Here is a 72,089-nt window from a genome sequence, read left to right on the forward strand (position 1 = left end):
ATCAGATTTTTAAAACTTCACTTAAAATAAGAAATAAACAGTATTTTTTTTTGCTTCAGGTATAATAGTAAAATAGTTGGTCGCTATAAGGATGAAAGGTATTTTTTATGTGACATTCCCCCCCCCCCCTAAATAGTTCAATTATAAGCTTGTGTGATATGCCTTTTATATATATTGATGATTTGGCTTAGGTGTGAAAGAATTGTATAAGAATGTAGTGACATGTATATATGGACAAACTGCATGAAAAGGGACGTCGTGGTCGGCATACGAAGGGCAACCTGAAAATCAAGAGTTCGGATCCTGGACTCAGTATTTACACCCATCTGTGCATAGAACTGACAACACTAACACATCGCCGATGTCACTGAAACAGGTAAACTCTACTTCTCCTGTCCTACACGCCAAGCAGCGTAAAGTTGACACTTTACTTTTTATATATGTCGTGTGAACTAGGGTTTCGAGCGGCTAAAATTGTGAACGCTCTGATAATGTAACGATTATTGGCAAATCTTAACACAATTATAAAACGAATCAGATGGATATTAGATTACCTAACCGCAATTATACTTCTTACTTCATAAAAATTGCCTGATGATCGCTTAATTTTTTTATACAAAGACAATAACATATGGTGTGTATGTGGGGGAGGGGGGGGGGGGAGAAATAGCAACATAAAATGACGAGCTCAGTCAACTATGACCCCCCCCCCCCCTCCAGTGTCCCATGATTCTGTTCGACAGGAAATACACCCTTACGTATTTGTACAAACAAATTGAAGATTTTTTTTTCTATTTATTACTTTGGTGTGTTTTTATTATATTTTTCCTTTTAGTAGTTAAATCAACAATTAATTGCAAATGACAGTATACTTGTACAAGCTGTAAGCAACACCACATGTCTAAAAGCCACAGTAGACCACACCACTGTATGTATACATGACGTAACAGACCATACTTGTATGTGAACTGCAGGCAGAACACATTGCACTTTTTATTGCATTTTAACAGCATTAAAATATGCTTTTTATAAGCTGAATATTAAGCAGCATTTATTAGTATACTTTTTATAAATTGAATTCTCCGAGCATTGAACAGTATACTAATTATGAACTGAATTATGCCTGCAATAAACAGTGTAACTGTAAGTATAACACAAGATAAAGATAACACATGATAGTGGTAATTAAATTTTTATATGCTTGATGCTACAGTCAGTAAACAGTTTTTAAAACTAAGCCCGTGCATAGCATAGAAGTGAACCTTTGACTGCGAATCTTTTTTTTTCAGGGCCAATTAGGATGAATGTAACTTTTTGTTTCACACTGTCTAGAATTTAGTTCCCGCAAAAACAACTTATTTTTCTAAGAGACAAAACACGTTTCGTAGATACAGTTATTTAAAATCTTTATTTTCCTATTCTGATGAAGGACGACTGGCCATTACTCGAGGGCTCCATCACGATGCCATTGTTTTTCCCGATTCTCACGAAAGCGGAAGATGGGATTTTCCCGATTCTAACAAAGGCCGAGCTCTTCTTGGCAATGTTGATTGGTTCTTCTTCGGCGTTGAAATCTTCGCTGTAACGGTTCATTGACTCGGTGAGTGCTGGCGAGGTTTTGTCCGATTTACCGATCCTCACAAAACTGGAAGCTTTTTTATCCGCAGAAATGTCCGATTTTCCGATCCTGACAAAACTAGAGGCTCGCTTCTCTTCTTCAGTTTCAGCGCCGTGATCAGATTTACCGATCCGGACAAAACTGGACGCTCTTTTGTCATCGGATATTTCTGATCCGGACACGCTGGCGTCCTGGTCACTAGATGGAGACTTGCCTATCCGGACAAAGCTGGACGCCCTCTTGTCGTTCTCTGGTCCGTAAAGCTGGTCATCCGGGCTTTTACCGATACGGACAAAGCTGCTGGCCCGTTTCTCATTTTCTAAGGAATCCATGTCCAGTTTTCCCATAGAAACAAAAGTTGGCGCTTTACCTATTCTTACAAACGATGATGGGGCTTTCCCGATTCTAACAAATTTTGAAGGGGCTTTCCCGATTCTGACGAATGATGATGCTCTTTTATCGTCGTATTGGTTCATTTCTTGAGGTTCCTGCACTGACCTCCCAATCCTAACGAAGCTTGAAGCTCTCTTTTCAAAGTCATTTTCATCCAAGTAGGATTTACCAATCCGGACAAAGCTAGACGGACTTTTCCCGATGCGGACAAAAGAAGACGCTCGTTTGTCCTCTTCAAACGGGTTCTCGAAAGCCTCAGTGACGTCATCATTGCCTTGCGCCCGACCGATCCGGATAAAGCGGCTCATGTGTGGCATCCGTCCAATCCTCACGAACGACGAGGCCCTCTTCTCTGGCTCATCGTATTGCTCATCCTCCGCGGCTCCGTCACTTTTCCCGATCCGTAAAAAGCTGTTGGCTCGGCCGATGCGGACGAAGTTGCCGCCCCGGCCAATTCTGAGAAACTGATTCAGCCGCTTCATGCGCTCGTCGAGGTCGCTGTAGCTCTCAAAAGGGCCAAGGTCGGATAAACTTTCGTCGTTGTTGGCGTCATCGGTGGACGGCTCGGCCCTGCACGCCAGCACGACGGCCAGCAGCACGACAGCGACAGCAGCAACTTGAGACTGTAACATGGTTCCTCCCGTCTTTCGGCACAGACTTCAGTCAGCTCGCGGTCTGGAAGTAGATAAACAAAACTTGCATGAAGCACAAGCAAATAAAATACGTACAGTTTTTTCCTGTCTGTACATGAGTGGTTTGAATAAAAAATTGCTTTAGAGAGATCCTGTATGAAAAGATATAATGTGTTAACTTTTATCAGTGTATTGAGGTTTGAGTAGAGAATCTAATGGGCTGCGTCTCCTGAATTTTTTTATTTATTTACTGAACAAAGAAATAATAAAATATAACAAAGATAAGATGAAATTCAAACATTTTAAAATTGCTCAAACGAAAAAATATTAATTAATAATTAATTATTAATAATACTAAATTTAAAAGTTCTACTTTTCAATAAATGGACACATTTAAACCAAAACTTACTAAACCGTCACATCTTATCAAAAAATTTTTCACTACAATATTTTAAAATAGACAGGCCACCATTGTGACAATTGTCGTTACCTAGCAACCAGCTTAATCACATGTACTGGGCCTGTCACTTCTAGTAAAAAACACTTTTTTTCTATAACAAGATCTATCTCTACCTCAAAGTCCAGAGCATGTTAACATTAAAACAATTTTTTTTTCTATAACAAGATTTATCTCTACCTCAAAAGTCCAGAGCTTGTAGACATTAAGAAAATGTTGTCCAGTTTAGTGCTGAGCCAAATATTTAATAACAAATTAAGTAAAGCGCCTTTGCCAAAAAAAATAATTAATAAACGGTTGTAATGGGTTAAACTGACTACAGGGAGATATCAATAAACGGTTTGGATGGCTAAATGTACCACGTGACAAATGAAGAATGAAAGAATGGGACGGCTTATTGTTTTAGCTTAGTGGTAAGCCAAATATTTAATAACAAATTAAGTAAAACGCCTTTGCCAAAAAAAATTAATAAACAGTTGTAATGGGTTAAACTGACTACAGGGAGATATCAATAAACGGTTGGGATGGCTAAATGTACCACGTGACAAATGAAGAGTGAAAGAATGGGACGGCTCATTGTTTTAGCGGCGACTTTGTTGGAGTGCGATTAGTTTCAGATCGATGATGGCGCTGTGTAAGTTATTCATGCCGTCAAATGAATACATCGTTACCCGTCGGCGTGGCGCCCCGGCCCCGGGCAGACGCTCCAGTAGCTCCAGACAAAAACACTTCGTGCTACCCTCGGGCCCTTGGGGCGGTTGGTCTGGTCCGTCCCTCTTCAAAATCTGGTTAGTAGCTAACGTCCCCAAATACCTATCACGGTATCCGTACCCTCTGTACCCACCCACCCCATTCACATTTCCGCAACCCACCACACACAGACCCCCCCAGCCCACCCCAAATCCCACCATAGCCATGTGGCATTGGTTGAACCCAGTCACTGGAAGCAAACATTGAACACTGTCTTTAAGGAATGGGGTTCCAATTTTTTTTAAACTCGGGAAGGGTTGTTTTATCTGGCAACTTTTATTCTGTTTTATTTTTACTTTCTCGTATATACGAAGTATAGAGAAAGTCTTGTAATCGTGCAAAAAAAAATCGAGATTTTTGCAAAAAAACATAGTTTTGCAATCTTGTCCGTATGTCTGTGCTTGTGTATGTGTGTGTGTGTGTGTGTCTGTAAACACGATAACTTGAGTACCGTTACAGCGAGGTTGATGAAATTTCATATATAAGTATTATATCAAAATCGTAGATCCTTTTCAACTTTTGAGCTATTTCCGATAACCGGAACTGGAACTTATTCTACTTTCAATCTTTCAAAAGCCTATAACTTGTGTACTATTTTAGGTAGATAAAAGAAATTTCACATGTAAGTAAAAGATCTAATTATCTGCCTTCTATCAAATGTTTAGTAATTTCCGTTGACCGGAAGTAGTAATTTTCGCTATTTCCGATTTCTCTAAAAACGCATATGAATTTATAAAGTACTAATAATATTCCACAATTTTATACACATTTCGTTTTGCGTTCACTTGGTGTGCACAGCACTTCTTTTTTCTTCGAGATTCACTTCTATTTTAAAAAGTTTAAGTACTTAAAAATTGATTAAAATCATGTCTATATCCCGAGTTGCCATGTCCTGTTGTTTTATATAAGAACGAGCCGGCCCGCGGCATAACATACGCCGCTATTTAGTTGTTGTTTTTTCTACTTTTCAGTAATTCATAATTTGTGAATTCGACAGTACCAACGCTGACACTGAAAATATTTCTTTAAAACACTATAAGTAGCTCGTTAAGGACCATACCCTCCCCCCCTCCTCCCCCCCCAACGTTTAAAATCGTTTCAAACTAAATTATCTGCCCCTAATAGCCGTCACTAAACCCGACTCCACGAAGGTAAACATAGCGTGAACCACAGCTCACTAAAACCATGTAGGGGTGGGGATTGTAGGGAGCGCGTTTACAGCTTGTTTTCTAGCGTCTACCAGAAGAGAATTATATATATATATATATATATAGATATTCGAGAAAATTTAGGGGAGATCACTCCCGGTTTATTTTAATCTAGCAGCGTTTGTTACTTTATCTGACAACTTTTATGCTGTTTCTTCTGGCAACGTAGGTTGTTTTACTTTTATCTGGCAAATTTTAGGCAGCTCTGCTCATGACATCATATATTTCTGTTCTAGAACCACCCAAGTTCCTCAACTTCGCCGATAGTTCCCGCAAGTTCCCGACCCGACCACTAGAAGAACGAGTTATTAAGTAAAACGTTAATATGCTTACGTCCAATAAATAGCTTATGTGTACTTCGTTACTTAAGTTCTGTAGGCTTCAATAGGCTTAGCTGGGCAACATTGATTACGTCATATTTTTTTATGTTTCAAGATGGCGAATCAGTTAGACAACGTAATGAAGAGTTGGAATGGTGGTAGTTGTTACATAGGCCGGAGTTTCATCAAACAGCTGCTGTCTTTTACTGCATACATTAGTGAGACAGTTGGCAAAGTGTGTTGTCTGCCTACCAGTGGACATGACTTTTATTAAGTCTAACTAGCTAACTAACCAACTATATATATATATATATATATATATATATATATATATATATATATATATATATATATAAATGGCTCAATTTCTTCCTTATATTTTATTTGTTATCTATTTTAAGCATCTGGTTTGGAGGGATCATTAAAGAGCATTACCTGGACTTATATGCCATTTACCTGAACTGATCTCCTCATCACTACTAGGGCAGCTTTACGATTTTATTGCTAGTCAGTGATAAAGTAGCGTCGGAAGAGATACGTGCTGTTGGAGGGGAGCGACGTGGTGGTGAAGAGGTGGGGGAAGCCGTGGAGGTTGGAGCAATTCAAGGAGATATGGGAGCTGGGTGGTGGAGAGGATGGGGAGGATGGGAGGGTAGATAAGAGATAACGACGGGGAGGAGAGTGTGAAGATGACCATTAGATAAGGCAGAAATAGTAACACGGAGGTCAACAGATGATGGGCAGTGCTGGGGGGCAGTGGATAAATAGACGAGGGGGGGGTAAATGGAGTCAGTGATGGAGGGCTTTGAGTGACAGAATGTGATATAGTTTTATTATCAAGACGTGTGTTGTTACACTGATGACACGTGGAGCAAACACAAGGAGAAAGTCTGTTGACGATAAACTCGTTTCATGCCACGAGTTAGTGAACTTGGTGAGACTTGTTTGTCGAGTGACGTCACACGAGTCGTTCTTCGACGGCTGTAACCACAGTCGTAAAACCAACACCCGGAACTTCTCCGGATCATTAGCTGCACAATATGCGTAAGACCGGATCACGTGACACGCAGGAGACAACTTAAAGATAACTCGCCGTGAAGAGTTGTTGTGGTTTACAGCTGTGGCGATCAGATGCGAATAAAAACACAGACTCGGGACCCGAATTTATATATATATATATATATATATATATATATATATATATATATATATATATATATATATATATATATATATATATATATATATATATATATATATATATATATATATATATATATATATATATATATATATATATATATATTTATATATATATATATATATATATATATATATATATATATATATATATATATAAATATATATATATATTTATATATATATATATGTATATATATGTATATGTCGTATTAAAACATGGAAATGTCCATAATTAAGTCGCCTTGGCTCAATACAAGGCAGGCATGCGTCTAACACACCCCCACCTGACAAGAGCAGATTTAAAGATTAAAGTTGGCATTAACAAGCCAAGAGTTCCAGACAGTCAATATCGTCAGGCCGTGGATTCTAGCGGGGACAATGGAGCACATCATTAAAAGTCTCACCACTGCACATGCGCGCTCGGCGGGACAATGGAGTTGTTGGCCCTGAGTTTCTGTGTCACGTAGACAAGTTGCTAAAATTACCTGAACTCTACAGAATTTCACAGGAAATATGAACGGGTGAAACAAACCGGCGTTTAAAGGGACATAATTTAAACCGTTCTAAAAGGGGAGATAACTGGGTGACGACTCAATTAATTAATTTAAATTCAGCAGCGACAGAAGGTTGCAAGTGGGTGTAGATTCAGAATTTTTTGTACACAAAACAACTGGATAAGATGGACACAAAAACACATACAGCTGGATAAGATGGACACATACAGCTGGATAAGATGAACACAAAAACACATACAGCTGGATAAGATGGACACATACAGCTGGATAAGATGGGCACAAAGATGGATACTAAAACACATACGGCTGGATAAGATGAACACAAAAACACATACAGCTGGATAAGATGGACACATACAGCTGGATAAGATGGGCACAAAGATGGATACTAAAACACATACGGCTGGATAAGATAGTCACATAGAGCTGGATAAGATGGACACAAAAACACATACAGCTGGATAAGATGGACACAAAAACACATACAGCTGGATAAGATGGACAGAAAAACACATACAGCTGGATAAGATGGACACAACAACCACAGCCGGGCCAGAGAACGGACATAGAATCTCTTAAATCTTAATTGCTACACGTTCCCACCCGGCATGTTAGTTAAAGCCATGTATAAAAACGTGACCGGATGCTGAATGACAGTGGTGGTTTAAAGATGAAGAGGTGGGCTGGAGGGGGTTTGAAGGTGGAATTCAAATTACAAACAGCCCCACGGCACTATGGAGCCTAGAAAAAGGTCATGACCTCTGTGTGATTCCCGGGACAAAGCCCAAACTGCTAATGCATTTCCACTAATATGGCGCAACAAACATTCAAAAATCGCCTTCCTTCATCAGCAAAGGACCGTAAAATCTGCAAGTTTTATAATTAAAAAATTAATTCTTCATTAAAATGTGTTGTAATTTGATTAAAAACAGGGATGTGACATGATCAAGCACGGAGCTGTGGAACGCGAAAGTTATAAAAAAAATCAGCTCTACATAAAGTTGCTATTAATTGAACAAATCTGAAGAAGTAAAAACTAAGCTTTAAAGGTATAATGATGTAAATGTGAACGCATTAAAAAAAATACAACTAAAAAATGATCAATAGTAAAAACCTGTTTAACCGTTTGAAAATTTAAAAAATTAAACCCTCGAGTTGATGTGTAAATCAGATGTCTTCAAGTGAGAGGTGGGGGTGAGGTGTGGGTGGGGGTGCAAGGGGGGGGGGGGGGTAAGTGAATGCCATGTCTAATAGGCTGATTTTTTGCGAGGCAAAAAGTGACCTGTAGGTGTTTCTGTGATGGGTGTTTTTGTGATGGGTGTTTCTGTGATGGGTGTTTTTGTGATGGGTGTTTCTGTGATGGGTGTTTTTGTGATGGGTGTTTTTGTGATGGGTGTTTTTGTGATGGGTGTTTTTGTGATGGGTGTTTCTGTACTGGGTGTTTCTTTTACTGGGTGTTTCTGTACTGGGGGTTTCTGTACTGCGTGTTTCTGTACTGGGTGTTTCTGTACTGGGTGTTTCTGTACTGGGTGTTTCTGTACTGGGTGTTTCTGTACTGGGTGTTTCTGTACTGGGTGTTTCTGTACTGGGTGTTTCTGTACTGGGTGTTTCTGTACTGGGTGATTCTGTACTGGGTGTTTCTGTACTGGGTGTTTCTGTACTGGGTGTTTCTGTACTGGGTGTTTCTGCACTGGGTGATTCTGTACTGGGTGTTTCTGTACTGGGTATTTCGGTACTGGGTGTTTCTGTACTGGGTGTTTCTGTACTGGGTGTTTCTGTACTGGGTGTTTCTGTACTGGGTGTTTCTGTACTGGGTGTTTCTGTACTGGGTGATTCTGTACTGGGTGTTTCTGTACTGGGTATTTCTGTACTGGGTGTTTCTGTACTGGGTGTTTCTGTACTGGGTGTTTCTGTAATGGGTGTTTTTGTACTAGGTGTTTCTGTACTGGGTGTTTCTGTACTGGGTGTTTCTGTGATGACGGGTTTCTGTAGTTGGTGTTTCTGTACTGGGTGCAGACGACTAACCAGAACCCAATAATGTTTCTAGTTCCCATTCTGTCCCTGAGCCCACCCAGCCTTAAGTTCTGGAGAACCGAACTGGGTACCGCGCTGACCACACAGTCTCTCCTTATGTTAAAGTAACTACTGTACGCTGCGTCTTAAACTCAGGATTTATGGTCTAGCCTTTGTCATAAAATGAGAACTGACAACAGCTTTAAAAAAATGTATATAAATGAAAAAACTCTAAAGGATTGTTTTCGGTGAGGTTTGACGAAATGAGACCTTTGTTTTTGTTTATAAATTGTGTTGTTGATATAAGGCCGAGGTTGTTTTGGTGAGGTAAAGCGTACATGGGATGTTTTTGGTTAAATAAAAGCTTTGTTTTTTTGTTGAAATGCCGTCTTGTAATGAAATTTTTGGGCTGAGTCCTAGCACGGTGATTTATTGAACCGGTCACACAGCGCGGCAGGGGGAGCATGAAAAGACTATCAAATCTCACACGTTTATGATGAGCAAAGGGGAATGAAGTTGGAGAGCAAGGGCCATAACTATTTCCCCAGAGGAAACATCAGGGGACAGAATTCATCAGAAACCAATCAGAGGATTCAAGGATGAGACTGAAAATAATCCTGACATGATCAGGAGCGCTTCACCAGTACTTTATACACGGCCATCAGGGGGCGTATCTCTATATACGGTTAAAGAGGGGAGCTTCACCAGTACTTTATACACGGCCATCAGGGGGCGTATCTCTATATACGGTTAAAGAGGGGAGCTTCACCAGTACTTTATACACGGCTATCAAGGGGCGTATCTCTATATACGGCTAAAGAGGGGGGTTTCACCAGTACTTTATACACAGCCATCAGGGGGCGTATTTCTATATACGGCTAAAGAGGGGGGTTTCACCAGTACTTTATACACAGCCATCAGGGGGCGTATTTCTATATACGGCTATACAGGGAAGTATCAGGAGCGTATATGTAACACATTTTTAAAGACAAAACCAACATTTTCTCAAAGTACCCCGAACATAAAAAATTTAGATCGTAAATCTGTCTTAGGCTTGGTCATAATACCGCAAGAGTCTATTTATAGTTGTGTTCTCTCCTTGTATTCCTATCTTTTGTCATTTCTAAGATTTTGTTTGTGAAATTGCTTGCTTATCGCCATCTTTATAGTGCTGCGTTAAATAAACGTAAAAAATACACGAGTCTCCGATGCGTAGGAAAAAAATGTAGGATGAAAATAAAACCGCCAAACCGTGGAAATGATTGAATGCTAGTTACAGGGGAACCACACTACTACTTTACACATGTCAACAGGGACGTATCTGTAGCCGAGTGACAAGCCTAAAATAGATGAAGTCTAAACTGATATTCCTTAATTAAACAGACGAGGGCAACAGCAGTGTAGTGGTGCACCCCACGGGGTTATTATATCCTAGCAATATGGTCCATGCCCATCGACCAGTATCCCAGCAATATGGTCCATGTCGATCGACCAACATGCGCTGGCTAATGGTCAGGCGCTGGGCACAGAAGAGATAAAAGCCAGCGAATGAGCCGGATGATGTTTCGCAAGAGATTTCAAATGGAGCAGATGGCACACAAAAACGGGGTATTTGGGAGCTCTTTCGTTTACCGCGGCATTTACAATGGGTGATCAAACTTTGCTGTTGCCTGGCAACCAAGTCGTGCTCTCTATTACCTCTTCTAGCCAGCAGAAGTGAACGGTTCGCAAACTCATGGCAACGATACGATACTACCAGTGTTAGTTACCACTCAAATTCATAGCTACAGTACGATACTGTCAGTGTTAAGTACGACACAAACTCATATAGCTACAATAAGATACTACTTATGTTAAAATCATGACTACGATACGATACTACCAGTGTTAGGTACGACACAGACTCATTGCTACTACACGATACTGCCTGTTTTAAGTTCTACACAAGCTTATGGCTACGATACGTTACGATACTATAGTGTTAAAGTCATGGCTATGAAACGATTCCGCCACCGTTAAATTTCGACTAAAAACCGTGGCTACTATCCGATATTGCCAGAGTACAGAATACAACTACATTACATCAGATCAATAAAAAACGAAGGAAACAACTGAAATTAATAAATTATAAAGATTGCTGCAGATTTTGTGTTAATAGCACCGCCAATTAATTGCTTTTATCTGACCCTTGCTCATTATTTATTTTTTTCCTTTCATATTTTTGTAAATTACCTTAATACTTTAGAACATAATATGCCATCTTTCAATATTTTCTAAAAAAAATGGCTTACTTTTTATCTGTCATATTTTAAAAACAATCTAACATTTATTAAAGCTAACAATCATATGTTGCAAATGTTGTATCATATTTTGTAAAAACATGTCAAAACATGCATCAAAACGAATGTTAGCTCACAACTCACAACCATGATTACCAAGAATTTAATTTCAGAACTTAAATCGAAAACTATCTCAAGTATTTCTTCTATCGGATGGTCATACCGTATTACATTATCACTAGCATAAAAAGCAGCTTTTTGATTAGAAACATAGTGATATGCTACAGAGAACTTTTGTAAAAAAGTTTCTAAGGAAAAGGAAAGGGAAGAATTTATAAAATTATTTCAGATGTGTGAGTTTGGGTTCACACTACAAAAATAAATAAAACCACGGATAGAAATATAAGCCAGAAAAAAATCACACTTATGTATAAATAATTAATGAAAAAAATCACACTTATGTATAAATAATTAATGAAAGAAAAATTAAGCTCAAATAAAAAAAATAATCATGCAAATTAAATAAATCAAAGATGTTGACACTGGCACTTTAAGATAAAAGAAATAAGACATAACATCTTGAAATGGCGGGGAGCCCTCCGCGATGAGTAATACCTTACCTCCGCCCCTAGGTGTTGGGATGCATGTAACCAGGTTAAACCGGTTATAAATCGGTTATAACCTTTGTCTTGTTCTAATCTTATTATCAAGCTCCCCAGATTGTCGCTATTGATCGGCCGGACCATGGAGGCTTGCCTTTGACACCACCTAATGCAATATTTATGTTGCTTTTTACAGTAGCCTGGGATTGCTCACATAATTATAAATTTTATTGAATTCGCACATTTGGAAAAAATAACGCGATACGGTTTGATTTCGATGTGTCATAAAAAATATTTCATATTGATGTAATCAAATATTTTTTTACGGCCGTGTTTCCTAAACATACAAGGACATAATTTTAGAGGCAGCAAACTCTATTTTTAGTAACACAATGTTTTTTTCCCGACTTTCCTAAAACGTCACAGTTGTGGTCGGTGGAATCCAACTCGGTCACGTGACCCATCAGGAGATCGTGCAATGTGAAGATGCCCAGGGCAGAATTAATGCCCACAGAAACAGGTTCTACACCGTTGTTAATATGTACCTAAAAGATATAATTGCAATAACGCAAACATGTTCTCGGCCTGCCCTACTATACTGTCAACATACTGTGTACATAGTGTGTACGTTTTGTGTACGTTTGGTGTACAGATTCCCCAATGTCTGAAGTCCAAATTAAAATTTCTAATTTACGTGCCGACATTAGGTAAACACGCGTCAAGATTAGGAAATTAAATGGCGCATGAAGCTGACATAAGCTGTGGACTAGTTCCTGCAACCCTCCCTTCAATTACTAAGTCATATATATATATATATATATATATATATATATATATATATATATATATATATATATATATATATATATATATATATATATATATATATATATATATATATATATATATATATATATATATATATATAGTTTTTCCGCTGTATCTAACAAGAACAACAAAGTTCTATTACCCGCTGAAATAAAATAAAGCAACAGAAAACAGACAACAGAACACAGCCAATTCTCTCATCCTGACTCTCCTGACGTGTAGGCTAAATCTACAGGGAGCATGAAGTCAACGACTTGTTTTTTCCGAATACTTTCCTTGCTTAAAATTCTATTCAAAACATTTAAAGTGAATTATAAATTTAGTTAAGTAAATTCTAGACCTGAACTAATCGATGCTTGGTGTATAGAGCAGTACACAATAACTGACTATTTGTGTCAGTTTTAGCGGTTTAAAATTACATCAGTCATTGATTGTAATGTAAGACTTAAACAAACTATCTCTTCTGACTACGGTCTCGGCAACAATGTGGTGTCCTGTATGGGGTTTGTGAAATTATGTGATCCTTTGTTTGGTGTCATGTATGTGGTTTGTGAACTTATGTGATCCGTTGTTTGGTGTCATGTATGTGGTTTGTGAAATTATGTGATCCGTTGTTTGGTGTCATGTATGGGGTTTGTGAACTTATGTGATCCTTTGTTTGGTGTCATGTATGTGGTTTGTGAACTTATGTGATCCTTTGTTTGGTGTCATGTATGTGGTTTGTGAAATTATGTGATCCGTTGTTTGGTGTCATGTATGTGGTTTGTGAAATTATGTGATCCGTTGTTTGGTGTCATGTATGTGGTTTGTGAACTTATGTGATCCGTTGTTTGGTGTCATGTATGTGGTTTGTGAACTTATGTGATCCGTTGTTTGGTGTCATGTATGTGGTTTGTGAACTTTTGTGATCCTTTGTTTGGTGTCATGTATGTGGTTTGTGAACTTATGTGATCCGTTGTTTGGTGTCATGTATGGGGTTTGTGAACTTATGTGATCCTTTGTTTGGTGTCATGTATGTGGTTTGTGAACTTATGTGATCCGCTGTTTGGTGTCATGTATGTGGTTTGTGAACTTATGTGATCCGTTGTTTGGTGTCATGTATGTGGTTTGTGAACTTATGTGATCCGTTGTTTGGTGTCATGTATGTGGTTTGTGAACTTATGTGATCCGTTGTTTGGTGTCATGTATGTGGTTTGTGAACTTATGTGATCCGTTGTTTGGTGTCATGTATGTGGTTTGTGAACTTATGTGATCCGTTGGTTGGTGTCATGTATGTGGTTTGTGAACTTATGTGATCCGTTGTTTGGTGTCATGTATGTTGTTTGTGAAGGTATGTGATCCGTTTTTTGGTGTCATGTATGTGTTTTGTGAAAGTATGTGATCCGTTGTTTGGTGTCATGTATGTGGTTTGTGAACTTATGTGATCCGTTGTTTGGTGTCATGTATGTGGTTTGTGAACTTATGTGATCCGTTGTTTGGTGTCATGTATGTGGTTTGTGAACTTATGTGATCCGTTGTTTGGTGTCATGTATGTGGTTTATGAACTTATGTGATCCGTTGTTTGGTGTCATGTATGTGGTTTGTGAACTTATGTGATCCGTTGTTTGGTGTCATGTATGTGTTTTGTGAAGGTATGTGATCCGTTTTTTGGTGTCATGTATGTGGTTTATGAACTTATGTGATCCGTTGTTTGGTGTCATGTATGTGGTTTGTGAACTTATGTGATCCGTTGTTTGGTGTCATGTATGTGTTTTGTGAAAGTATGTGATCCGTTGTTTGGTGTCATGTATGTGGTTTGTGAACTTATGTGATCCGTTGTTTGGTGTCATGTATGTGGTTTGTGAACTTATGTGATCCGTTGTTTGGTGTCATGTATGTGGTTTGTGAACTAATGTGATCCGTTGTTTGGTGTCATGTATGTGGTTTGTGAACTTATGTGATCCGTTGTTTGGTGTCATGTATGTGGTTTGTGAACTTATGTGATCCGTTGTTTGGTGTCATGTATGTGGTTTGTGAACTTATGTGATCCGTTGTTTGGTGTCATGTATGTGGTTTGTGAACTTATGTGATCCGTTGTTTGGTGTCATGTATGTGGTTTGTGAACTTATGTGATCCGTTGTTTGGTGTCATGTATGTTGTTTGTGAAGGTATGTGATCCGTTTTTTGGTGTCATGTATGTGTTTTGTGAAAGTATGTGATCCGTTGTTTGGTGTCATGTATGTGGTTTGTGAACTTATGTGATCCGTTGTTTGGTGTCATGTATGTGGTTTGTGAACTTATGTGATCCGTTGTTTGGTGTCATGTATGTGGTTTGTGAACTTATGTGATCCGTTGTTTGGTGTCATGTATGTGGTTTATGAACTTATGTGATCCGTTGTTTGGTGTCATGTATGTGGTTTGTGAACTTATGTGATCCGTTGTTTGGTGTCATGTATGTGGTTTGTGAAAGTATGTGATCCGTTGTTTGGTGTCATGTATGGGGTTTGTGAACTAATGTGATCCGTTTTTTGGTGTCATGTATGTGGTTTGTGAAGGTATGTGATCCGTTGTTTGGTGTCATGTATGTGGTTTGTGAAAGTATGTGATCCGTTGTTTGGTGTCATGTATGTGGTTTGTGAACTTATGTGATCCGTTGTTTGGTGTCATGTATGTGGTTTGTGAACTTATGTGATCCGTTGTTTGGTGTCATGTATGTGGTTTGTGAACTTATGTGATCCGTTGTTTGGTGTCATGTATGTGGTTTATGAACTTATGTGATCTGTTGTTTGGTGTCATGTATGTGGTTTGTGAACTTATGTGATCCGTTGTTTGGTGTCATGTATGTGGTTTGTGAAAGTATGTGATCCGTTGTTTGGTGTCATGTATGGGGTTTGTGAACTAATGTGATCCGTTTTTTGGTGTCATGTATGTGGTTTGTGAAGGTATGTGATCCGTTGTTTGGTGTCATGTATGTGGTTTGTGAAAGTATGTGATCCGTTGTTTGGTGTCATGTATGTGGTTTGCGAAATTTATGTGATCCGTTGTTTGGCGTCCTGTATGTTGTTTGTGGAATGTGTGAGATCCGTTGTTTGGTTCCTGTGTGTGTGTGTGCGGGGGGGGGGGGGGGGGACAGTAGACGTTTTAGAGGCCTGTTTGCGTATATCTTCTTCGTCTGACATCGAATCTTATTTATTGTAAAAAAATAACTTAATGATTGGATAAAGAGATTTAAATTTTACCCCCCCCCCTCGCCTCTCTCTTTCTTAACGCGATCAGGTTTTGACAGCCCCACCCCTTGTAAACCTACATAAAATACAATCTTCAAAGCTTACTTCGAATATATTAAATCAATTCCATAAAGCGCAATGCTACCAATTGATAAAATGGTAAATTAAAACATTAAACGTTGACCGTATGATGTAACAAACCCGAATGCACCAAAACTCCGCACAAAGCCAACACCGTGAAGCTGATTTCAATGTGTTCATCGTGTTATGCCAGGAGATCAGTCAAGACGAGAGATTGAAGGAAGTCTTGTCAAAAATACCAGTCGGCAAACCACTCTCTGATAAATGAAATCGGCGATAGAAGAAATCTAATTCAATTATTTCTGCGATTATGACGGGCATTCGAACAGCCAGCTGCTTTTGGCTGCAGTTAAAATCATTTTTATGACTTTGAATAAACGGATTAAAACATTCTAGCTTGCTTATCATGATCCGCTTGACTGAACACACAGGAAAGTGGGGGGTTTTTGCGTGTCCATCTCATTAATTCTCACACTGATTGGTTTCTTAAACAACAATTATGTTTTCATATTTTCTCCTGTCTTTAAACAGAACAAAAAAACGCGCGCATCACATTTGTGATCATACATCAACTCAATGATCTCAGCCGTCAGCTCTTCATTCAGTTCAATGTTTTCCTAAACATTTTTATTCGGCATTAATGCAATGTTTTCATTTAATATTGTAGAGGTAAAAATTTACCTTGATCGTTTTGTAAATGTGTTCGGCATGGGGGAATATTCGGAGGGGGGAAGGATGGGAGATGGCGGAGGATGGGAGAGGGGGGAGGATGAGGGGGGGAATGGGAGAGTGCTTGAGGAGATTCGAGTTACTGGGGCACAACGAAAAAGTAATTAGACACAGCTAATGGTTAATTAAAATAATTGTCGGTTATGATCAGCGGAGGCAATTTTAGTGCAACAGCGTCGTTCATTCTCTACAGCTAGCATAATACGGCCCTTTAGCTATGTCAAACACGGCCCTCAGTCAAACACGGCCCTCAGTCAAACACGGCCCTCAGTCAAACACGGCCCTCAGTCAAACACGGCCCTCAGTCAAACACGGCCCTCAGTCAAACACGGCCCTCAGTCAAACACGGCCCTCAGTCAAACACGGCCCTCAAACATGGCCCTCAGTCAAACACGGCCCCCAGTCAAACACGGCCCTCAGTCCTCAGAAACTTTTTAAAACCCTACCACACAAAACACTACCACAAAAAACCTACCACACAAAAACCTTACTACAAAACCCTACCACAAAAAACCTACCACACAAAACCTTACCACACAAAAACCTACCACACAAAGCTTACCACACAAAAACCTACTACACAAAACCTTACCACAAACATCATTCAGAAAACAGGAATACACCTTAAAAGTATGGAGTAGACAGGTTTTTATTTTATAAAATGTGAAGTTTCAAAGATACAGAAATTCTTTTAGTTCAACTTTACAAGCAGTGTTTAGTGAACATGTCTGCAAAATTTCAGATAAATATCTCAAGTATTTTTTTAGTTATAGTGATTTAATTGGTACGATTTTGTTTAAAAGTAACATTTTGATAAAAACGCTAAATAGTGAAAAATATACTAAATTTGGAAACTAAAAAAAGCAAAAACTATAAAAAAAAAAAACATTTTTAAAACCTCCCAGTTACATAAGCTGCATCTGCACTCTCTTACTCAGCAATAAGAACATCTCTTTTAGTTAGTTTTTATTTTTTATGTTGCCAAATGCTGCTTAATATAGGTTAATTACGTCATTTTTCTCATTAATTAAAGAAATTATAAAGGCAATACGTAATTGGGCAAAATAATTATACAAAAATGTTCCGAATTGAATATAATTTTAGAAACAATAGATTTTGAAAAATCGACATTTCTGACTTAAATATGTAATTTTTTTTGGGGGGGGGGGGGGGGGGGGTTAACCTGCCCTTAAACGGCTCTTGGCAAGCTGCCCACCTCTGCTCTAGAGACAAAGAAATCGCCTCAACGATACGAAAGCATTACGATAAGTACTACATCTGACAGTATCGTCCAGACTATGGATTCGAATATGTGGTTTCAGCCCCATGCAAGTATACTCGACACACGAAATTTTCCCTATAAAAATATTCTTAAAAATGAATGTAACACCTTTTAAAAAATTTACATCTACACACAAAAAACATTACAAAAAATTGAAAACATAGATTGTAATATGTGAATAAAAAATATTCCTTGATGTTTTTACGTGTATCTTGGAATTTTCAAATGTGGTTCTTTTTATTTAGGAACAGCAAGTACATTATTTACAAACTCCATCTTTGCCTAGGAAATCTTGTTGAAACTACTCTAATTTTCTGTACTTTACATAACGTATTATCAACCACATTCACAGTGCTGGTGTTGTTAACACGTTTTTTTTAACTTAGCTTCGCGTTTGTTTGTTTGTTTGGATGTTTGTTGTTAAAATTGACATCGAAAATTAGCCCACTTCTGATTGCTCTAGAGATCTGAAATTTGGCATGCAGGCTACTTTCGCCTAACAATTTCAGATGCAATCATAAAAACTAGCAATTAGAGACCGTAATTAGCTTAATTTAATTACGCCCCAAGGACCCTAAAATTGAGGACATGATTTCTAAAGATACCGACAAGACTGGAGGCCTATTGACACAGTTACTTCGGCCCAAATCGATGTGAGCGCGCTGGCCGTGATCGTATAGCGGTTAGTACTTCGCGTTGTGGCCGCGACAACCCAGATTCGAATCCTGGTCGCTCAAGATTTTTAGTCCGTGTATTTATAAACACTTAGTCAAGTCATACTTAATCAAGTCATTAGATGAAGTAGAAAATAAAGTATATAAAAAACTTTTTTAAAAACCACGTTTTTCATGTGTAGCAACGGACTAAAAAGGAGAAAATAAAATACTTAAAAAAACTTTTTAAAAAACCACGTTTTTCTTGTGGACTAAAAAGTAGAAAATAAATTTTCATACATTTGATGACAAAAAACGTGGGTCGGGCAGATGGGTCGGAAAATTTGATGGTGAACGTACCCACGTTTTTTGTCATCAAATGTATGAAAATTTATTTTCTACTTTTTAGTCCACAAGAAAAACGTGGTTTTTTAAAAAGTTTTTTTTAAGTATTTTATTTTATTCTTAAAAGTGGTTAGGGAAACAGAAGCACTCTACTTTATCTAACTATAGATTGGCTAGTCTAAAGGGAATTACAGTTTTATTGCCAGCCATAATTAAAATATAAACTTTATTTAAGAAATTTGAGAATTTGTTGTTGACGTGGCGTCATTGAGTGAGTATTTTATTTCCCGACAATTTGTGGCGGTTTTAATTTTTGGCGCGTCACAACTCTGACGACACAGGTCATTTAATTTGTTGGAAAAGTGGCAGGATCAGGGGGGTCAAGGGGTCAAGACACACCAGGATCTTCACTGCCAGTCTACCTGTCAAACTGCCTGTCACTCTACAGGGGTGTGTGTGAGTGGGGGGGGGGGGGTGGAGCTGCGTGATTAACGTGAGCAGTAGAAAATCCGAGCTACAACCGCACACACCCACAAACCCACGCACATACACACACGCACATACACACACGCACATAACGAAACACATTTTACTTTAACCCTGAGTGCCACACGCTTTAATTACAAAAACTGTTAATAAGTTTAATTACAAAAATTGCTAATTAGGTTTAATTTTAAAATATTACATCAACACTGGAGTGATTGAGCATAATTAATCAGGTCTTTTGGAGAAGTAGATCAAAGTATCTCCTCCGTCCAGACTTGACACTGGGCTAACATTGGTTGATTGATTTACCTAGACACAAACAATCACACGCTTTGAAGATGACACGTTCGCATTAAGTCGCAGGTTGTAACTAAGTGGGACTGAGACGTCGAGTTTTGTTGTAACAAATAAATCCACTGAGTTATCCAGTCGGGAATAGCAGAGTGATGTCCCCTGTAGGGGAGACTTACATGAACACTGCGATAGTTGGGTCTTTAAATTTTTTTACTTCATCTTATATCGTTATTTAATAGAAAAAAAAATGAATGTCAACCTCACACTTTCTCTTATATTTTTTTATCTAAAAGTCAGGGAGAGGGGGGGGGGGGGGGATTATAGAATTGGCAAGTACATTTTCGAGAGAACACATGGAGGCGAAATGTTTTTAGAATATGTTGCTATATGAGAATTCTGAAACAGGACAATAGGAAAGTATAATTTCCGCTTATCGGAAATCGGTCAACGTAAATAATATAAACAGGTATACTAGATTACAAATTTGGGCATTTCCGACCCAGGAAGGCGTAAACCGTTAAGATTTCGATTCCAATTTTTTGGCATAATGAATATACTACCCTTATACTTATTTACGAAAAAAAAAAAAAAACAACAGAAAGTAAAATAAGCTTTAAAAAGCTTTACATTTTTTAAAGTTGTTAGTTATAGCAGAAACGTTTCATACAAACGATGTTAAAAATATTTCTATGGCGACGAACAGCTGTACAATTGCTAAAAAAATTAATTAAATTATATTAAGTTTTTACTTCAGTGAACTTAAAAAACATTTTGATTTCTAAAACTGAAATTAGTAATTCTTTTGTTATTAGGATTTAGAAACACACACATTAAATGAAAGAAATTGTTAGCAGGACTAAATACTTCAAGCAAATTTTTAATGGCGTGCATATTTCATTTAATTACGCGGTCATTTTCGTTTGTTTTCTTAGAGCCATAAAATACTCAACCTCGGGCTAAAAATAACTACAAAAATACCAGCAACAAAAAAAAAAATGCGCCGGCCATTTTTTATTTTAACGGTTAGAGCAAACTACAACCTGCCGCCATAAAGTGCTCCATTTTACGACAATTTATTGATAGCTGATAAAGAATATCGAGATAAATTGGTCGTTCGCGGGAAAAGCGTAGCGCGCTAATGTCGCCTGGATCGTTTCCCTTTATGACCGCTGAGCAGCGCGCAAAGTAGCCTAGACACCTCGCGTTTGGTAGTGTTGACACAGGCTGTTTGTCCAACTGGTTTCCAATTAGAGTTTGAGCGCTGTGGGCAGATACCATCGTCTTGGGTCAGTCCTTGTTTTTTCAATGGTTTATCCCGTGGTGTCGCGCCTAGATGCGAATGTATGTCATTACAGTGTAATTTACACCTACGCCATCATACTGTACACGTGTTGGGGTTCAGGGGGGGGGGGGGTGATCGGGAAGGTCGACCTAATTCGTTATGATCGCCAGTGATGTAACAATCAGCCGAGGCCCCGTGGTCATTAAAAAGACTGACCTTAACCCTTAATTTCAAAAGTAGGGGAAATAAGTGATATTCTTTAATACAGTTCTGTAGAATATTTAGGGGAAATACGTGGCACTCTTTAATACAGTTCTGTAGAATATTTAGGGGAAATACGTGGCACTCTTTAATACAGTTCTGTAGAATATTTAGGGGAAATACGTGGCACTCTTTAATACAGTTCTGTGGAGTAGTTAGTTTCATCTTTCAATTTTAATATATTTTATAAAATACCTCTTTGCTATTTATTCGACAAAATATTTTTCTTCTTAAAATAAATATACTTTTAGGATTGATACTATAAACAATGAGGGAAGATTACAGAAACTAGGTTGATATAAAAGCGCTCTGTGCAATCCAATTGGATTTAGCTTATACACACAGATGAAACTTTCTAGTTTCAACATTTCCAAAGTTCTCTAACTTGATTTAATGACATAATTTACTTGACCCTATCAATTATTACCTGGTCGTAGTTTTTAAAACTATTTTGTTTATTGCGTATTATATTAACATAGCTCGTCATTCTCTTGGAGATTTTTGTCTAACAATTACAGGCCTGATCCCACATCTTTTTCCAATACTGGTCTAGTAATTAAATTTTTTTTTCAAAGAGCGTCAATTGTTTCAAGGGCTTAATGAACGGCAAACACAGCGTGTACAATGCGGTTAGGCAGTTTTATTTTTCAAATAGTTCTTAAGTAATTTATCTCTTAAGACTTTGTTGTTATAATTAGATCAGACAAGATACTACGACATATAGTAACCGATTGATGCAAGCTTCTAAACGACATCACAACGACAATCCAACGACAACTGTTACAAAAATCAGCATCTTTTACTAAAAACTTTCATCTGCTAAACTTTATACAGTGTCACATTTCTGGAACCTTCTGCCTTCCTGACGTAGCAAAGTGTCACACAATTCTGAACAATTACCACCCCCCCCCCCAACCCTACTAGCAGAGTTTCTTCCAGGCATCTCTTCGGGGAGGCAGGCCCCCACCCCACCGGTCTCTACCGAATCTTGACCCCTAACACAACCCCGGTGGAGCCGTGAGACGACATGACCCCCACTTTGTGTAATCGTCGCTTGCAATGGAGCTCAAAAGATTCGCGTCTGACGACTACACTCTAACCCAACCACCAGCGTCTGACACTCTAACCCAACCACCAGCGTCTGACACTCTAACCCAACCACCAGCGTCTGACACTCTAACCCAACCACCAGCGTCTGACACTCTAACCCAACCACCAGCGTCTGACACTCTAACCCAACCACCAGCGTCTGACACTCTAACCCAACCACCAGCGTCTGACACTCTAACCCAACCACCAGCGTCTGACACTCTAACCCAACCACCAGCGTCTGACACTCTAACCCAACCACCAGCGTCTGACACTCTAACCCAACCACCAGCGTCTGACACTCTAACCCAACCACCAGCGTCTGACACTCTAACCCAACCACCAGCGTCTCACGGCACCAGGACCTAATGAACGCAAGGTGCTAATGTTCTCAACCTAGAAAAACTAAAATCTGGAGCACATGCTGGTTACACAAGTTTTCATCGAAAATATTTTTACGCTGGTTCACAAAACGATTGAAGGATTTTAAAAAAATGTCAAGATGGCGTTTTTTACGTGATCACGTGATGTCGCTTCTCAGACACATTGCCAGAATTGTTTGAGTAGCACCACGTTGTTTACTAATGTAGCAGGAACACGTGTTTAGTGTGCTGAGCGTTGGAACCTGCAGCACTCTACTCACGGCACTCAACAAAACTGACGGCATTCAACTCGCGGAACTCAACTCGCGGCACTCAACTCGCGGCACTCAATAGAACTCACGGCACTCAACAGAACTCGCGGCACTCAACTCGCGGCACTCAACTCGCGGCACTCAACTGGCGGCACTCAATAGAACTCACGGCACTCAACAGAACTCGCGGCACTCAACTCACGGCACTCAACTCGCGGCACTCAACAGAACTCACAGCACTCAACTTGCGGCACTTAACTCGCGGCACTCAATAGAACTCGCGGCACTCAACAGAACTCGCGGCACTCAACAGAACGCGCGACACTCAACAGAACTCGCGGCACTCAACAAAACTCTCGGCACTCAACAGAACTCGCGGCACTCAACAGAACGCGCGGCACTCAATAGAACTCGCGGCACTCAACAGAACTTGCGACACTCAACAGAATTCGCGGCACGCAACTCGCGGCACTCAACAGAACTCGCGGCACTCAACAGAACTCGCGGCATTAACAGAACTCACGGCACTCAACTCACGGCACTCAACTCGCGGCACTTAACTCGCGGCACTCAATAGAACTCGCGGCACTCAACAGAACTCGCGGCACTCAACAGAACGCGCGACACTCAACAGAACTCGCGGCACTCAACAAAACTCTCGGCACTCAACAGAACTCGCGGCACTCAACAGAACGCGCGGCACTCAATAGAACTCGCGGCACTCAACAGAACTTGCGACACTCAACAGAATTCGCGGCACGCAACTCGCGGCACTCAACAGAACTCGCGGCACTCAACAGAACTCGCGGCATTAACAGAACTCACGGCACTCAACTCACGGCACTCAACTCGCGGCACGCAACTCGCGGCACTCAACAGAACTCGCGGCACTCAACAGAAACTCGCGGCACTAAACAGAACTCACGGCACAGAATAGAAACTGCAGCGCACACAACAGAACCGGTAGTACTGACCAGCCATCTCCCGTTAATATTCGAACAAACTCCCTCCCCTCTACAATATACCACCCTTCCTCTTCCCTAGTTACTAAAACGCACCACATGGGGTGATACAACAATACTCAAACATAACATGGAATCTTTTGTTAGACCGAGAAAACAAAAACGTTTTTGACTAGTCTTAATATTCAGACAACAAACTTTTAACATAATTACGGTATAAACAAACGGTTCAACTAACCAATCAAATACACTTCCATTTGTAGCGCTATTCAGTGAAAAGTTTTCCAATCCAACTACAAGCTAGTGCAACCGTATTCTAACAACAGAGGTAAACTACGTTATCCAATGCTTCACCACACTGAAACCCAAAACTTGCCATCCCCACGAAGCTTAAACTTGCCACAACAGAAAGCTGAAACTTGCCACCACAGAAAGCTGAAACTTGCCACCACAGAAAGCTGAAACTTGACACAACAGAAAGCTGAAACTTGCCACCACAGAAAGCTGAAACTTGCCACAACAGAAAGCTGAAACTTGCCACAACAGAAAGCTGAAACTTGCCACAACAGGAACCTGAAACTTGCCATGCTATAGAACCTAATCATCTCTTTCTGTAATCTAGTTGTAAATCGTGCTTTTGTGTGCTTGCATTATTTATAGCACACAGGTCAATGATACAGCTGTTACAAACACAAGTCACTACACATAAGAAGAGTCATAATTCCAGTCACTGGCCAGATAACCAGTCACTGTTCAGGTAACCGGTTACTGGTAAGATAACTGGTCACTAGTCAGCTAACCGGTCTCTGGTCAGATAACCAATCACTGGTCAGATAACCCGTCACTGGTCAGATAACCTGTCACTGGTCAAATAACCGGTCACTGGTCAGATAACCGGTTAATACTGATCAGATAACTGGTCACTAGTCATATAACCGGTCACTGATCAGATAACTGGTCACTGGTCAGATAACTGGTCACTAGTCATATAACCGGCCACTGGTCAGATAACTTGTCACTGATCAGATAACCAGCCACTGGTCAGATAACCGGCCACTGGTCAGATAACCTGTCACTGGTCAGATAACCGGCCACTGGTCAGATAACCTGTCACTGGTCAGATAACCTGTCACTGATCAGATAACCAGTCACTGGTCAGATAACTTGTCACTGATCAGATAACCAGCCACTGGTCAGATAACCGGCCACTGGTCAGATAACTTGTCACTGGTCAGATAACTGGTCACTGGTCAGATAACCAGTCATTGGTCAGATAACCGGTCACTGGTCAGAGAACGAGTCAGACCTATAATCCCTGTTGTTGACAAGAGCTTTAAGGTGTGTGAGAGACAGACCGTGACCAAGCTACCACTGATCTCCTGATTATCTCCCTTCATGTCTATTGACACGACAGTCAATCTTCGGTTCCCCGAGGAATGATAGGCTAAACACAATTGACACAACACTTGAAAAAATAAACTTGGAAACTCGAGAAACATTACCTGCATTGAGCATTGTGTACCTACAATTAAACCTATAAGGACAATGTGTACCCACAATGAAACCCACCCGGACAATGTGTACCCACAATTAAACCCACCTGGATATTTACCTCAGGCCTTGGTTGTGTGGTGTTAAATCAAGGCTTTTACCACAAGTTGTACTTAGATCTAGCAGTTTAAAAATCAATGCGGCAAACAAGGGAGGCAATAATTTTATTGTGAACTAAGCGAGTTGTACAAGTGATGTAAGGGATTACAAAACGATCAGATATTTGATCCACTCTGGTGATTTGTTGATGACAATAGATGACGAGATTGGAAGGTGACTCCGCTTGATAATGAACAGTGTCATATTTAAATTATTTCACCATTCACGTGAGATTCTAAAAACGCTTTAACTATCTTAAATATCTTTTCAAATGTTGTACAAAAATCAATGTGACTGTATCAAGAGATCTGGGCTAGTGGGCTAACTCATGAATCAGATACCTAGACTTGGCGAAACGCTGATGAGTTGAGAACTAGACTGTCCGAATACACTTTACATAAGACGAGTAGAATCCACGTATCAATGCAACTTTGATCCATAATCCAGCTGTCAGCCACAGGTCGCTTAGTGAACCAGCAAGACAATAATTACCCTAGTGCCAGACACACAAAAACTCTGAAATGGCCAGGACAAAAATGGAGACATAAGTTATGATTGCTCGCAGGCAAAGTTGTCATACGTAACCCAACATTAGCAATACGCCATGTATGCTGCGAGCTTCTGAGTATGCTGCGAGCTTCTGAGTATGCTGCGAGCTCCTGAGTATGCTGCGAGCCTCTGAGTATGCTGTGAGATGCTGAATACGCCCCTAGCTGCACTAGTGTTATGTAAGCTATAAGCGCCCCGAGTTTAAGCTAAGTATGGTCAGACCTGTTCTAGTGCCCTCAAATGTAGGTCAGACCTGGTCCACTGCCCACAGCTGTAGGTCAGACCTGGTCCACTGCCCACAGCTGTAGGTCAGACCTGGTCCACTGCCCACAGCTGTAGGTCAGACCTGGTCCACAGCTGTAGGTCAGACCTGGTCTACTGCCCACAGCTGTAGGTAAGACCTGGTCCACTGCCCACAGCTGTAGATCAGACCTGGTCCACTGCCCACAGCTGTAGGTCAGACAGGGTGCGGCCGGTCCCTAATGAGTGCTGCATACAAATCTAATTATAGACACTAATAGGAGGTCAGACTTGATTGATTGTAATGTGCACCACGTGATGTGCTGCCTTCAGGGCTGGATCATACAGCAGGGTGACCGCACTGATGACCGTACTGATGACCTCATTGATGACCGGGCTGGGGACATCATCACTGAGTTCACAGATTACATCAACGGTTTTACGATGTTATGTTACAGATGTAACAGGTAACTTTACGGACGGAATCTTAACGGTTGACAAAAACATGCGGGACTGTGCCAGTAATCCCTTTAACCAGGGACTGTGCCAGAACTCAGCATGTACCAAACAAATGTACGACGGCAATGTTTAACGTACGACAACACGGCCGGCTGGGCTGAGTGTGGTAAAAGCGACATGCAATGACGTGGCTGACTAGCTCTCCACTTGTTTTATCTGTTTCGTGTAAAGTTTCGCCATGTCAGCTAATGGATGTGTTGGTGTCCATTCGGACAACCTGAGCCAAACACACACAGAGTTGTGTTTGAATACAATCTTTGACCACATACATGTTTAGTCTACTCACTTGTGGACTCGTTTCACGATGTTCTATTAAGCAGAATGGATCAGTTTATGGATGTCCCACTGAATTAAATGGACCTGTTTGCTAATTTTCCAATGATCGCTGTTTGATTTCATCCTTTGATCTCACGATTACGTCACACCACGCCCCATTGTCCCGTCCCCATAGGGTTGAGTGAGGGACAAACGGTGATGGTTACATCCGTTGATCGGTGTGTACAACATGTGTACAAACATGTGTATAAACATGGACAACACGTAGACAAACATGGACAAACACGGACACATCGTGGACAAAACACGAGGGAAATAAAGGCCAGTATTTAGCACGGCGTTCACTAGACTTGAAATTCCCGTTACCGTTTTTTAAATGTCTTCAGCCAACACTTGTAAAACTAAGGCAGATTCATAAAAAAATTCAAACTGGCAATATTATTCTTAAAATTAATCACTCGTTTAAAAATGTACGAGTGTTTTGATTAATTAGTTTAAGATTTTGATTAATTAATTTAAGAAATAATTTGGAAAAAAATATTGAGCTCACCAGAAACTTTAAATTTTTTAAATGATTTGATTGACATTTGCAAGACAAGTGAACAGTCACATGTGACGTCATTACATGCAAATTAAAAGCTAACACAGTTTGTGCTAGAGAGGGTCCTTAGCTAGAGGGGTGGAAATATAAGTTGGTCCTTAGCTAGACGGGTAGAAGTAAAAGTGGGTCCTTAGCTAGACGGGTAGAAATATAAGTGGGTCCTTAGCTAGACGGGTAGAAGTAAAAGTGGGTCCTTAGCTAGACGGGTAGAAGTAAAAGTGGGTCCTTAGCTAGACGGGTAGAAGTAAAAGTGGGTCCTTAGCTAGACGGGTAGAAATATAACTGGGTCCTTAGCTATACGATTAGAAATATAAGTGGGTCCATAGCTAGATGGGTAGAAATACAGTGGATCCTTATCTATACGGGTAGAAATATTAGTGGGTCCTTAGCTAGAGGGATCAAATAAGAAAGGAAGCTGCATGTTATGAAATTACGACTAGAGCTCTTGTCTTTGTTTGATCACAAAAAGTGATTTCAAAAGTTTTCTGCAATTTTGAAGACATTTCAGCGTCTTTACCTTTCTACCATAAGTTCATTGGTCTTACGGTCACAAATTTACTTTTATCAAACCAGGCTTCTCATCAAATATACAAATCTTGCCTTAAGACCCTTACATTTGGTTACAACAGAACCAGACATCAAACTTACACCAAACTTAGGCCTTGTCACACAAGATCAATACGCCATCCTAGCAGTTTTCGTTTCACCAAAATCCACATTTTCACACTGCCATGAGCATTAAATCTGCACGGCTGTCAAGAATCGCGAGACATTTAAGTTCCACATTACAAAAAGATGCCACGTATCGCGAGACATTTAAGTTTCAAAATACCGATGACAAATTTCGGGAGACATTTTAGTTCCATAATTCAGATTACAAATTTTGTAGACAAGTTCCACAATACACACCGATGACACATATTGCCAAACATTTAATCTCCACGATACAAACCACTGACAACAATTGCGAGACATTTAAGTTGCACGGTACAGTTAGCATCTTGTCCATTATATTTACACACGAACTCAGCCATTGGTGTTCTTCAGCTATACTACTTTAAAAACATTTAATGACACAACCGCATGTCATACATGTTACATATTTTTACACTGACATCTCAGCCATGTTAAACTGAAGATACATCACGTGACTCTAGAAATGCCTGTACGGGATCAAAGAGAGCTTAGAAAATCTTGACCAGTCGTAACTGTGGGCAAGACAGTACTCAGTCTGTGGGCAGAACTTTTTTCTTTATTGACACCATCGGTTGATAACAGCGGAGCTTGGAAGATGAGGGTGTGACACTGTCAGTTGTCATTGTTTATTGAAGGTCTGACACTGTCAGTTGTCATTGTTTAGTAGGTTATGACACTGTCATTTGTCAATGTTTGATTAGAGGATGACACTGTCTCTTAATGCTTGTTTGTTTTAGCTTGTAGCATAATTATAAACATAAGGAATAATCTTTTTCATATTACGGACAATTTAATGTTCTTTAAGTGGTGAAAAATGTAAGGAAAAGTATTTGAACTTATCGCCCTTTATAGTTGAAAGTTCGCTGGAATGTCCGACCACCGGAAGTTGAAACATCCGTTCCGACTGTCATGCGCCCTGTCAACGTTCTCAGATCTGGGAGGCTTTTTTCTTCGCCACAATTAACTTAATTAATCTAATTAAAATGAGTCGATATCTGTCACGGTGCCGTGAAGATTTGTGAACGACAGTGGCAACACGTGTGTTTGTTGTTGTGACACACGGTGCTGTGAAGATTTGTGAACGACAGTGGCAACACGTGTGTTTGTTGTTGTGACACTCGGTGCCGTGAAGATTTGTGAACGACAGTGGCAACACGTGTGTTTGTTGTTGTGACACACGGTGCTGTGAAGATTTGTGAACGACAGTGGCAACACGTGTGTTCGTTGTTGTGACACACGGTGCTGTGAAGATTTGTGAACGACAGTGGCAACACATGTGTTTGTTGTTGTGACACACGGTGCCGTGAAGACTTGTGAACGACAGTGGCAACACGTGTGTTTGTTGTTGTGACACTCGTTAGCACCCACTGCATTACAGATATAGTTCGCTGAGTCGAACATTCACACATGGAGAGAAAAATTTTAACCAAACAAAAGTTTTGTAGGCTCTTTAGACTTTTACTGCTCCCCCTCCCACAATCATTACCCACTCCCGTTCTCCCCTCGTCATTCCCTCACATCACTTATTCATACCGTCTTCAATATCTCCTTCCCTGTTTTCTTCCCAGCTTCCCTTCTGCATTCCCTCCTGCATCCCTTATCACTCCCTACTGTATTCCCATTACCCAATCCCTTTCGACATTCCTTTAACCATTCCCTTCTCCATTCCTCACGCCCCTTCTCTATCGCGGTTTATCCACTGCTAGTGAACAGCCCACACTATCCACATGCTGACTCCACACTTACACATACTGACTCTACACTATGCACACACTGACTCCACACTATGCACATGCTGACTCCACACTTCAACATACTTACTCTACACTATGCACACACTGACTCCACACTATGCACATGCTGACTTCAACATACTTACTCTACACTATGCACACACTGACTCCACACTATGCACATACTGACTTCACACAAAGTAATAGTATGCCTTCATAAGTATTTTTTTCAGGGATATACACTTTAAAAATATGTGGATACAATATGTTATCAGCGATACACTCTATATAAATATGTGGATACAATATGTTATCAGCGATACACTCTATATAAATATGTGGATTCAATATTATCTCAGCGATACACTCTATATAAATATGTGGATACACTATGTTATCAGCGATACACTCTATATAAATATGTATCGGAAATAGTTTCTGTTGGGTTTATATTATTTCTACCTAGGTACCATATTAGTTCCGTGTCGCCATCATATGTGATCTAAGCACTAACAGTCGCGTATTCAGGCAGTTTTTGCTCTAGCTTGTTAATGAGATCCAGCTTTAAGGTTAACATGGAGCATTGATGAGATTATTCGATTTAACATTAGACAGATACAAAAACACTCAGCAACGATTAAAATTAAGCGCGATTAAAAAAACCCGCTTTAAAAAGCCGTGTAAATTAAACTTAGCGTCTACGTGCACTTAATGTCAATAATTGACGCTAAACGTCGGAACCAGACGCAATCAGTAAATCGCCTCCCCCACCCCTGCAGTTAATGTCCCCCACCCCCGCCCCTGATTCCAACATCACTGATTGAGGTTAAATGTATTCTCCTCCAGCAGGAAATAAACCCTGACAACGGCAGTTGAAGGCGGGTCACGTCATGGCCTCAACGGCCTTGTCTCAAACAAATCGAGATTTGCTGGCAAGCTTAACGCCAATATGGAAGCTTCAGTTCAAAGTACTTTTAAAATACTTTAGTGTCGAGGATTAACACCAATTTGGAAGCTTCATTTCAAAGTACTTTTAAAGTACTTTAGTGTCGAGGATTAACACCAATATGAAAGCTTCATTTCAAAGTACTTTTACAGTACTTTAGTGTCGAAGATTAACACCAATATGGAATTTCATTTCAAAGTACTTTTAAAGTACTTTTGTGTCGAAACGCACCAAAATACAAAGTAGGCTTACTAGAATTACTTCATACATATATATATATATATATATATATATATATATATATATATATATATATATATATTTATATTTATATATATATATATATATATATATATATATATATATATATTAAAGTACCTTAAAATGAAATTTAGAAACGACTGAGGACTAAATATTAAGTACTTTAGTCAATAAATGAAAGATACTATAAATCAATATTACTACAATGTGGTTCAACGTTCTCATAGTTTATTTGAGATAAAATAAAAGTAACAAATTTTTTTTTGGTTTTAGTTTGACAACGCTGAGATGAGAGAACACAATTGCATGTTTGTTAAAGTTAAAATAAAAAAGGGAAATTTATTTGAATTAAATAGCCAGGCAATCCGTTTAATCGCGACAGTTGTGTTAGAAGACTTGCCACATTGGCATGTCTCTTAGAACCTTTTCACTGGATGCGTAACTAGAGTTAAAAAACAAAAACAAAACCGCACAAAACAAAAACAGAACCTATTACATGTAAGTTTTGTTTTTGATTAGGTAAAAAGATTAACGAAAGATTGAAATTTTATTTTACATCAAGTTATGTACTATTTTTATAAAGCGAAATTTGAAAGCAAAACAAAGAAAACACAACTGCGATGCGCATGTAACGGCCTCAAAAGTTATCAGGATATTAACAACGCAGTAAGTTGTCAGTAGGTTGACAACGGCGAGGGTGACTTTACAACAGAAAATAAAACTGTTTTATTCTAATTTTTCTCTTCAAAGTATCGTTATGAATGAAAAAAAAAACTTTAAAACGGCAAAACAAAAATATTCACAACCTTAAGTCCTAGTTTAAACACCACGCCATGAAAAGTATTTATTGCTTGCTATGTTTGTATGTTTGGGAGAGGGGGGGGGGGGGGGGGGAGGGCGCAGAAAAAAATAATTAAATGTTTTACTTTTCGCGAGCTAAATAAAATAAAAATCGACTAACGTTTGCTGAGATTAACATGAAAACTCGACTTTTGTTCGTTGAGAAAAAAAATTACTTTCATTGGATGAGGGAAAAAATAACAAGAAAAAAAATCGTTTACATTTGCCGAGCTAAAAACAGGAAATTGACTTACATTTTCCGAGCTAAAACCGTAATTAGCCGAGTTAAAAACAAGAAAATGAATTACATTTGCCGAACAAAAAAAAATGACTTACATTTGCGCAGCTAAAGATGACGGAAACACTTCCACGAAGAATTGCTTCTGGGTATCAGTCAGTTTTGTTCTTTTATAAAGCGGTTTCCTTATAAAGCAAGTATAGTTGTCAGTATGACTCTTCTAAAGTATAATATGGGTTGTCAGAATGATTCTACTAAAGTATAAATTGAGATGTCAGTATAACTGTACTAGTCCTTGAAGAAAGTTGCAAAAAGTGCCACAAATGTTCGTCTAAATTTCCCTTCCGTTCTAAACTCGGGCTTAGAGTTGACTTGTCTGACTTGTGTAAGGGTGTGGTGGCGCTGTGGGTCGGTCCTGACGATGTTCCCTACCTATCAATCACAGTCCTGTCCTGCCTGACCCGGGGATGTTTGTGCAATAGCCCCCGCCTCGGACAAACCTATTATTTTATACTGCTAGCACGGCCAGATGCGCAGGCGCTCCATGATGCGGGGGCCTCGCCTGCTTCCACTTCCGCCCAAACAGCGCTAACGGTTAGCAATCGATCTGATTGGCAGAAAGTCGGGAGGGATGATAATCATTATAATTATCATAATTAATATCACGTCATGGCGATGAGTTGGGGAAATAATGTTGACTTAGGGTTTATTCGGTTTAATAAGGGTTGTCCATTAATCACAAATGAGGGTAACAAATAGGGTTGTCACTTTATCAAAGGTGGGAGAAGATCTATTTCAAACAACAGGTTGCAACGCGTTGGGTTGAGTTTTAGAGACTGCTAGTGACTAGCTCATAGGAAATAGCGCATCTTTATGTAACAAGTTTATGCCTCAACTTTATGTAACAATTTTATGTCTCATCTTTATATAACAAGCTTATGTCCCACCTTTAATGTCCCATCTTAATTTAACACCTTTATGTTTTATGTTTGATCTTTACCCAACAGTTCATTACGTATCTTTATGTGACAATTTGTGTCTCCCCTTCCTGTACAGTTTTTGTCTCGATTTCTAATATCTTTTTATGCCATATCCTGATCAACCGAAAATCACCTCTAATTTTATTTATAAACTCATTCAATATATATTATAATAATTTAGTAAATGTAATGGTTTAAAACTGAACTTTGAAAATTAATTATTTTTTAAACACAATAGCTTTATAATTTGTATCAAAATATTTCAGCTTTCACTACCATTTTCATGTGGTCATCAATCCACCACACCTTACTCAATATCTAATCATCTATCCACCACACCTTACTCAATATGTAATCATCAATCCACCACACCTTATGTGGAAAAAATCACAGCCATAAACGACAACATCCTATGGCTAGCAGGACGTCAACATCCAATGGCTATCAGGACGTCAACATCCAATGACTAGCAGGTCGTCAACATCCAATGACTAGCTGGACGTTAACATCCAATGACTAACAGGACGTCAACATCCAATGGCTAGCAGGACGTCAACATCCAATGACTAGCATGACGTCAACATCCAATGACTAGCATGACGTCTACATCCAATGACTAGCAGGACGTCAACATCCAATGACTAGCAGGACGTCAACATCCAATGGCTAGCAGGACGTCAACATCCAATCCAATGACTAGCAGGATGTAACCATCCAATGACTAGCAGGACGTCAACATCCAATGGCTAGCAGGACGTCAACATCCAATGGCTAGCAGGACGTCAACATCCAATGGCTAGCAGGACGTCAACATCCAATGACTAACAGGACGTCAACATCCAATGGCTAGCAGGGCGTCAACATCCAATGACTAACAGGACGTCAACATCCAATGGCTAGCAGGACGTCAACATCCAATGGCTAGAAGGACGTCAACATCCAATGGCTAGCAGGACGTCAACATCCAATGGCTAGCTGGACGTCAACATCCAATGGCTAGCAGGACGTCAACATCCAATGGCTAGCAGGACGTCAACATCCAATGACTAACAGGACGTCAACATCCAATGGCTAGCAGGACGTCAACATCCAATGGATAGCAGGACGTCAACATCCAATGACTAGCAGGACGTCAACATCCAATGACTAGCAGGACGTCTACATCCAATGACTAGCAGGACGTCAACACCTTACCCACGAACATGTCCGACCTGTTCAAATGTTTACATCTAGAATACAGCTCAATCTATCCTCACGTGAGAAATGAGTTTTGTCCCTTTCATCCTGATAGAAAAGGTAACAACTTAAAAGAGCTGCAATTTAAAAAATGGATTTCCCTCTGTAGAAAGCGACGAAACAAAAGAGGGACGAACTCCTTGACTCTCACAAACTTGGAAGGGGAAAACTCAGTTGATAAATTAAATTTAAATTCACTGGGTAAAAGAAAGTTAAAAACCAAATCAACATAACAAAGGTTCGATTAATTAACGAGAAAGATATAATTACTAATTACAGCATCCGTTTGTTGTTCACTCAAACCATTGTTCTTATACAGGCAGCGAACACCTTGGATGTATTGAACAATGTTTTAACAATGTCTTTCAATATACATGCGCACACAGGTACACACACAAACACACACAGACACACATACATACATAAATACATATATATATATATATATTTATATATATATATATATATATATATATATGTGTAACACATATGGTTACTAGCCAAAGGGGGATAAAACTATGAAGTTTTTATTCATTGGGTTGCGGCCCCTGTGGGACTGCAACTGAACTGTTGACGTTTTTTTATGCTTTTGTGAGCGAAATTACCTGTGTTCCATGTCATGTGACATGTGCCTAGTCGTGTCGCACACGCAAGGCTGCTGTCTGTGGACCAAGATGTAGACCTAATGAAGGTAGTGTAGATATTTAAATTATGTTTGTTAAAAATACTTACTTATGTATTCCTGCTAGTGCTGCATGTGCACACTAGTTAGGGTGATGTATTAAATTAAGTATTTATTTTGTAGTACTACTTATTGGTACTTGTTGGCAGTACTGTGTACTGGCCGAAAACATAATTTATTGTACCCGTGTATATTGTAGCTTACACGTGGTGTTGTCCTGAATGTAACTTTTTTATTTTACATTTGTTTTAGGGCTACAGTTTTCTTTTCCTATTTTGATCTTTTGGTCTTTTGGATTGTTTGGATCTTTTGGTCTATCTTGGCTAGTTCGTTTTGTGTTGCATCGCCGTCATGGCTCGATGCTATAAATAAACGAGTACTTGACAACAACTGTCGGCGTCGGTGTGTACTTAATCTCAGGGTCAGCCCGTCTTAACCACAACACCTCGGTGGGTAAAAGCATCCCCACTGAGTGAGGGTTACATTTGGCGCCCAACGTGGGGCTCGACCTTGGGAGGTAGGATGGAACGCACCAAGCCGACGTTCGAGAAGTTGTCGCAGGAGTTGGCCGAACTGACGGCTAAGATGGCGGCGATGCAGGCAAGTGCGCAGCGGCCCGTGACGGTGAAGGTGTGTGCTCCAGTACACAGCGATGAGGACGAGTTCACCGACTTTCTACCCACGGGCGGGGTTGCAGGGGAAGCTAGCCCGAAGATGGAGACCGTCCTGAAAGCTGTTAAAAGGCTGGACGGGACAACTGAGTCCCCAGTCGTAGCCACGGCAGCAGCTAACAGGACTATCCAGGTCGACGCAGTAACGGCAGTTGTTCGCCAAGAGACGACGCCGCTGATACTCACGGAGGAACAACTTGACTGTCTGGCGGAGAAGGTGGCAGCAGCTATCCTAGCCCGGAGACAACGGCCTTACAGAGGAGCTTGTTACGGGTGCGGGTCCAGGAAGCACTTCGTCCGCGACTGTCCGAGGAAAGCAGCTAGGCAACGGGGTAAGCAGCAGGGGAAATGCCAGTCTATCAGCGTCGGGGAGCGGATGCTGATGCGTGGTCTGCCAAGTTCCCAGCCCAAGTTTACGCCACCGAGATCGGCACAGTGTCGAGCAACCACAGCTCAGGTTACCTCGCCTAGCGGCTGGAGGTACGGCTGTCGGGTGTTCCGCCGTGGAGGAGGGTTGCAGCCGGAGGGTGCGCGTGAGGAGGGTAGACAGCCACACTATGAATGTCAGTCTCAGCGCGAGCAAGATCGTCGCTTGGGAGACAGACATGACACAAGCAGAGGTCGGAGACGCCGCCGGAGGAGAGGCCGACGACGTGGTGGACGCCGCCGTGGTTGGCAGCGACCCGACTATACAATGTCGAGTGCTGAACCCACTGTGGCGGAGGGGGAGCGACGGAGAGAGGTCATACCAACCAGTGAGGCAGATGAAGGTGAGGAACTGACAATCCCAACTAGACTTCGGCCGGAGGCAACGCCTTTCGTGCCAGAGGTTGTCGCCCGGGACGGACAAGACAAGGTGATGGTCAGGCCAGCCCCACATCTGGATGAGGTGAATGCGAGGGATGAGGCATCGGACGAGGATGACTCTTTGATCAACCCAGAACCACCAGTGGAGCTGCGGAGGTCAACCCGTCAACGACGACCCGTCGAGCGACTCAACCTGGCGCATCAAGTGGTGACCAGTACCTGCACTGGAGCCTCTACCGGTTTGCCGGGAATAATCTATTTAAGTTGAAAGGACTTAATGTCTGTGTACTAGTGTACTGAACTTTTTTTTTAAGTACTATTATGTATGAGTGTAAATGTAAATGTAAATGTAACATTGTACATTTATTTGTGAGGGGGGCTGTGTAACACATATGGTTACTAGCCAAAGGGGGATAAAACTATGAAGTTTTTATTCATTGGGTTGCGGCCCCTGTGGGACTGCAACTGAACTGTTGACGTTTTTTTATGCTTTTGTGAGCGAAATTACCTGTGTTCCATGTCATGTGACATGTGCCTAGTCGTGTCGCACACGCAAGGCTGCTGTCTGTGGACCAAGATGTAGACCTAATGAAGGTAGTGTAGATATTTAAATTATGTTTGTTAAAAATACTTACTTATGTATTCCTGCTAGTGCTGCATGTGCACACTAGTTAGGGTGATGTATTAAATTAAGTATTTATTTTGTAGTACTACTTATTGGTACTTGTTGGCAGTACTGTGTACTGGCCGAAAACATAATTTATTGTACCCGTGTATATTGTAGCTTACACGTGGTGTTGTCCTGAATGTAACTTTTTTATTTTACATTTGTTTTAGGGCTACAGTTTTCTTTTCCTATTTTGATCTTTTGGTCTTTTGGATTGTTTGGATCTTTTGGTCTATCTTGGCTAGTTCGTTTTGTGTTGCATCGCCGTCATGGCTCGATGCTATAAATAAACGAGTACTTGACAACAACTGTCGGCGTCGGTGTGTACTTAATCTCAGGGTCAGCCCGTCTTAACCACAACACCTCGGTGGGTAAAAGCATCCCCACTGAGTGAGGGTTACATATATATATATATATATATATATATATATATATATATATATATATATATATATATATATATATATATATATATACTGTAGAATCAAATGTAGCAAACAACAGCGGTCACATAAAACAGCGTGACATGATTTTAATTACAATTTTAAGTGTTTAAAATGTCGACGTCTGCATGTCTGTAGCTCAACAAAGTTACCCCCCCCCCCAACCCCCTCTCTCCTGACCGCTTAATATCATTCAAACGAATAACTTTTTGATGTCATTCGGTTTCCCCCCCCCCCTCCCCCACATCGGAGGTTTGAAGATTTTAGCGCCACAGGCCGTCTTGCCTTAATTAATCGAGTTAATTCAAACGACAAACAATTTGAAAAAAAAACTGATAACATTTTCCTGTCTGCTTGTGGACACATTTACATCGGCTGTAACTTAATGAACGCTTCATCGTTGGCTTGCTCGGTTAAATGCCGGTTATTTGCCGGTTTTCTGCCGGCTTCACGGACATGGATCCGGTGTCTTTAAAAAATAAGCACGGTGTGCTTGTACCTACCGAAATTTCTACGTACTCTCACACATACCTACAAGTATACTTTGGCTTACACTCATATATACATACTTTTATATATATATATATATATATATATATATATATATATATATATATATATAAAGTATGAATGTATTTATATGTATGTAAGCTACATACAGTCACACTTACACTAACACTTACTGTAGTATCACCCCAACAAACAGATCTAACTGTAGAGGTGGTGGCTGAACATATTTTGCTGTCGCCTGAGTTGAGTGAGTCTCTAGGTGTAGGGGGATGGGGTAGGGGTGGATGAGTACTAGTCGACGTCAGAGATCAGTTCCCTCGTGTATATTTTGAACGTCTTTAGTCTTAAATAATTGGTTTATTAATTTATGACGTCCACAAAATTTGAATTTTATAATACACGAAAGCTCAAGTAGAAGTTGTAAATTAGTTTGTATTAGACATTTTGACAGTTAACACACTTTTAATTAGATTACGAAAACAGAAATTTGTTAATTTAGAGATTTAGCGTTTATTTGCGAAAATTTAAAAAAATGCTTTAAAAAAGGACCATATTTTTTGTAATAAAAATTAATTAGAACACGTGGCTCACATCTCACCTTAAATTAATGACAGATTAAATATTAAAAATACCAAACTATTTTAAAATGTTGTGGATACATCAAAAAAGTAAAAACAAGTGATTTTTTTACAAGACAAGGAAGTTTAATTAAACATACGTGATACTTCCTATGACAGGAGAAAATTATGTTCTGAAAAACCCAATGTTGGCTAAAATTTAAAAGGACAAATTGTGAAGAAATAGATCGAAAGTAAACCACAGTATATCGATTGGTGCGATCGTTAGCAATTGTTGCTGTTTGTTTTTATAAGCTTTTATTTCGTTTAAATTTTGTCTGTTTGGTGGTTTGTGGGTTGTGGCAAATCTTGTCAGTTATATTTAACCCACTTCTTATGCAGCGATTTCATTCTGACTTTCCTGATACATTCTTCTCCGGTGACAATACAAGAATATTTAATCTAATTAGAATTTAGATTAGTCATTAGAGTATAATTAAAAAATTACTCAATTCTAAAGGGGAGGGGGAGAAAAGGGAAAATAAAAATAGATACTAACGATTCCTCTATCAGCGAGAGGGTGATGATTTTCTTTTAGCGATTGTAAGTCACTGATCGGGTTTTAGTGCAAATATTTTTAGTCTCAGCCTATGTAGTGTTAACTTAAATTTAGAATAATTGACTAAAAAGTTAAAAATAAAATAGCTATGAAAAAACTTAATTATAGTAAGCTTTTGAATTGACTGAAATATGAAAAAAAAATTAATTTGCTCAAATTAATTTGCTAAAATAAATTCGCTAAATTATGTAGGAACCCCCAGAGGTGACCAATACTTTGATTACAGAAAGCGAATCAGTTTTTTTTCTTTTTTTTTTTAATGCTTTCAAAAGCTTGATTGTAAAGTTTGTTTACATTTGTTTTATTCTAGTTTAGGCCACGGTTCACTCGTTTGCTTCTTGGATTTGGTTTCAGTGTTATTTCCGGCAATCGGAAATCCGGCGCCTTTCTGGCCTTTGTCGTATTTATATATCTATATGTAGATAGATATATAGATGTACAGATGTATAGATAATATATAGATAATTGTTAAATATTTAGATATATATGTATGTATATAGTCTACATACATAAATACATTTGTATACATACATACATACATACATAAAATAAACATGTATACATATTTTTAACTGAAATTGTTACATTACACGTATTATGACATTAAATGCAAGATAACTAATTAAAAGAAATAATGAAGATCTAATGATTAAAATAACCATTAAAGGTCAAGCCAATCGACTCTTGTAATAAATCTCAGTGGACTTTTGGATCGATTGATTAGCATTTAATCGATAGCCGTACAGTGTTTAACCCTCCAGAATCGACAGCAGAAACAAGGTCTGCATTTGATGTCATCTCTACTCAAGTACTCGTCTGTACTTTGGTTCAGTGCCGTGGTAATTTACTCAGCTGTACTTGAATCTTCTCAAATGAAATGTAGAGTGGTAATCAGCTCACCTGTATTGTGGTAATCAGTGGTAATCAGCTCACCTGTACTTAAATCTTCTCAAATGTAGGGTGATAATCAGCTCACCTGTACTTGAATCTGCTCAAATGTAGAGTGGTAATCAGCTCACCTGTACTGTGGTAATCAGCTCACCTGTATTGTGGTAATCATCTCACTTGGCCTGTGGTAATCAGCTCACCTGTACTGTGGTAATCAGCTCACATGTACTGTGTTAATCTGCTCACCTGTATTGTGGAAATCAGCTCACCTGTACTGTGGTAATCAGCTCACCTGTATTGTGGTAATCATCTCACTTGGCCTGTGGTAATCAGCTCACCTGTACTGTGGTAATCTGCTCACCTGTATTGTGGTAATCAGCTCACCTGTATTGTGGTAATCAGCTCACCTGTATTGTGGTAATCATCTCACTTGGCCTGTGGTAATCAGCTCACCTGTATTGTGGTAATCAGCTCACCTGTATTGTGGTAATCAGCTCACCTGTATTGTGGTAATCATCTCACTTGGCCTGTGGTAATCAGCTCACATGTACTGTGGTAATCTGCTCACCTGTATTGTGGTAATCAGCTCACCTGTACTGTGGTAATCAGCTCACCTGTATTGTGGTAATCATCTCACTTGGCCTGTGGTAATCAGCTCACATGTACTGTGGTAATCTGCTCACCTGTATTGTGGTAATCAGCTCACCTGTACTGTGGTAATCAGCTCACCTGTACTGTGGTAATCAGCTCACATGTACTGTGGTAATCAGCTCACCTGTACTGTGGTAATCAGCTCACCTGTACTGTGGTAATCAGCTCACCTGTACTGTGGTAATCAGCTTACCTGCACTGTGGTAATCAGCTCACCTGTATTGTGGTAATGATCTTAGCTTAAATCATAACACGCCCACACAAGACTAAACATTCAAACGGTACACCTTTTCTATTTGGAAGATGTACGGGACTGGGGACAGGGCCGGTGGGGTGCTTTGTATGGACAGTTACCAGCAGATAACAGATTCTTCTATACAAAGTATCCACAATGTTTGGGTAACATTCAGACACATTGACATTTGTAAACACAATTCTCTAGCGCCACACAACCAAAGCTTCACCACAAAACCGGTCGTCTTCTGGAATTTTCCTGACTGCTCCTGCAAGAAACCACTTCCTGTGGCCTCAACCGACCGGCCACTCTAATAGTCCGGCACGGTCGCCTCTAATTGTCCGGCACGGTCGCCCTGCCACGGAGCGGGCCAAGAGGTAACCAACAGGTAATGGATCCATTTGAGAGCTCACTCTCCGCTGATTGGCTGCAATAAACAAATGGAACCAATCAGAGCCCAAGACAGCGTCAAATGGAGTCCTGGCACGCCCGCGCGCTTTCAGACGCCAAACTTTGACTTGCCGGTTGGTTCTTGTGGCCAGAGAAAATCACTCAAATAACGTTACATGGACACTTTATGGACATTTGGTGGACACTTTATGGACATTTGGCGGACATTTTAGAGTCGAATTAATTTAATGAAGGCGGATGTTGAGGCAAATGTCTCAAGTGTTTGTGTGTGAACAACATCAGGCTAAAAAAACAAAGCAGCCATTTTGTTTTCTTAAAATAGAATATTTGCCAGCCTGCTACAACAGGCTGAATAATCGGCCTCATGGTTCAATACCATCTATACAGTACTACACTACATGGTGCTATAAAACAACATACGGACTTTCTTAAACTTTAAAACACATCAACATGATACAACTAGAGCTAATGAATTTAAATCCTTATAGAGTTTCGAAGTTCGATCAAGTTTTGAATTGAAGCGAACGTATTTTAGACTAGATCATGGCACGATTTACATGCGCTGCAATATGGCTTAGTTAAGGTCTATGATAGCTAGACATTCCTTTTAATTGGCTTCTAATTTTACAGCCCCCGAGCTACGAGTCATTATTTTTTGAACTGTTTGAATACAACCGCGCCGAGTTGGGTGTGATGCGGCCTGTACGAGGTAATTCTGTGAGAGGTTTTTTTAGGGCGAGTCAACACATCCCCGCCATGGCATGAGGACCTTGTCCTGTTCATCAAGGCTGGCTGGGTGTTTGTGCTGTCCATTCATGAACCTGGACATGATGCACACACTCTCCACCCCACCCCTTACCCCACCCAACACCCCAGCTCTGAACGACATAAATACATTTCACATGCTCTTTTCTTGATTAGTTTCAACGTCAGCACACAGCGACGTGCTATTCGTTCGTTTTAATTTCAGTATATATATATATATATATATATATATATATATATATATATATATATATATATATATATATACATATATATATATATATATATATATATATATATATATATATATATATATATATATATATATATATATATATATATATATATATAAATGTCTGTAATTTACCAAGTTAGACTTAGTCTTGGTATTATTGTCATTACATTTAATGTAAATTACAATTTAAAAAATTGGTATCAAAATATCCGTATATCCTATATCCTTTACCAATATATCCCTATATATCCTGTACCAATATATCCCTATGAATCCCATACGCTAACCACGCACACTTTCCCACACATCTAAAACGTAGGAGCCAGAGAAACCATCTGTAACTAAGTTCCTCTAATCCTAACACATTTACTTGCCCGACTCGGCCATTTACATTAGCTTTGATCTCTCAAACATTCCAACATTTTAAAAAACTCCAGAAGCGCTTGAAGAAACTGCCGGCAAAAGGCCGGAATGTCCGGCATATTTGCTGTTGTAGAAGGCAGGGGCGGCACTTGTGTGTACATTTAGAGGGATGAAAAAAAAAAACGACATAGTGAGATGACGTCATTGTTTGAATGGTCAGCTGACATCGATCTTCGTATGCTGGCACCAGACCACGTGACAGCGGGAAGACAACTCTGCGAGTGACTGAGATCTTGCTTTAACCCATTTAACTTTAACCATAACCAGTCAGGTGTTCCCAGCACTAACACGTCAACAAGCGGGTGCTATAGCGGGTGATATAGCGGGTTCTATAGCTGAGCCTGTGATTCCCTTCTCAAGTTTTTTTTTCTCCACAGGGAGCCAACATCAAATTTCAAGTGTTAATTTGATTTTTTTTTAAACTCATAATAAATTGATAGATAAACTGATAAATAAATTGAAAAATTTATTGGTAAAAATTGATTTAAAAATTTGGAAAGTTAAAGATAAGTAAAAATAAAAACTAAAGTCCACAGTGTCATGAGCACTGTTGGTTTTTTTGTGCCAATTTACTAATTAGTAATTTTAAAATTATTTTGTAAATATTTTCCCCAATCCTACTTTTGAGTTCCGCCATGAGCCAGCAGACGTGAGGCCAGGGTGAGCACAAAACTCATATTCCAGTCAGGCACGTGGAAAGGCTGACACCACAGGGCGGCCATCTTTAGCCACGAACGGCAACTCCTTTGGGGTTACAGAGCACAGAACGTTCGTAGAAATCAGATTTACATTTTTAAGGGGTTATCTTTCCCTGGTTAATCCACTCGATATGTATTATATCTCGCGTGATAATTTCTGTTGTGTAGGGAAACAACGCGAGCTTTTAAAACTCGACTTGTCTGGTAACCACCCAGTGTTTGTTGTATGCCAGGCATCGTTCTGTGCCAAGTCCTTTTGTAGTGGTGAGTCGGGTCTCAGACATCTTGTTCCGTCACTCTTGTGGTCTGTTTTAAAAGACGGTATTTAATTTTTGGTGGTCGTTTGGTTTTAGGACAATCCTCTGTTTTTTTTTGGGCGGTTATTTGGTATAAGTACGGTAGTCTGGTTTTTTTTTTAATGGTCGTCTAGTTTTTGGACGGTCACAATGTTTTGGATGGTGGTCTGTTTTTTTTGGACGGGCATCTAGTTTTCTGACGGCCTTATAGTTTCTTTACGGTCATTATGTTTTTGGACGGTCATTTGGTTTTTAGACGGTCATCTGCTTTTAGACGGTCATATTGTCCAGACGGTCATCTGATATTAGGACGGTCGTCTCGTTCTTGGACGGCCATCTCGCCTTCAGGAGCTGTCTTGTTGACACGTCCAATTGTAGCCTCACTTTCATCCACAAATACCAAAAGTCACGTGCCGTCTGTCTTTCACGCGCCCTACTCCCCCACCCTTCCCCCACCCCAAAATGTAAGCTGTGCATTATTTATCCACCTTCCTCTGGGTCGCTTTTATCCGATGCCCTTATAATTGTTTTAAGATCGTCAGACCGTTTGACAAGCACGTGATGGTGTTAGGGAACGAGGTCCACGGATCGGATACAGAATAGAATAACTCGAGTGTGTGTTTGTAGAAGAAGCTGGGGTCAAAGGTCATCCTTGAGTAAACACGAGAATAGACGGGAGTGGAGAGTATTCCAAGACGCGAGAGATTGGGTCTAACAGCAGGGACCACGGGCAATTTTTGCTGGCACCCATTGAAGTGGCCGGTGAGTGAATGGCACGGTACGTCCAGCGCCGGTGGTCCAGTCGCAGCTCCTTGTTATCAACCAATCAGATCAGGTTTTGGATACCACGTGACTTGTTTAACTACCAATCATGTGGTCCCACTTATCGTTCGTTGTATGTGTATTGGTTTAGCTAATTATCAGCAGTTTTCTACGTTTTGATTGTCGTTTGAACTTTGATTCTTCTGTCATTAACAATCTCATGCGTAGAGTGCAAGCTTTAGCCCACTGTATCTGGTCCGAGGATTTCATATATTTTTCGTTTTTTTCTATTTTACTCAGCGATTAATTTTTTTTCTCGCAGTCCACCTCAAGTTTCTAAGCGAATCTCCAGGCCTAATCCGCCAATTCGCCTTCCCATTTCTCACTTCTCGCACCTAATATTCCCCGAGGGCCGGTGTTAAAGGTATTTTGTTATCCGCCACTGCTGGGCTGGCTGGTCACATTTCCATCTACTTGACGACATCCGCACTGGAACATGAAATATTAGAGGCGTCGGGCAAGGATGGGTGCATTGTGCAGAGGGGAGGGGTGGGATTGTGGAAATACTAGGGGGTGGGATTGTGTCTAGAGAGTAAGGATAGGATTGTGTGTATCTTGGAAGGATGGTATTGTGTCCAGCTTTGAAGGATTGGATTGTGCCCAGCTTTGAAGGAAGGGATTGTGTGTAGCTTGGAAGGATGGGAATATATTTATATTGGGAAAATATTTTGTTTTATTTTTTTATAATTGTTACTGCACATTTCTGTATTTAGCTTTTAGTGACATCGAGCCAACACTCCCCCCCCCCCCCCCCCATCCATAAATGTCGTCTGATTATTTTAGACAACATACATCTGTGCATTAAGTGAAAAAATCCCCGCCTTTATAGTCCACCGGCTGATACTTCAAATACAAAGTGTCAACCATTTTTTCTATAATCCGCCGCCTCTGGTCCCGTGGGTGCCTCCTGATGCCCGAACTGAACACACTGATTTACCGCCCCTAGTGGCGCAAGTTTTCATTGGCCGTACCAAACGGTGAAGGCGGAGAGTAAATTGAAGATCCGACCTGGCTTGATTTGAGAATAATTTTTGTGGGCCCACCTTAGGCCTGGCATGATTGGAAGGGGTAGACCGACAATCTTTGATTGAAAATATTACTTTGCATATGTTGGATAAAGCTGGAAAACATAGAGACTATTTGAGTTGGCTTTCTTCAAATTTTGTTCCAGTCAACAACATGCCATCAATAAAAATGTTTTAAAAACTTTCTTCCTCAAAAATTTCACTCAATTGACGCATTAATGACATATTCTAAAAAGATTTCAATTATTTTAAAATATTCCATAAATATTTGACATATGTGAATTCAAACATTAACGTAAAGTAAATTTCCTTACGAAAATCCTATACATGTGTTTTAACTAATACGTTCAGTTACGATTAAGAAGCAAAGGCCTAATGTGAAAACATAAACGTATGCTAATTGGCCATGAACTTTGAACTCTAAGTGCCATTGACATGAAGGCCAATCTGACACGTATTGTCCCATCACGTGACCAGCCGTCTCCTGTCTTTAACAGACGTCCAGTCCCGGCCACATCCGGCATTTATTGCTAGTCATTTTTTTGTCCCCTTTTGATTATCATCATTATTTTTTAATTTTTTAATTTTTTTTCGTGAACTAAAAAGTCTTCAACACAAATTCCAGCTAGATATTCTATATTTTGAATTATCGTTTAAATAGGCAACGGTTACTGTATGAAAACTGTACCCCGTTCTATTGGCAATCAGAGCGGTTTCTGTGAGAAAACATCTGAAAATATTTTAACGCATCGAAACACCAAGTGTTCAGAGTTTCTTCCAGGCATCTCTTCGGGGGGGCTACGCCCCCCCGAAAATTTTTTACCGCCCCCCCCCCCCCCCGACCGAAATGAAATTTATATAATTTATATAGAAAATATATACTTTTAACAGTGTCCGCCCCCCCGAAGAAAGATTACCGCCCCCCCCCTCCCCCGAAGATTTCAAGTGCCCCCCCCGGAGAAAAAAGTCTGGAAGAAACACTTGAAGTGTTTCAATTACTATAAACACAGATGTAAACACATCTTAACACCGATAGCCAGAATACGTTTAAACACATCTAAACACCGAGTGTCAGGACAGATCTAAACGCCACCATGGTGAGTACACTAGCCTCTACACGAACCTGCATTAGCCTCTTGATGTTAGCCCACGTCATCAGTGCGTCATCGAGTTTACGTCATACTCGGGCGGTCTTGTCAACTCATAATAAATGACACGTCACGTTTGTACGCGTGTGTGGCTGTTTCGTCCCCCACACCCGCGGGTCATCTTGCTGGGGTGGGGGAGGGGGGGTGTAAGGCAGGAAGACGTTCTAAAGATTGGTCCAACTAAGTGACTGGCCCGATGTTTCCCGTTTTTATTTCGCATCTTACGTCGTGTTTCACATGAACTTTGACCCCTGGCAGACCAAGTACTTCAAACAGCATCAGACGTGGCTGAACATTTTATAAATGGGTTCCACTGGAAGGGACTGGAGTAGAGCTTGGCTTGTGGGTTAGGGACTTTTTCAATGGGTGAGGTTAGGGACTTTTTCAATGGCTTAAAATCTGTTGAAAACTACCGCCCCGCCCTTTTCATCAACTTCCGGAAGCCGCTGGAACTCAGTCAAATAAAAAAATGTGTTTTTTACGTGTATCAATTTTATGTAACAGTAACAGGTCGCTGATATAATAAAATAGGAGCTATATTTTAGCAAATTTAGTCAGCTAGGCACAAGCTACACCCTAGCTAGACATGATATGGCCAGCTAGACACATGCTACACCATAGCTAGAAACATACTACACCATAGCTAGACACAAGCTACACCATAGCTAGACACATGCTACACCATAGCTAGACATGATATGGCTAGCTAAACATTGTAAGTATAAACTACTACACGTTTTTTCACCATCAGCGCCGAAATTAACTCGAAACAGTTTTTGTATAAAGCCGTTAAGATCAGCTCGTCTAATAGATTAAGTTAAACTAAAGCTGATACAGATTTATTTAACCCGATTAGTGTAATCTTGTCTGCAGATTAGTGACAATTTGTCGGTAATTTCCAACAACGTGACGAAAGAAGGTTACGTAAATCCAGAGGGACAAAGGGAGACTAACCTCCCAGACATTCCGTGACCAAACAGAGTTAGCTTTCTTACTGCTGTAGGATTAGCATTAGCTGATTTTGTTGTATTATCGGATTAATCATATTTATTAGCTAACAATTGATTGAACCTGGTTTACACTTACTGATATATCGCCTAACATATGCTCGTATCTAAGAACACTGTAGTGCCTACATCACATATACATACACACGAACAGACAGACAAGGAGAGGAAGAGAGAGAAACACAAAGTTGTTATTAAAATCTAGGGTCGTTGGGGCACCACAGTTGACCTTTTTCATATTGCTCTACCATCTTTTAGTAAATCTGCAACGGGCAGAACATCCATTCCTTGATGTCCTTCCACCTCTCTTTGCTTTGCCCCTTCCCTCCCCGCCCTCTTTCCACTGACACTGTGCCCTACACAATAGTCTTCTACGGGCCATTGATCGTGTCACATGTCCACACCATTGTTTTTAATTTTTGTTTGCCTTGGCGATATTTAGCAAGTTCTTGAAAGGACCAATCACATTGGTGGGTTTTTTCGCCGACCTCTTCATTGGTTATGTGATCTGTATATGAAATCCCTATAAGTCTACGTAAACATCTCATTTTGAAAGCTTGGGTACATCTCTGAAGGTCTGAGTGTGTCCATGCTTCGCATACGTTTAACTTTTGTTCCAAGAGGTTTATTTTGTCACGCTAAATGTTTCTTAACTTTTTTGTCAAGCAGTAGGATGGCTCCATGATACTTGAAGGAGTCAACCTCCTATGATCTCAACTATTGACCTCTTGTTGTTGTTGTTCATCATGAGTTGTTCGTACACTCAGCGCTGATTAATGAGAACCTAGTAAATTAAAATAATATATTTAATTATTTTCAAACTCTGTGAAAATATTTGCTCCTAAATTGCGACATAATTGAACGTGCAATCTGAATATAGCGTAAACAGGCCTTAGTTTTAAGCCTCTGTGTTCGTAAAAATAAATCTTTCTTCTTCATATTTAATTCGGCCGCTTAGATAACACGCTTTTGATCACGTGGGGTTTGTAAAACTTTTGATGACGTTTGTAAAATTACAATTAAAATCGTCCCTGTGTCTCGGAGAAGAATCCCATTGAGCTCAAGACGTTCTTGTGGGTGCAACAATTCTAATGGCATTGGTCTGTGGGCCATGCACACATTTCACAATGAACGCGCCAAAGGTCTTTTCAAACTGGGCGACTGGGCTGGATAAAAATAGCTCGGTGCTCCATTCGGCACGTAAAGGCTGAGTATTGTGACCGATAAATCCTGACATTCCTAGCGTCAGCTGTTTACAAAATGTGTGGTGCTTTGAGCCATTCAAATTTTATTTAATTTCAACAGGATGTATATTTTATATATATATATATATATATATATATATATATATATATATATATATATATATATATATATATATATATATGTTTGTGTGTGAGTGTGTGTGTGTATAATTTGAGAAGAGTGATGTGAAAAGGCAGTTAGTCGGCGGAATATCCCATGTTGTGGCCTGCCTGGTTAATGGGAGACTTCTCCTGGGCCGGTTATGATTAGAAAGAAAGATATGAATACATGGGGAGTATAAAATACCGAATGACCAAGGCAAGGTACAGGCACAAGAGGGAAGAGGAAAGGTGAGCTAATAAAAAGAAAATTCTGGAACACGACTATAGAAGTTAAATCATAGGCTGGAGGGCTGTATTAGGAAAGTGTGCCATCTGTCGTACACAGTATTAAATATATATATATATATATATATATATATATATATATATATATATATATATATATATATATATATATATATATATATATACATATATATATATATATATGTATTTATGTATGTATGTATGTGTGTGTGTGTGTGTGTGTGTGTGTGTATGCGTAAATTGTGTACTATATTTGTTCGATTTTCGAGTTGAAAGATTTCTCGTGTTGACGAATCGAGAGAAGGCCGCCATGTTTGATCAAATGTTGGCAGGTAATGTCGTGTTTGTGTTCACGGACAGACGACTTAAGAGCTAATCCAAACACTGACTACCTCTTAAAGCGAAGAATGTGCGACTCAGGGTTTATATTTTCTAATGTGTTCTTCTGTCTGTAGTGACTCCCTTACTCTAGTAATGCTGTTCTGACTCCTGACTCTAGCAATGCTGATCTGACTCCCTGACTCTAGCAATGCTGTTCTGACTCCCTGACTCTAGCAATACTGTTCTGACTCCCTGACTCTAGCAATGCTGCTCTGACTCCTGACTCTAGCAATGCTGTTCTGACTCCCTGACTCTAGCAATGCTGTTCTGACTCCCTGACTCTAGCAATACTGTTCTGACTCCCTGACTCTAGCAATGCTGTTCTGACTCCTGACTCTAGCAATGCTGATCTGACTCCCTGACTCTAGCAATGCTGTTCTGACTCCCTGACTCTAGCAATGCTGTTCTGACTCCCTGACTCTAGCAATACTGTTCTGACTCCCTGACTCTAGCAATGCTGTTCTGACTCCTTAACTCTAGTAATGCTGTTCTGACTCCCTGACTCTAGCAATGGTCTTCTGACTCCTTGACCCATGGGATGTTTTTTAAAGACGTAGTATTTTAGTTGTGTCATGTCGTAAAGACATGAACGTAGCCATAGTGATCTCTACGTAGTCAACGATGACCCTTTGACCTATGTGATACTTGAGTGACCCGATTGACCCACTATTGGCCCTATTTGTCTCCACCCCCCCCCCCCCCCCCAAAACGGCAGAGCCAATAACAAATGGCTGCGTCATTTTCAGTGGATCTGCACAGTCAATAAATTTAACTCTTTTTGGATTACTGCCCTTTGTTGCGTGACAATGGCAAATTATGACGCTGTGAGCGAGGCAAAAATATCAGATAAGTCCACAGTTAAGCCCCTTGGCCTTAGGCTTACTGTAGGGGAGACTACTTGTTCTCAGTGTGCGGCTGTAGTTATTGGTGCTGATTAGATAAATCATAGTCGACATGTTGGTGGAAATTATTTCTTAGTCCACAAATGTATTTTAATGCATCATTTCCTGCACAAAAACATCTTAAGGTAACATCTTAATTATATTTATTATAAGCAAAACAACATTTAAACAAAACTATATCCTATATCCTATTCCAAACATGTTTATTGCAAAAGGTGTAAATACAGTTCATTGGTGAGAAATTTTGCTATCTTATATTATGCTGTACATAAATTTAATTTGAAAAATAATATCTAGATCTATATATATATATATATATATATATATATATATATATATATATATATATATATATATATATATATATATATATATACACATTTACATATATATACTATTATACCCCCTCCTACTTTCTGCAAATGAACACATTGACAGCTTTACATCACAAATAACCCATTCCAGCATAATCCATATATATATAATTCTCTTCACGGAGACCATAGAAAACACCAAGCTGTAAGCGCGCCTAGCAGCCCCCTCTCTTGCTCTTTAGGCATATCCCTAACACCCCCATCTCCACATGGTTTGGTGAGCTGTGGTTCACGCTAAATGTTTTACAATCGTAGAGCTGGGTTTAGTGACGGCTATTAGGGGCAGATAATTTAGTTTGAAACTAATTTAAACTTAGGGGAGGTAACTAAGAGGAGGCTTTTTCACGGGGGGGGGGGGGGTTAGGGGTTAGGGGAAAGGAGGGGTGGGGGGTTATCGTCCTTCACTGGCTACTGATAGTGTTTTAAAGCAAATATTTTCAGTGGCACTGTCGAATTCACAAATTATGAATTACTGAAAAGTAGAAAATAAAACAACTAAATAGCGGCATGATACGCCGCGGGTCGGCTCGTAATATATATTCTGTATTTCTACACCAAATTAAAAAACATTTGGAAAAAAAATGTACACACATTTTTTAAAATAAAAGTAGGAGGCCTATCTGACTGATCTGAACTTTAAAAAAAGAAGAATACAGATGTTTTGAAACCCATTACACAATAGTAATTAAAACTTACAAAGCAAGAGTCGACCAAAATTTGTGACGATCTGCATAGCTTACTGTGTACTTTCTAATTAAATAAACTCATTAAAACCTTAATTTTGGATTAGAACAGTCTTAATCTACAGAGTTGCAATGGTGGAGGACGGGTCAAGCTAAACATTATTTATTGCATTACTTGTATTCGTTTCGTTTCTATGGTCCTGCTGAAATTTACACCAGTCGAGCAGACATGAGGGCGTGATATCACGTCTAGCTTCGTATTCTGATTACATAGATACGGGGGGGGGGGGTGTGATTTCACCTTAGCCGCCGTGTGTGGATCATATCGAGATTATCATCCCCCTATTAACGAAAAGCTAATTTCCTCCATCTAACGAAATGGCGTCAAGCATATTGACACGCCTAGCGAGGTTTCATGATGAATGGAGCTCCACTAAACGCCGATTGAATCAGTCGCTTAAAAAAATAAAAGCTTTCGCTTTCTGATGGGCCACCCTACGCATGCATCTCCTACACAATTGGGAATGTCCGTTGCTAAAAATACATCATGGGCTGCCCAAAATAGACCAAAGTTGCGAAATTTGTCTAGTATTGGTCACAAAAATAATCTACTATTAATAGGAAGCACTGAGCCACTTTAGGTTGTGTTTGATCAGCGATAGGACATTGTTGCATCTAATATAGTGATGATAGCATGTAGGACTTTATATAAGGACTTTATATAAGACTATACATAAGCCTAGAAATAACAAAGATGCACATTGTACTGTAATGGTATTGTGAAAAGTCCTTGTGGCTGATTCTGATGTTTAACAACGTCGTTGTGGGACAAGGAACATCACTAGAGAAGAGATGTTAACATCACTAGAGAAGAGATGTTAACATCACTAGAGAAGAGATGTCAACATCACTAGAGAAGAGATGTTGACATCACTAGAGAAGAGATGTTAACATCACTAGAGATGAGATGTTAACATCACTAGGGAAGAGATGTTAACATCACTAGAGATGAGATGTTAACATCACTAGAGAAGAGATGTTAACATCACTAGAGAAGAGATGTTAACATCACTAGAGAAGAGATGTTAACATCACTAGAGAAGAGATGTTAACATCACTAGAGAAGAGATGTTAACATCACTAGAGAAGAGATGTTAACATCACTAGAGAAGAGATGTTAAGATCACTAGAGAAGAGATGTTAACATCACTAGAGAAGAGATGTTAACATCACTAGAGAAGAGATGTTAACATCACTAGAGAAGAGATGTTAACATCACTAGAGTAGAGATGTTAACATCACTAGAGAATAGATGTCAACATCACTAGAGAAGAGATGTCAACATCACTAGAGATGAGATGTCCACGTCACTAGAGAAGAGATGTCAACATCACTAGAGAAGAGATGTTAACATCACTAGAGATGAGATGTCCACATCAAGAGATCATTTATCCAGATAACTGTATCACAACTATGATGGGCTACCTCATGTTTCACCAAGCTGATGGGCTCCCTTCCTCCTGGTATGATGGTGTTGATGTACCACCTTTTGCCAGTGCAAGCTTGAACCCGTTCAAAAGGCGGTACTTTTAGGGGTCGTCCATAAAGAACGTCACACTCATACGGAGGAATGGGGTGGTGGGGTGGGGTCCGTTCGGAAGTTTGTGACGGGGTGGGAGGGTCTGCATTTTAAAAAGTAAGGTTGGGAATTTTGGTTGGACATTGAATTTTTGCAGTTTTTAAAAGGCTTTAATTTATATATTCAATGTTGATAGAGGGGTCGGCGTGGTCGAGTCGGTAAAGCTCATGGTTGCTAAACCGAAAAGTCACGAGATCGAACCCTCGGGAAAGTTAGGCGCGTTAGCTGGGGATAGCCACTATCTTCTAGGAGAGACAACTCCCAAATCAAACAACTGCTGACTTGTAGTTTGTTCTTGGTTGGACAAAGTCTAAGGGAGAAAATCCAAAAAGAAAAGCAGGCTGAAATCGGAGTCAATGGCGCATAACCAATTGACCAGTTGACCTTAATTGTGGTTGAGTCGACAAAAGCTCGTGGTTGATAAATTTGAACAAGTCGCGAGTTCAAACCCTCGGGCAGATAAGGCTTGATCCCTTCCAACAGCAAAACAATAAGAACGAAGAAGAAGACCACGCTTAGAAAATAATTTAGAAAAAATTTGATGCTTGAAAAAAAAAACTTCGATTAAAAGTAAAATGACATTAAAACTAAACATTCAAAAATAGATAATAAAGGCAAGAACACCAATCCAAAAAAAAAAAAAAAAAAAACAACAAGGGGAAGTAACTGGGTCATCTTTAATTGTAACTTGTTTTATAGAGTTACTGCCCATTAATTAAAATTTAAAAAAAATATTTGTCTTTTTCTCTAAAAATGAAGTAACACAGATGTAAAGCTAGCTTTATAGTTCTTTTAATGTTTTTGTACACTATATGACTTTTAAGAGGGGAGATGGTCACCATGCAGAAAACTTTGAATTACGGTAAATTTCTTATCATGGCGTCTAACTGTACCCTGTTTAGAATTTTATTAAAACAGCTGGATCGAGCCTTTTTACAAGCTTTTAGTTAACTTGCTTCCTCTGTCTGTTGTCAATCTGTCGACAGTCTGTCAGTCGTAAAAGATCTAACTGACAGATTCGTTTCAAAGTTGGCACTTGATCTAACCACCTACCCGGTGGAGGTTCAATGCCTGATCACGTGGGTGGTTAATGGCCGGTACGCCCATGTGTCTAATACTTTACACATGGAAACGTCATTAAAATAACTGAAAGACTTGAACAAAATGTATCAGTTCATCAGCCATTTATTAGTATATTGTGCTTAACATTTAGGAAATCGTGCGCTGTGATTATTATGTTGACATAAAAAGGCACAGTTAAAATGTTTACAAAGGTACTTACATTTTAAAAAGGAAACAACAACATTTTAAAGACAAATAAATGAATAAAATGATAGTGTGAATAATAAATAAAATAAAAGAATATCACAAAGATTATTTTAATGTGGTGTAATTCAGCTCGGTGTGTTATTTACTGTGGTTTTTTAAAAACTGGGTTTGTGTGGTTGTCTTTTATGGCTTTGTCTCAGTTGTGGTGATGAAATGGGCGTGTTGGATCACTCCACTGTTTGTTTACTTGGCTTAGATAAAACTTTGCCTCTGACATGCAAAAGGTAAGGTCCACTAATGACGTCACTTGTTTTCAACCGTTTACAATCCCCCCCCCCCCCCCCGCCACCCCTCCACGATTGTGTAAGAAAAAGATCTCTTAACATCATCAAATAGCAGCAGTTAGGAGATATTTGTGTCAGTATTAAGCCAACCCCATCGTCACACATCAGCTCCCCACCCCACGCCGCACATCGTCACACATCAGCTCCCCCACCTACTCCATCACGCCACACATCGTCACAAATGTTAAACCCCCTTATCCTTGTTGCTCGACCGCTAAAAAGTCACTAAAGTCAGTATATTAAAAAAATATTTATAAACAAAGTTATGTTAACTTCAAAATATGCAGTGTACATATAAACGTTAAACATAAATATGTCACGCGCTAGATTTCAAGTCTGAACAATATATACATATATATATATATATATATATATATATATATATATATATATATATATATATATATATATATACATATATATATATATATATATATATATATACATATATATATATATATATATATATATATGTGTGTGTGTGTATGTATAAATATATGTATGTATGTATTGTTTCTAATGATGTTAAATTTATAGGAGAACCAAAATTGGACAATTTAGGTAAGGTGGTAAAAAGAAAATTCAATATAAAGTACTGGGAACTATTTTGTTGTTATAAATATGAATGCGAACAAATACACGAAAATCGCGGTGTAATCTGCTAAGTCTGGTGCATGATGTTGTTGATTCTTCCATCTAATTTTGCTTCAGTCCGTTGTCTGTATGTTGGGTTATGGTTGGTTGTTGTAGAGCTTTGTTCGGTAGTTGTGGGTTTTGTTTGGTAGTTGCGGCGGGATCTTGTTCTTTAAATCAGAACGAGGCTGGAGTTGCGTGAAGTGTCAAGGACGGACGCAGCGTTTAACCATAACGAGGCAGCGTGATTTCCGAGGACGACGAAGTCCTCCCCTGGGCACTGGCGGGTTCTTTGTTTGATGGGTTTAGAAATAGAACAGCCGGCATCCGGCCGATTCGCGCGGTGCCCAGGTTCCGCCGCTTGAAGACCGGCAGGACGAGCCGGCTGGAGGTATCCCGGTCAAAACTCCCCGAGCTGATCAGCTTCAACAGGAAGTCGCTACTAGTGACGTCATCCAGCGGCTTCACGCGCTCCACCAGGTCTGTTTCAATCCCCGTGACGTCACTGTCACGTTTCGTACGGGCGGGGCTATCGCGGCTGGACTGGGCTGGGTCCGAGCGACCGAAGCGGACAAACGAATGAAAACTTCTCTTGTCCAGTTTTCTCGCGCCGGTTGCTTTGGCCTCGTCGCCGGACCGGCCGAACCGGACGAAACTGTGTGTCGGGTTGTACCGTTTGCCGAAGCGGACAAAGTTGTGGTGCTTGACCGGCAGCCTTTTGGACACGTCCCTCAGCCGCTTCATCTCCTCCTCCATCTGCTTCTCCTCGAGAAACTTGAAGGCGTTCAGGATGTCCGTCCACACTTCAGCCAGGTTGGCCTCAGAGTCTTCAGCGTCCTCGCTGATCTCGTCCAGTAGATCGTCAATGTCGGCTGTGTCCAGTATCTGCAGAAATAATGGGCTCTTTATAGCACGATAAATTAATGGGCTCTTTATAGCACGATAAAATAATGGGCTCTTTATAGCACGATAAAATAGTGGGCTCTTTATAGCACGATAAAATAATGGGCTCTTTATAGCACAATAAAATAATGGGCTCTTTATAGCACGATAAAATAATGGGCTCTTTATAGCACGATAAAATAGTGGGCTCTTTATAGCACGATAAAATAATGGGCTCTTTATAGCACGATACAATAATGGGCTCTTTATAGCACGATACAATAATGGGCTCTTTATAGCACGATAAAATAATGGGCTCTTTATAGCACGATAAAATAATGGGCTCTTTATAGCACGATAACATAATGGGCTCTTTATAGCACGATAACATAATGGGCTCTTTATAGCACGATAAAATAGTTGGCTCTTTATAGCACGATAAAATAATGGGCTCTTTTTAGCACGATAAAATAATGGGCTCTTTTATTTTATACAAGAAAAATAGTGGTTTCTTTTACAGCGCATAAAATAATGGGCTCTTATATAGCACGATAAAATAATGGGCACTTTTATAGCACAACAAAAAATTATTTTTAAACATTAACTTAAATTTAAATAAATTTGAACATATTTTAATATCATTTTGCGTTAGTTCTTTTTTTTTTGTCTAAACAAAAATAAAATAAAATATGTCGGCCTATCAACAAGTAACAAAAAAAATAATTATATTTCAATAATAAATATTATATATATATATATATATATATATATATATATATATATATATATATATATATATATACATATATATATATATATATATGTCTGTGTGTGTGTGTGTGTGTTAAAATAAAAGACATAGTAATAAAAGCCTATTACCCTAACAAATACATACATATAGATCTACAGATATCTTTATATGTATGCACATGTAGGCCTATGTTTGTGTACATAATATAATACTGAAAGTAATGTAAAAAGAAGAGCTGTAAGCTCCTAGAGTTGAGGTTTGTTGTGATAGCGCTATAAGCTCCTAGAGTTGAGGTTTGTTGTGACAGCGCAATAAGCTCCTAGAGTTGAGGTTTGTTGTGATAGCTATATAAGCTCCTAGAGTTGAGGTTTGTTGTGATAGCTATATAAGCTCCTAGAGTTGAGGTTTGTTGTGATAGCGCTATAAGCTCCTAGAGTTGAGGTTTGTTGTGATAGAGCTATAAGCTCCTAGAGTTGAGGTTTGTTGTGATAGCGCTATAAGCTCCTAGAGTTGAGGTTTGTTGTGATAGAGCTATAAGCTCCTAGAGTTGAGGTTTGTTGTGATAGCGCTATAAGCTCCTAGAGCTGAGGTTTGTTGTGATAGAGCTATAAGCTCCTAGAGTTGAGGTTTGTTGTGATAGTGCTGTGAGAGAACGGAGATTGTTATCAAGCAGCATTCGACATCACGTGACCTGGTGTCGTGTTATCGATCCCATTCCATCCCATAACCTTCCATGGCAAACTTACCTCATCTGTCATCTGATGGCAAACTTACCTCATCTGATGACAAACTTACCTCATCTGTCATCTGATGGCAAACTTACCTCATCTGTCATCTGATGGCAAACTTACCTCATCTGATGGCAAATTTACCTCATCTGATGGCAAACTTACCTCATCTGTCATCTGATGGCAAACTTACCTCATCTAATGACAAACTTACCTCATCTGTCATCTGATGGCAAACTTACCTCATCTGTCATCTGATGGCAAACTTACCTCATCTGTCATCTGATGGCAAATTTACCTCATCTGTCATCTGATGGCAAACTTACCTCATCTGTCATCTGATGGCAAACTTACCTCATCTGTCATCTGATGGCAAACTTACCTCATCTGTCATCTGATGTTAAACTTACCTCATCTGTCATCTGATGGCAAACTTACCTCATCTGTCATCTGATGGCAAACTTACCTCATCTGTCATCTGATGGCAAACTTACCTCATCTGTCATCTGATTGCAAACTTACCTCATCTGTCATCTGATGGCAAACTTACCTCATCTGTCATCTGATGGCAAACTTACCTCATCTGATGACAAACTTACCTCATCTGTCATCTGATGGCAAACTTACCTCATCTGATGGCAAACTTACCTCATCTGTCATCTGATGGCAAACTTACCTCATCTGTCATCTGATGGCAAACTTACCTCATCTGTCATCTGATGGCAAACTTACCTCATCTGTCATCTGATGGCAAACTTACCTCATCTGTCATCTGATGGCAAACTTACCTCATCTGATGGCAAACTTACGTCATCTGTCATCTGATGACAAACTTACCTCATCTGTCATCTGATGGCAAACTTACCTCATCTGATGGCAAACGTTTACCTCATCTGTCATCTGATGGCAAACTTACCTCATCTGATGGCAAACTTACGTCATCTGTCATCTGATGACAAACTTACCTCATCTGTCATCTGATGGCAAACTTACCTCATCTGTCATCTGATGGCAAACTTACCTCATCTGTCATCTGATGGCAAACTTACCTCATCTGATGGCAAACTTACGTCATCTGTCATCTGATGACAAACTTACCTCATCTGTCATCTGATGGCAAACTTACCTCATCTGATGGCAAACTTACCTCATCTGTCATCTGATGGCAAACTTACCTCATCTGTCATCTGATGGCAAACTTACCTCATCTGTCATCTGATGGCAAACTTACCTCATCTGTCATCTGATGGCAAACTTACCTCATCTGATGGCAAATTTACCTCATCTGATGGCAAACTTACCTCATCTGTCATCTGATGTGACAGCGTCCAGCAAGAGGCCACCAATACAACAAGCGTCCACCTCATCATCTTCTTACTGAAATAGAACAATTGTGGTCTATTAGAACAATTGTGGTGTACTAGAACAATTGTATTGTAATAGAACAATTGTGGTGTACTAGAACAATTGTATTGTAATAGAACAATTGTGTTGTAATTGAACAATTGTGTTGTAATAGAACAAACAATTGTGTTGTAATATAATAGAACAATTGTGTTGTAATAGAACAATTGTGTTGTAATAGAACAATTGTGTTGTAATAGAACAATTGTGTTGTAAGACTCTAACACTGAATTGATGAGTGACACATACATCTATCATAAACTCTTGACACTAATGGCATTTTTGTATTGAAAGCAAGATAATTTTTATACTCTACTAATAAAACAAAAATGCTGATGAAAATAAATTATTCACAGAAAAAAGCAGTCCATTAAATGAATTAATAAAGGCAGACAAACTTATTTCATTACTAATCAAATAGATTAAGTAAGTAAATCAGTACACAGACTAATTAAATGCATTGCGAACTTTAGCTGAAAGGAAAAGATAATAAATCAGGTTGTCTTTGTGTTTTGTTGGTATAGAACCTTGCCCATAACTAGAACGGTTAGCAACGATGGATGACATGAAATAATGCCCACTCCCTGGGGAGGAGCTGGCTAAGTTGTTATTGTGGGGACGGGCCTTAGGGGGATAATGTTGTCTCATAGTTAACTGCAGTGACGTCAGTTAGTGAATGTTGTCTCATAGTTAACTGTAGTGACGTCAGATAATGTTGTCTCATAGTTAACTGCAGTGACGTCAACACAATAAAGTGTCTAAATCTTTACTGCTGTCCGTGTCAACAAGTTAGTTACGTAATTTTAAAAATATTTTCTGCATGGTTTTAAATTGTCGCGGGTTATTTTTTAACACGGCTTGTAAAAAAACAAAACGCAAACCACAGCATAGTGACTCGAAGAACTTGTAAGTCGGTTAGTAGACTCACTACACATTATTATTAACTTGATATAATGTATTGAAAAATATTTTTTTAAAATCTTTATAATAATAAGCTTTTAAATACGCTGAAAATAATAAAATACAACAAACTTGCTTGATATAAATTCCATTGTTATCTCTGCTTTTGTTACTAAATTTAGACATTTTTAAGATTAAATATATTTTAATGACTAAAAGTATATTAAATTCCATAAAAAAATTAGATATCCTTGCATTTTCATTTGAAGAAGAACTTATCTGGAAAGTTTGGTCTGCTGCACTAGAAGGGGTTAAAATTGAGTGACAATATTTGCCACAACCCACAAACAAAAAAATTCCAGACTTAGTGAACAAAATAAAAGCTTATAGCTATACAAACTAATGTTAATATTTAAGCAGAGCGTTTACCTTGTGTGATTATTGAAAACTAATCTTCCTTTATTAATTTTCGAATCTGTTAAACTACTAATCTTTAACAAAATTTTAAAATATTTTTGATTCGATTCATCTTTTTCACACGTCCACGTTTTTAAAATATTAAATCAAATCTTTATTTGCCAGATAAAATTGTCAAAAATAAAATAAAAGACATGAGTTTTCTGAATGAAATCAAACAGTTGACCATGTTGACACAAAAAGAATCGTGAAGATGTTTGTCCACCAGTAGCTGGGGACACATGAACGCCTTGTGGAAGAACCGGCTACAAGTATGGCAGTTATTAGGTTTCGATCTGTGAATCAACAGGCAGCAACAGGGGATCAACATTAGCTGAGTGTCAGAGGTGGGGGCACTGGGAGGGTGCCTGTCAGAAGTCTGCAGGCTCCAGTCAACAGGTTACACAAGATTTCAGTTTAGATCATTAGCGAGCTGATTTACAAGTTATAAGTGTACATTGAGTACATTAATTAGCGAGATGCTTTAGAAGTTATAAACGCAAAATGGTTACATTAATTAACGCGTTTTTTTACAAGTTATAAATGAAGGGCTCAGTGGAAAAAGTACTTAAGTGTATTTTGAGAGTTTTGAGAAAAATGAGTGCAAAGTTTTTAAATTGAAGCTGAAATACCAAAACAGCTGATGCAAAGTATTCGAATTAAGCTACTTCGGTACTTTTTCCATGGGCCAAATTTACAGGGATGGTTAAGGATAGGTGATCAAATAATATACCGGTCTTAACTCATTTTTGAAAAAAAGTAACTTAAGTACTTTTTCCACTGAGCCCTTCAAATGTACTTTCATTACATTAATTAGCGAGAGGCTTTAGAAGTTATAAGTGTACATTGATTACATTAATGAGCTAGGTGCTTTAGAAGTTATAAATGTACATTCATTACATTAATTAGCGAGCTGTTACGCGAAATACTTGAAACAAAACTTTCTTTTTAAAAATAAATTATTCCCTAGTCAACTTAAATAAAACCACTGAATTCGTTTGGAGAGTCACGTATGGCCCAGTGACATTTGTTTACTGACCACACAGACATTCAGTAATGAATGTTACGTAATGTCAGGATTATAAATATTTATAACCGAGTACAGACGTGGTACCCAGTAAGTAACAATTTAGATGAGTCATCAGATGAGTAACATCTCAAAACGTATTTCACTACACTAGATGCATCAAGATGACGTTTACGTGAAGTTCAATGAAATGATGTGCTAGAGGGAGGGTAGTTTGGGTACTTAATGAACAAGCTAAATCAGCTAAAAATATTAACACATCAAATATTGTTCATTTGGTCTACAGTAGCTAGTATCGTAAAAAAACATCGAGAATCTTTTAACAAACATCATTTTCCTAGCACTGATTTTCTTTTGTTTTCACGTTGATCTTGACCGTTTTAAACATTTATTAGCCTGTTATTCAGTATAGCCAAGTTTATCGTTGTGTGCCATGTTCTGCTAGGGGTGCCCTGTTTAATGTGTTTAGAAATTAGTGGCGACGCCTATGGCTGTGTGTATAGAAACTGGGACCTCCGTAGAGTCTTATGGGCTGATACGGGCGTGGCTTGACTGGTATACGATGGGTGGGTGACATGAACACCACGACAGTGGGGACACCGCGTGAGTGGGTCGAGTAACTCACAGCCGGGGGTTTGATCCTGCGTGAGTACATGTCAGATAGTCGGATGTCATGAGGGTATAGGTACATGTCAGGGGGGTGTAGCTGGATGTCAGGTGGGTGAAGTTATATGTCAGGTGGGTATAGGTAGATGTCAGGTGGGCATAAGCAGATGTTAATAATAATAATATTCTTCTAAATTATTATTATTATTAATAATATTATTATTATGTATACTAAATTATGTATTATTACGGTAACAACAGTAAGCACAGAGGCTTTCTTTGATATTGGCCGTTATAAAAAAAAAATATTAACAACATTTTAATGAAATAGCAATTAAAAATGAAAGACTGGAAGTAAAATAGCATTTAAAATGTAGAAAAAAAGAAATAACATTACATAGATATAATGCATAATGGAATAGAATGAGAATAGAATAGATGAATAAGGAAATTTGTGATGGTTCAGTTTATAAGGTCACTAAATCGGTTTTATTTTTAATTTTTAAAAAAGTATGTAATTTCAGTTACAGATTTTTTTTTAAATTAGGAAGATTGTTTCACATCTTAGCACCAGAGTAGGCGAAGCTTTGTCTTTGGAAAAAAAATTTTTTATGTGAGACGGGTAAACTAAGACGAGGATTTAATTTTGTGTTGTAAGAAAATAGGTCCATTGGACTTGGATGTGGCTGTTGTTTCATCGGGAAGATGATATCCAGTTTAACCTTAAACAAAGCTCAAGTTAAACCCACTCCCTCTTCCTACAAAAAATATTTTAACTAATAAAAAAATATCGCAGGGCTAGCTGTGCCCACGCGAAAAATATAACACATTTAATAAAGCGCCTTGAAATTATTTTAATCCGAGCGTAAATTAAAATATTAACTAATCTTATAAATTGCTCTGTGACTATGCTTTATAAACCACATAATAAAAAAATAAACGTACAATGGCGTCAAACAAATTTAAATTCGTATAGAATAAAACTAATGCTACTTTCATGACACCAACATTATTCAATAACAAAAACAGCTAATGTATCTAACAGCACATTAAACCAACTCACTGCGCCTGTTTTCACCTTTCAAAAATCCCAGCGGAAACTCGGACTGGATAAAATTACTCCGCTTTATAACATAGTGCCTCTCAGTCATTAATGAACTATTTGTTTTTATCCCACGCTTAATAAATAGCCGCTTCCTGATTAATGACACATTAATTAATAAATCACAGGGGAGCGAACTCAATGTCTTTTTGATGTACTTTATTTTGTTGACTCGTACGAGTGAGGACCCTTGTAGACAGTGTGTACATCGTCTTGAGAGAAGTGTGTACATTTGTACAGCACAGGCAATTGTACACAACTCACTGAACACTAGCTGCCCAGTTATCCGACCTGTCACAACAATCCGACTTATCATTAGAAATGTTGGCCCACACTTTGTTGGCCCACACTTTGTTGGCCCACCCTTTGTTGGCCCACACTTTGTTGGCCCACACTTTGTTGGCCCACACTTTGAAAGTGTTGGTCCACACTTTGTTGGCCCACACTTTGTTGGTAAACACTTTGCTGGGCCACACTTTGTTGGCCCACACTTTGTTGGCCCACACTTTAAAAGTGTTGGTCCACACTTTGTTGGCCCACACTTTGTTGGTCAACACTTTGCTGGGCCACACTTTGTTGGCCCACACTTTGTTTGCCCACACTTTGAAAGTGTTGGTCCACACTTTGTTGGCCCACACTTTGTTGGTCAACACTTTGCTGGGCCACACTTTGTTGGCCCACACTTTGTTTGCCCACACTTTGAAAGTGTTGGTCCACACTTTGTTGGTCCACACTTTGTTGGCCCACACTTGAAAGTGTTGGTCCACACTTTGTTGGCCCACACTTTGTTGGCCCACACTTTGTTGGCCCACACTTTGAAAGTGTTGGTCCACACTTTGTTGGCCCAAACTTTGACCGACATTTTTGGCCACACTCTGTGTTGACCCCCTCCCCCCCCTGAAGACACATCTAACTTAAGTGCCATTTAAACTGTTGCTGATGTCCAGATTAGCCGCTGACGGTTCCAAAAATATCTCGTCCATTTCTACTTTAGTTCAATGATTTTGTCATCATAATAAACATTTCTTAATGACGACACTTCAATGTACTTTATCAAATTCAACCATCAAATTAAAACCAAATTAAATTGTAATTAGTTTTTTTACTTTTTTTTTCACACACTTCATTTTCAAAGTTTAAATATGCACATACACACTTATATATATGTGTGTGTATATATATATATATATATATATATATATATATATATATATATATATATATATATATATATATATATATATATATATATATGTGTGTGTGTGTGTGTGTGTGTGTGTGTGTACATTTATGCGCTTATTTATATACAAACATATAAATATACATTTATATATTTATGTAATCGATTGTAATTTGGTCCCGGGTTAATGAAGGATTAACAGAAGATGGCTGACGTGTCCCAGCTGTCACGTGATCAAACAAGGACCTAAATCGTCTGCTCCACTTGTATCAACACGCCCCGGGGCGGGCTGATCCCTTCCTCCCGCGTGCTGCCATTTATTGGACCCGACTAATTATGACCCGACTAATTAAGAAGTAAATTATGGTCTCTGTCACAATGCAATAAAAACCTGTAATGTTGACCACACACCATTAATATTTCCTTCCTGCCGGCCGATCCAGCGAGTCCACGATTAGCTGTAGAACAGCTCATGCTAAATCTGGTCCTTGTTTTGTTTTGTGCACTCTATCGTTGCACTGTTTTCTTGGCCAGATTTTTGTCTCACGTATGGGTGTGGGGGGAGAGGGGCAATGACGTCATAATCTAGAGTGGGTGAATAAGTCGGGTGTGTGGGAATAAGTGGGGTGTGTGGGAATAAGTGGGTGTGTGGGAATAAGTCGGGTGTGTGGGAATAAGTGGGGTGTGTGGGAATAAGTGGGGTGTATGGGAATAAATGGGGTGTGTGGGAATAAGTGGGGTGTGTGGGAATAAGTAGGGTGTGTGGGAATAAGTGGGGTGCGTGGGAATAAGTGGGGTTAGCTTCAGACTTTTTGTGACGATGTGTATGCGAGGAAGGGGTTAATTGGGCTTTAGAAATGAAGTAGTTCGTAACCGTTGCAGAGAGAGACAGAGAGAGAGAGAGAGAGAGAGAGCACCCCATGCGAATGGCTATCTCTGTATCTGTCAATGATCGGATCACTGAGTAACTAATAGATATACGGTCACTTCCTGTGTGGATCAGCCGACAAACTCAATGATAATTGCTCCGACTTTTGAATCTATAAATAGAATAACAAAAGGAAGGAAACGAAATTTTAAACTGATTTCCGCCATTACAAAAATAACATGAAACCTACAGTTCACGACACATCGCATAGGAATTTAAAATAAATATTAGGCCTATAGGTTTAATACATATTTCTTAGAATATAGAAATTTAGATCTAGTGTTCTGGTTAGTAGTTATTTCATGTTTATTAGAATATAGTCTAGATTCTAGAATCTAATCATACGGCTGCATAAAAAGAAAACCCATCTGCCATCTAGATCTAGAGAAGCGGAGGTAAGAAGGTTAAATTAGTAATTTACATGATTTTTATTGTAGTTTCACTGTTTGTTAGGCCCAATTATTAAATCTTTAGATCAGAGGTCAAGCTTGATCATGTGTGGTATCTATTGTGGTGCATTGGAATGAAAAGCCCACATACTTAAATATAGAATCTAGTAGGCCTATACTATAACTGTACTGCCCTATACTTTAAATTTGTTACCACAAGAAAAAAGCCTATTTACTATTATTAGTTATAATTAAATTAAATTGAAATATTTGTTTATCTTTATAGTTTATAGTGAATGCATGCTAATGAGCATTATTCAAGCTGCTGTTATATTTAGGCTTATAGGCCTATATACTCTATAGCTTAGGCTATATACTATAGACTTTATATTATATACCAATATTGTGCATAAAACTTAAAGCATGTAAGCATACACAATAATAATTATCATTAGACCTATAGTAACTAAGACTCATACTATTTAGTACTACTTTAATACTACCTTTAAACTATTAGGCATAATGAAATAATGATTAATAATTTCAGTGTTTTCCGCACTCAAGAGGAAGGAGGTTGCAGGGAACTTAGAGACTAATCTTTGCCAACATACTGGATTTCTGGTGATGACAATAGGAGCAAATAGTATGCGGCTCAGTTAATACTAAAAACAATTGATTTTAGTAATTAGTGGTAAGCTCTTTTTTAAAATAATATATTATAGCATGGTATCGCAAAGGTTCAGGTTGTCCGATAAATGATAATTAGAGTCAGGTTTAGGACTATAGTTTAATGCTTGGTTAGTAATATGCATCAAGTTGGGAAAGACATAGAAATGGAAATACATAGAATTTAATGTGTTCATTCGCAAACGTTACTATTTAAAAATTTTTAGGCCTGCTATTTATTGCTGAATAATAAAATCACTATACTTATCCACTATATTATGTTTAAATAAAGTGAGTTTAGATCAGTCGAGTAAATAAATTTAATAGCAAGACATAACTAAAATTTACAATGAATATATATATATATATATATATATATATATATATATATATATATATATATATATATATATATATATATATATATATATATATATATATATATTGCTATTTTATAAAAGTATGTAAATCACAGAACAAACATTACTTTGTATTTTGTCTACAACTTAACAAAAATGCTACTACTTTGATGGATTGCACTAAATAGGGGTTAGCTTTAATTTAATAATTTGTGAGATATTCTTGCTAATCTATGTGTAAATTGCTTTTCAGGACTATGAGTGTGTGTTTGGTCATCCAGATTTCATAACTACAACTGATGTTCAATTACAAGGGATATTAATCAGTCTCCGTGGACTATACACTGTGCCTAGTTTCATCCTCAGGTAACTGTACTATAGGCATAACCCATTTTTTAAAGTAATTATTATAGCAAGAGATAGCATTATATGTTAAAATAAATATAATGGATTTTAATCCAAAATATTTTATTAATTATTGTCTTTTCTTAAATTCTAATAAATCAGTGAGTTGTACAACATAGAGGGTATTATATTTGAATGATAATTGAAACACATATTGTTATAGAGCTCAAAACTATGTACTTATCTAATATAATTAATATACTGAAACAGTTTTATTGAAGCATATTATTTCATATTTTACCACACAGAGACTGATGTGTAAGCTTAAAGTAAAGACATCAAATCAAAGTATCAGCTATCAAGAGGGTAAATATTGATAGTCTACTTCATTAATCTTCAATATGAATGAACACAATTTTAAATCTATAATATTTGCTGATAATGTTTGTTTCTTGTTATTCATCATGTTCAGTGCTTTATCTTTTCAAAGTAATTAGTTATAGTAAAGAAATAGTAGAGATAGTAATATAAATTTGTAATGTATTTCTCTTGCTAGTTCCACAAAAGAATATTTCAAAATATTTTGTCTTTATTTCATTTACAGAAGAACATTCAAAATCATATTGTGATACACAAATCAAGCAAGTCTATAACCAGCAATATGATACAGGCCAAGAAAAAGCTGGATATTTGATTGGAAGGGTGGCACAAAAAAGATGGGTTATCACTAGGGAAACAAGCTCGGAATACAGTTCACTGTTGGGACATCAAGCCAAATACTTCTAAACTTATTTGAATCATTTTTGCTGTTTATTATAATTCATCCAATTGTCTTATTAAATATATAAATTTATATATATACACAATTCCTAATATAGAATTTCTAAAAATGTTTTATTATAATATTTAAAAATGAAACAAACATGTTCCCAGAACACAGCCACATAATTTCAACATGTTCCCAGAACACACAAAATGTCAACATGTTCCATGAACTCACAAAATGGCAACATGTTCCCAGAACACAGCCAAATAATGGCAACATGTTCCCAGAACACAGCCAAACAATGTCAACATGTTCCATGAACTCACAAAATGGCAACATGTTCCCAGAACACACAAAATGTCATTATGTGCCCAGAACACACAAAATGGCAACATGTTCCCAGAACACACAAAATGGCAACATGTGTCGAGAACACAAAAAATGACAACATGTGCTGTTAACAATACTTCACTTTTTCCTTAACAATTTTACAAGCAGGTAATGAAGCCATAAATCTTTACTGTGGATATAGCCAATAAATAGGGTAACCTTCACTTTATGCAATTTGTAGCTTTCAATGCCTGTCCCATGCATAGTATTTAGCCTAGTGTTTTGGGCCTTGCTTCATTTACTCAATAAATTATATAGGCATGAGAATTTTCATTTTAATCTGCAAAAGCTACATTCTGTACATTATTATTTTCAAACTACATCATATATTTTTCTCCTCTCTGATAAAAAATATTCCTCATATTGTTTGTGTCAAGTATTTTATTTTTATCTATGCAATGCTATATTCCTATTTTATAATAATTACTTTTATACAAATTCTTTTGAAAACTGTTCTTTATTGATTTGTATCATTTTCTTTATTTCTGAAAAATAAAACTTTGTTTGGGAATCCTTTTTTTGTTTCTGTACAAATTAATAAACATAAATACCTACCAGGCTTAATATCCAGCAACATTAAACAATTAAGTAAGGCCTATTGTTAGTAATGGTAAATTTTATACTAATTAATGTGATTTCTCCTGGCCACCTTGTTCTGAATACCTTCAACTGTGTCAATGTTGCTACCAACTCCAATAATTAAAACTGAAGTCATTTACTATGAAGTAAAACTTGGGTGTAATCCAAATCCACCCAGTTGCCGGGGGCAAGGTACCAAACATGATGTCCAGTAGAGGGTTAAGAAAGTATCATTATTAAATCACTATTAAACCCCTCCTCGCCTACGCCATTGCTTGTACGCATATGGAAGTTATCGGAATTTACTGTATTGCTTATAAGTCGAAAATGCGAAAAAGACACGTTTAACATTACTAGTTTGAAGAATAACATTCATGTTAGCCGAAACAGGTGTATTCTAAAGTTGTTTAAATTCATTTTATTGTTCATTACGATTATGTTGTCGTAAAATATAGGCCTATTTTTAAAAAAGCATAACTAAAAAGTGTTTTAACGCATTTTCTTCTTAGAAAAGCCTCACATGCATGATATCATTAACATTACGGCAAATCAAACCCTTGAAGAAGCCCCATCAACCATTCAATTATTACGATGGGCAACAAATAAAACGCCCGCATCAAGGTACAGTCCTTATGCTATCGACATTAGCTCAACCCCGGCAACTAACGTGTCCCAAAACCAAGAATTGAAATCTTGACCCATTATTCTGATTAATTAGTGGTTAAACATCTTTAGGCATCTGAAAACGTTAGTTTTTAATCTAGTGTACTCAAAAAGGAAGAACATAAAGCTTTATGCCGCCTTAAAAACCCAATCCCATGTTACGCAAGGCGTCGATAGAGAAAGAATAAGGCTTTGAGTCAGAACAGGCAAAGGCTTAGATAACTGCCAAAATACCTAATCTGTAGACCTCACAAGTCTAGACGATATATTTGTGCCTCTGTTTTTAGACTTTCAGAACAAATGCATGACTGTGATGTGGTCAGTAGGCACATAAAAGAGAAAAGTAGTTTTAATCTAGAGACTTCAAACATTTCTGAAGGACCGAATTTGAACTTGTAAGCGGTGGTGTCGATGCCAAAGTTTAGCGTCGTCCGCAAAGATAAGCTATCGTTATATCATCTCTATGCCCATATTGTGACAGATATTTACAAATGTGTCTAATATAGGACAGAATACATAGCTACTCAATAGAGATAAGCGCAATCATTTGTCCACGACTTAAGAAACCACTGTACTGCAAAACCCACCTAAATGGAAAATGTCTTAGACAGAGTTTCTTCCAGGCATCTCCCCCGAAAAATTTTTACCGCCCCCCCCCCCCCCCGAACGAAATGAAATTTATATAATTTATATAGAAAATATATACTTTTAACAGTGTCCGCCCCCCCCCCCCCCGAAGAAAGTCTACCGCCCCCCCCCCCCCCCGAAGAAAGTCTACCGCCCCCCCCCCCCCCCGAAGAAAGTCTACCGCCACGGGGAGAAAAAAGTCTGGAAGAAACACTGAGTCTTAGATGTGTGTTTTAATACAAATGTGTACCTCGTCGCGAGTTGGGACCTGTAGGTAGTCCATGTAGATCCCCCCCCCCACCCCCCGAAGAAAGTCTATCGACCCCCCCCCACCCCCGAACGAAACGGAATTTATATAGAAAAAAATATACTTTTAACAGTGTCCGCACGCCCACCCCGCCGGAAAGATTTCGCCAGGGCGGCGCCCTAGCAGGAAGCAGAGGTGTAGCAACCTATTCCGGCGCCCGGGGCGAACTATCACTGTTGTGCCAACCCTATTCAAACGCTGGCAAAAAGGCGCCCATCCCTACATACACTCCCCTATATAAAATAATTGAGGATATCAGTCATGGATAAATCTGTTTTCTTAAATTTTACTGAAGAATGAGGATTTAAAAAAAAAATGTCTACCCCTTTTGGCGCCCCATTCGATCTGGGGTCTCTGACAGGAAGCAATGCAATTTTTCTCCATAAAAATAAAAGCCAGATGCAATTTGACACTGTTCGTACGAGAGTCATAAAATTTTGGGGTGTTGGTGAAAAGGGTTTCGAGAAAGAAAAAAATTGTTAAGTGTGGCACCCTGGGAGGATTCGATTTTTCTCATTATACGATTATGAGCTCAGAATCCAGAGAGGAATCCAGAGGGGCTATCTCATCAATTGCGGTCATAGGTAATACTAGATTCAGCAGAGGGGGGCGGGGGGTACATATGTCCCCGGGCGCCAACCCTAGGGGCGCCAAAATGGGTGGGAAAAATTTAAAAGCTCATTTTAGCTACAGTTTTGCATTATAAATATTTAAAAAATACGGGGGGGGGGGGGACGCCAAATTGAAAG

At 38.9% G+C, this 72,089-nt stretch overlaps 3 protein-coding genes and 1 long non-coding RNA gene across 5 annotated transcripts; 1 reads left to right on the forward strand and 3 right to left on the reverse strand.

Annotated features, from left to right (window-relative positions):
• Positions 1 to 1,176: 1,176 nt before the first annotated feature.
• On the reverse strand, positions 1,177 to 33,210 carry LOC131937447 (FMRFamide neuropeptides). The gene is made up of 2 exons (XM_059294893.1): positions 32,770 to 33,210; positions 1,177 to 2,686 (listed from the first exon to the last, which is right to left on the reverse strand). Exon 2 carries the CDS (start codon positions 2,641 to 2,643, stop codon positions 1,408 to 1,410), a length of 1,236 nt encoding a protein of 411 aa, XP_059150876.1. The 5' UTR covers positions 2,644 to 2,686; positions 32,770 to 33,210; the 3' UTR covers positions 1,177 to 1,407.
• On the reverse strand, positions 8,344 to 9,150 carry LOC131937436 (uncharacterized). Its single transcript, XM_059294867.1, has one exon. The coding sequence runs from the start codon at positions 9,148 to 9,150 to the stop codon at positions 8,344 to 8,346; it is 807 nt and encodes a 268-aa protein (XP_059150850.1).
• Positions 33,211 to 56,168: 22,958 nt separating the features above from the next.
• LOC131937457 (uncharacterized) lies at positions 56,169 to 61,501 on the reverse strand. The gene is made up of 3 exons (XM_059294912.1): positions 61,380 to 61,501; positions 59,948 to 60,023; positions 56,169 to 57,170 (listed from the first exon to the last, which is right to left on the reverse strand). Exons 2-3 carry the CDS (start codon positions 60,014 to 60,016, stop codon positions 56,511 to 56,513), a joined length of 729 nt encoding a protein of 242 aa, XP_059150895.1. The 5' UTR covers positions 60,017 to 60,023; positions 61,380 to 61,501; the 3' UTR covers positions 56,169 to 56,510.
• Positions 61,502 to 66,262: 4,761 nt separating this feature from the next.
• Positions 66,263 to 69,186, forward strand: LOC131937428 (uncharacterized). Of its 2 annotated transcripts, XR_009386225.1 has the most exons (5): positions 66,263 to 66,644; positions 67,186 to 67,329; positions 67,917 to 68,029; positions 68,317 to 68,374; positions 68,613 to 69,186. It is a non-coding gene; the product is annotated as an uncharacterized LOC131937428 (long non-coding RNA). The 2 variants fall into 2 exon arrangements; XR_009386224.1 differs by lacking the exon at positions 66,263 to 66,644 and having other exon boundaries at positions 67,056 to 67,329.
• The last annotated feature ends 2,903 nt before the right edge of the window (positions 69,187 to 72,089 follow it).

Source organism: Physella acuta, unplaced genomic scaffold (genome assembly GCF_028476545.2).
Source record: "Physella acuta isolate Inbredline_101_S28 unplaced genomic scaffold, ASM2847654v3 ptg000210l, whole genome shotgun sequence".
In the NCBI taxonomy this organism is placed as follows: Eukaryota; Metazoa; Mollusca; class Gastropoda; family Physidae; genus Physella; species Physella acuta.

What these genes read in the sequence shown, in the direction of transcription:
- LOC131937457 (XM_059294912.1), bottom strand. Translation starts at nt 60,016, where the DNA reads ATGATGAGGTGGACGCTTGTTGTATTGGTGGCCTCTTGCTGGACGCTG. An exon ending in CACATCAGATGACAGATGAG is followed by an intron (nt 57,171 to 59,947) that starts GTAAGTTTGCCA and finishes TTATTTCTGCAG; the next exon opens with ATACTGGACACAGCCGACAT.
- LOC131937447 (XM_059294893.1), bottom strand. Translation starts at nt 2,643, where the DNA reads ATGTTACAGTCTCAAGTTGCTGCTGTCGCTGTCGTGCTGCTGGCCGTC.
- LOC131937436 (XM_059294867.1), bottom strand. Translation starts at nt 9,150, where the DNA reads ATGGGAACTAGAAACATTATTGGGTTCTGGTTAGTCGTCTGCACCCAG.